The 56,038-nt window shown below is 41.3% G+C and overlaps 1 protein-coding gene and 1 pseudogene across 1 annotated transcript; both read right to left on the reverse strand.

Annotated features, from left to right (window-relative positions):
• Positions 1-22,188: 22,188 nt before the first annotated feature.
• LOC129519072 (transport and Golgi organization protein 1 homolog) lies at positions 22,189-44,109 on the reverse strand. Its single transcript, XM_055339228.1, has 12 exons — positions 43,977-44,109; positions 36,496-36,517; positions 34,876-34,964; positions 34,566-34,643; positions 30,313-30,376; positions 30,009-30,147; positions 26,622-26,723; positions 25,890-25,950; positions 25,746-25,781; positions 25,599-25,666; positions 25,390-25,483; positions 22,189-22,364 (listed from the first exon to the last, which is right to left on the reverse strand). Exons 4-11 carry the CDS (start codon positions 34,596-34,598, stop codon positions 25,429-25,431), a joined length of 558 nt encoding a protein of 185 aa, XP_055195203.1. The 5' UTR covers positions 34,599-34,643; positions 34,876-34,964; positions 36,496-36,517; positions 43,977-44,109; the 3' UTR covers positions 22,189-22,364; positions 25,390-25,428.
• LOC129519071 (glyceraldehyde-3-phosphate dehydrogenase-like) lies at positions 37,713-38,747 on the reverse strand (annotated as a pseudogene).
• Positions 44,110-56,038: the final 11,929 nt, after the last annotated feature.

Genomic DNA, 56,038 nt, shown 5'->3' on the forward strand with positions numbered 1-56,038 from the left:
AGATGGCTTCCCAGGGGAATTCTATCAAACGTTTAAAGAAGAAATCATACCTATTCTACTAAAGCTGTTTGGAAAGATAGAAAGAGATGGAGTACTTCCAAATTCGTTCTATGGGCCAGCATCACCTTAATTCCAAAACCAGACAAAGACCCCACCAAAAAGGAGAATTACAGACCAATATCGCTGATGAACATGGATGCAAAAATGCTCAACAAGATACTAGCCAATAGGATCCAACAACACATTAAGAAAATTATTCACCATGACCAAGTAGGATTTATCCCCGGGACACAAGGCTGGTTCAACACTCGTAAAACAATCAATGTGATTCATCCTATCAGCAAGAGAAAAAGCAAGAACCATATGATCCTCTCATTAGATGCAGAGAAAGCATTTGACAAAATATAGCATCCATTCCTGATCAAAACTCTTCAGAGTGTAGGGATAGAGGGAACTTTCCTCGACATTTTAAAAGCCATCTACGAAAAGCCCACAGCAAATATCATTCTCAATGGGGAAGCACTGGGAGCCTTTCCCCTAAGATCAGGAACAAGACAGGGATGTCCACTCTCATCACTGCTATTCAACATAGTATTGGAAGTCCTAGCCTCAGCAATCAGACAACAAAAAGACATTAAAGGCATTCAAATTAGCAAAGAAGAAGTCAAACCCTCCCTCTTCGCCGATGACATGATACTCTACATAGAAAACCCAAAAGCCTCCACCCCAAGATTGCTAGAACTCATACAGCAATTTGGTAGTGTGGCAGGATACAAAATCAATGCCCAGAAATCAATGGCATTTCTATACACTAACAATGAGACTGAAGAAAGAGAAATAAAGGAATCAATCCCATTTACAATTGCACCCAAAAGCATAAGATACCTAGGAATAAACCTAACCAAAGAGGTAAAGGATCTATACCCTAAAAACTATAGAACACTTCTGAAAGAAATTGAGGAAGACACAAAGAGATGGAAAAATACTCCATGCTCATGGATTGGCAGAATTAATATTGTGAAAATGTCAATGTTACCCAGGGCAATTTACACGTTTAATGCAATCCCTATCCAAACACCATGGACTTTCTTCAGAGAGTTGGAACAATTATTTTAAGATTTGTGTGGAATCAGAAAAGACCCTGAATAGCCAGGGGAATTTTAAAAAAGAAAACCATAGCTGGGGGCATCACAATGCCAGATTTCAGGTTGTACTACAAAGCTGTGGTCATCAAGACAGTGTGGCCCTGGCACAAAAACAGACACATAGATCAATGGAACACAACAGACAACCCAGAAGTGGACCCTGAACTTTATGGTCAACTAATATTCGATAAAGGAGGAAAGACTATGCATTGGAAGAAAGACAGTCTCTTCAATAAATGGTGCTGGGAAAATTGGACATCCACATGCAGAAGAATGAAACTAGACCACTCTCTTGCACCATACACAAAGATAAACTCAAAATGGATGAAAGATCTAAATGTGAGACAAGAGTCCATCAAAATCCTAGAGGAGAACACAGGCAACACCCTTTTTGAACTTGGCCACAGTAACTTCTTGCCAGATACACCCATGAAGGCAAAAGAAACAAAAGCAAAAATGAACTATTAGGACTTCATCAAGATAAGAAGCTTTTGCACACCAAAGGATACAGTCAACAAAACTAAAAGACAACCTACAGAATGGGAGAAGATATTTGCAAATGACATATCAGGTAAAGGGCTAGTTTCCAAGATCTATAAAGAACTTATTAAACTCAACACCAAAGAAACAAACAATCCAATCATGAAAAGGGCAAAAGACATGAAGAGAAATCTCACAGAGGAAGACATAGACATGGCCAATATGCACATGAGAAAATGCTCTGCATCACTTGCCATCAGGGAAATACAAATCAAAACCATAATGAGATACCACCTCACACCAGTGAGAATGGGGAAAATTAACAAGGCAGGACACCACAAATGTTGAAGAGGATGTGGAGAAAAGGGAAGCCTCTTACACTGTTGGTGGGAATGTGAACTGGTGCAGCCACTCTGGAAAACTGTGGAGGTTCCTCAAAGAGTTAAAAATAGACCTGCCCTACGACCCAGCAATTGCACTGTTAGGGATTTACCCCAAAGATTCAGATGCAATGAAACGCCGGGGCACCTGCACCCCGATGTTTCTAGCAGCCATGTCCACAATAGCCAAACTGTGGAAGGAGCCTCGGTGCCCATCGAAAGATGAATGGATAAAGAAGATGTGGTTTATGTATACAATGGAATATTACTCAGCCATTAGAAACAACAAATACCCACCATTTGCTTCAACGTGGATGGAACTGGAGGGTATTATGCTGAGTGAAGTAAGTCAATCGGAGAAGGACAAACAGTGTATGTTCTCACTCATTTGGGAAATATGAATAATAGTGAAGGGGAATATAAGGGAAGGGAGAAGAAATGTGTGGGAGATATCAGAAAGGGACACAGAACATAAAGACTTCTAACTCTGGGAAATGAACTAGGGGTGGTGGAAGGGGAGGAGGGCGGGGGGTGGGGGTGAATGGGTGACGGGCACGGAGGGGGACACTTGACGGGATGAGCACTGGGTATTATTCTGTATGTTGGTAAATTGAACACCAATATAAATTAATTTATTAAAAAAAAAATAGACCTGAGAGGATGTGGAGAAAGGGGAACCCTCTTGCACACTGTTGGTGGGAATGTGAACTGGTGCAGCCACTCTGGAAAACTGTGTGGAGGTTCCTCAAAGAGTTAAAAATAGAAATGCCCTATGACCCAGCAAATTGCACTGCTGGGGATTTACCCCAAAGATACAGATGCAATGAAACGCCGGGACACACCTGCACCCCAATGTTTCTAGCAGCAATGTCCACAATAGCCAAACTGTGGAAGGAGCCTCAGTGTCCATCGAAAGATGAATGGATAAAAAGAAGATGTGGTTTATGTATACAATGGAATATTACTCAGCCATTAGAAATGACAAATACCCACCATTTGCTTCTTGTGGATGGAACTGGAGGGTATTATGCTGAGTGAAATAAGTGCAATCAGAGAAGGACAAATCATTAAAATATGTCCAATTCATTTGGGGAATTGTTATTAATATTGAAAGGGAATGTGTAATATAAGGGAGAAAAGGGTTAGAGAAATTCAGAAAAATAAAAATCTTTATATGAAATTGAACTTTCTCTAAAGGTCTAACTCTTAGAAGGAAAAAATAAAAAGTGATGGAGAACCTGTCTGTAAAATGAATGAAGATGCTGTTGCTAGGTGCATGAGAATTTATGTAAGTATAGAAGGATGTGAACTTAAAGGAAGAATGTGAGGCTGATTTAAATTCTTTGTGTATGAAAACTAATATATTTTTTTATTACCAGTTTTTTTTTTTAGAATAAAACCATTTGCTTCGATGTGGATGGAACTGGAGGGTCTTATGCTGAGTGAAGAAAGTCAATCAGAGAAGGCAAATCACGTACTTTAATTAAGCTAAGCCTTTACTAGATTAGTGGGCTTCCATCACAGGAAATTTTAGTTAACAGCTAAATACTCTAATCAACTGGCTTCAATCTACTTCTCCCACCACATAGGAAAAAAAGGCAGGAGAAACCCTGGCAGAATTGAAGCTGCTGCCTTGAATTTGCAATTCAATGTGATACTACACCACAGAACTTGGCAGGAAGAGGGCTAAACCCCTCTTCTTAGATTTACAGTGTAATGCATTTCTCAGCCATGTTTTTTTTCAGTCATATTACCTATGTTCATAATTCAGTTATTTCCCACAAATCACAAAGACATTGGCATTATTTACCCTTATTTGGTGCATGGGCTGGCCAGGTAGGCACCGCTCTTAGTCTTCTGGTCCGTGCTGAATTATGCCTGCCTGGTGCTCTACTAGGAGATGACCAAAATTATAATGTAATCATAACTGCCTATGAAGCGAAACAATTTTTAGGTATACCAGTTATAATTGGAGGTTTTGGAAATTGACTAGGCCCTCTAATAGTTGGCACTCCAGACATAGTATTCCCCAGAATAAGTAATATAAGCTTCTGATTACTCTCGCCATCCTTTCTGCTATCACCTGTATCTTCTATGGTGGAAGCAGGTGCGGGAACCGGAATAACCATCTATCCTCCTCTGGCTGGCAGTCTAGCTCTCACAGGAGCATCTGTGGATCTAATATTCTTCTCTCTACATCTGGCAGGTGTGTCCTCAGTTCTAGACACTGTTAACTTCATTACTACCATTATTAATGTAAACCCCCCCTGAAATATCCTAGTATCAAATGCCCTTATTCATATGATCTGTCCTAATTATAGCAGTCTTACTAATCCTATCACTACCAGTATTGGCAGATGGAATTACTATTCTATGAACAAATTGAAAGCTTAATACCACATTCTTTGACCCAGCCAGAGGAGGGGACCTCAGTTTATATCAGCATCTATCCTGATTCTTCAGACACCCCAAAGTACGTATGCTAATTTTATCAGGTTTCAGGATAATCTCACATTTTGTTACATACTATTCAGGCAAGAAAGCCTTTCAGGTATATGGGAATAGTCTGAGCAATAATATCTATTGGTTTCTTAGGCTTTATCATATGGACCCACCATGTTTAGGGATAGGCAGTGACACATGAGCATACTTTACATCAGCGACTATATTTACTGCTCTTCCAACAGGAGTCAAAGTATTCATCTGACTTGCCACCGTTCATGGAGGAAATATCAAGTGATAACCTGCTATACTATGAGCCCTAGGCTTTATTGTCCTATTTACTGTAGGAGGCCTAACAGGCATTGTACTAATTAACTCATCCCTAGACATTTTCCTCCATATCACTTACTGTGTAGCAGCACATTTTCACTACATTCTTTCGATAGTAGTGGTATTTGCTATCATGGGCGGGTTTGTTCACGATGCACTTTATGCTCAGGCTATACTCTTAATAGCACCTGAGCAAAAATTCACTCCCCACTTATGTTTGTTGGCATCAACAGAACATTCTTTTCTCAGCATTTTCTTCAACTATCCAGAATGCCTCAACACAATTCTGATTACCCAGATGCATATACAACATGAAATGCAGTCTCCTCTATGGGCACATTTATTTTATTAACAGTGGTAATACTAATGATATTTATAATTTGAGAAGTCTTTGCATCGAAATGAAAAGTAGCAATAGAACTTACTACAACAAATAGCGAATGACCACATGGGTGTCCTCCTCCATATCACACAAAGAGCCCACTTATGTAACCCCAAGAAAAGAATGGAAGGAATCTAACCCTCTTAGACTGGTTTCAAGCTAATGCCATAACCACTATATCTTTCTCAATAAAGACACTTCAGTAAAAATTACATAACTTTGTCAAAGTTAAATTATAGGTTGAAGTCCTTTATATCTCTGTGGCGTACCCTTTCCAATTAGGTTTCCAAGACACAAACTCCCCTATAATAGAATAACTTTTACATTTCCAAGCTAGTACACTGATAATTATATTTCTAGTTAGCTCCTTAGTCCTTTACATCATTTCATTGATATTAGCAATTACATTACCTCAAACAAGCACAATAGATGTACAAGTAGTAGAGACTGTATGAGCTATTCTACCAGATATTTTCATTTCAATTGCCCTGTCTTCATTACAAATCCCTTATATAATGAATGAAATCAATGACCCATTCTTAACCATAAAAACCATAGGGTGCCAATGATACTGAAGTTATAAATATACAGATTATGAAGACTTAAACTTCGACTCTTATGTGATCCCAACACAAGAACTAGAACCCAGACAACTGCAATTACTAGAGATTTGATAATTGGGCTGTACTACCAATAGAAATAACAATCCATATATTAATTTCATTAGATGTTTTACATTCATGAGCTATACTGTCTCTAGGTTTAAAAACTGACGCTCTCCCAGGATGAGTAAACCAAACTGCTCTAACGGTTGTACAACCAGAAATATACTATGGCCAATGCTCAGAAATCTGTGGTTCCAAACATAGCTTGATACCAATCGTTCTTGAGTTGGTGCCACCATCATACTTTGAAAAATGATCTGCATCCATACTGTAAAACCATTGAGAAGCTACAAAGCATTATCCTTGTAGGTTAAAGATTCAGAGTTGGGCAGCCTGGTGGCTCCGCGGTTTGGCGCCGCCTTCAGCCCAGGGCGTGATCCTGGAGACCCGGAATCGAGTCCCACATCCGGCTCCCTGCACGGAGCCTGCTTCTCCCTCTGCCTGTATCTCTGCCTCTCTCTGTGTGTCTCTCATGAATAAATAATAAAATAAAAACTTTAAAGAAAAGATTCAGAGTTTTAACCTTTCCTTAATGAAATGCCACAAATACATCAACCTGATTTATTATTATTTTATCAATGATTATAGCCCTGTTCATCGTGTTTCTACTGAAACTCTCAAGATATTATCCAGAAAATCTAGGACTGAAGCTAGTAGCGACATTAAAATATCCTGCACCTTGAGGAAAAAAAATGAACAAAAATCGTATTCACCTGTTTCATTACCCTAAAATAATAGGTCAGCCCATTGAAATCCTAATCATTATATCCCAAGCATCTTATTCCCTTCACCCTCCTAGCTAGTCAGTAATTGTCCTGTCTCTATCCAACAATTACTAATTCAATTAACAATAAAACAAATGCTAGGGCAGACCCGATGGCGCAACTTGCAGCCCAGGGTGTGTTTCTGAAAACCCGGAATCAAGTCCCACATCAGGCTACCTGCGTGGAGCCTGCTTCTCCCTCTGCCTGTGTCTCTGCTTGTGTGTGTGTGTGTGTGTGTGTGTGATGAATAAATAAATAAAATCTTTTATAAATAAATAAATAATAAATAAATAAATAATAACAAATGCTAGCTACTCATAACCATAAAGGACAAACTTGAGCCTTAATGTTAATATCATTAAGTCTATTTTTTGGTTCAACCTATTTCTAGGTACTCTACCACATTCATTTACCCCTACTACACAATTACCAATAAACTTAGGAATAGCCATCCCCCTATGAGCAGGAACAGTCACTACCAGATTTCAGCATAAAACAAAAGAATCCCTAGCTCCTTTCCTACCCTGAGGAACACCTATTCCCCTTATTCCCATGCTCTTAATTATTAAGACTTTCAGCCTTTTGATTCAACCAGTAGCCCTAACTATACAATAGTTAATATCGCAGGTGGCCACTTATTCATTCACCTAATTGGAGGGGCCACGTTGCCCTAATAAGCATTAGGACTACTACAGGACTGGCTGAGTCTGGTGACTGAATTGTTACAATGATTGATTTTGGTGTTTTTTTTTTTTTTTGCCAACCTGTGGAAGGAGCCTCAGTGTCCATCAAAAGATGAATGGATAAAGAATATGTGGTCTATATATACAATGGACTATTACTCAGCCATTAGAAAAGACGAATATTCACCATTTGCTTCAACATGGATGGACCTGGGGGGTATTAGGCTGAGTGAAGGAAGTCAATTGGAGAAAGACAAACATTATATGGTCTCATTCATTTGGGGAATATAAAAAATAGTGAAAGAGAATAAAGGGGAAAGGAGAGATAATGAGTGGGAAACATCAGTGAGGGTGAGAGAACATGAGAGACACCTAATTCTGGGAAATGAACAAGGGGTAGTGGAAAGGGAGGTAGACAGGGGGTTGGGGTGCCTGGGTAATGGGCACTGAGGGGGGCACTTGATGAGATGAGCACTGTGTGTTATATGTTGGCAAATTGAACTCCAATAAAAAATATACAAAAAAAGATGATTTCTTATTTCCATTTTCTATATTTCTGAGCAATATTTTGTAAAGATCTTTCCCTTCTTTCCCATCCTGATATTTAGAGGTTTTCTTAAGTAGCACTCTAGACTCATGGATTATTATTCAATGTTGGGAAACTATTCCTGCCATGATTCATTTGGATATGCAGATTGTCTTGATTTGGTCAATGGTGATCCTTCCAAGATGGTTCCTGTGTCCTTTTCACATGTCCCATTTGCTGTTGAAGATGTTCTCATTCTTAGCCACAGTCAGAAGTTCAGACAAGGAAACCCAGAGCCTGAGGAAGGATTCACATCTGCTTGATACAAACACCTGTCAGTCTACACAGAGTCCAAGAAGTTTGGGGAACACAGTTCAGGGTCTGATAACACTTCTGGTTGACATGTAAGCCCATCAGAGCTGGAGTAAGAGGCCACTGGCCTGAGGTTAATCCTGAGTCTTCCCCTGAGATGGGTACTCTGAATCTACCCTTCCTGGACAGGCCTCCTTTTGTTATGTTTTCTACATACAGAAAATTCTGATTTCTATTAGTATTTAAATATCCCTTTGCTCCCTTAACCAGAAAGGACCAAGAGGCATGCAGCTCTATAGAAACTTACAGAGTCTTGGGTAGAAGGGAAGGCTCTGCCTTGGCTGGAATATCAGCTCCCTTACTAGCTGTGTGCCTGTCTCTGAGCCTCAACATATTGATGCCCAAAATGGGGATGGTGAGGAGATTTTGTATTGTGGGGCACTATTGCTTGAGGACAGAATGATTGATAAAGAAGTTTGAAGCACACCTGACATAAAACACTCATTGAACATGACATCTTATTACTTTTCCTACTCTGACATTTTTTAGGTAACAGGCTTAACATCTGGAACATCTTTCAGGGCAAGACCTAACCATCGGCTGTGTCTCTTGACTTCTACCCTCCCCAAAGTATGCTGGTGTTCTTTCCAATGCCTGCAAAAGCCTAGAGTTCAATGTGTTTGTGTTGTATTCAATTACATCTTTGCTATAGATCAATACCCAGGAAACCCAGGACTCCAGGGTGGGGCCCATTCCCTCTTGCAGACTCAGGACTTAGGTCAAGGCACAGCAGGACCTTCATTCATCCTCACATCCCCTCCTACTAATTAGAGGGGATCAGGAGAGGTGGAGGACCCAAGGAACCCCTGACAGCAAAAGGGTGAGAGTCTGGAGTCAAGGCAGATCGTGGGGAATCCTGGGGAGCAGAAAAGGAGGAAGAGACACAGAAAGTGGGAACAGGGGAATGGGGGTTGGATGAGGGTGAGACTAGGACTGGAGATGAAGGACTAGGTGGCCATATAGCCAAGAAGTACCCTTATGGATAAAACAGGAGTCAAAGAAAAATTTTCAAAGGATAGGACATGATACTTGAACTCAATAATAGTGCTACTGATAATGATCCGACAGCAAACATCTCCTTCCAGCCTGAGCATCCCATTTTGTGGGACAAGCTTGTATAATCTCACTATTATCTATGTCACTCTACTACTCTGTATGCGTAGTTTTTAAATTTTACACACAAATGGGGGGGGGAGTAACTTGATGCTCATGACTAATCTTGGGATCTCCCAAGAATATGTGTATTTTATTTTTTTTTATAAATTAATTTTTATTGGTGTTCAATTTACCAACATACAGAATAACACCCAGTGCTCATCCCGTCAAGTGTCCCCCTCCGTGCCCGTCACCCATTCACCCCCACCCCCCGCCCTCCTCCCCTTCCACCACCCCTAGTTCATTTCCCAGAGTTAGAAGTCTTTATGTTCTGTGTCCCTTTCTGATATCTCCCACACATTTCTTCTCCCTTCCCTTATATTCCCCTTCACTATTATTCATATTCCCCAAATGAGTGAGAACATACACTGTTTGTCCTTCTCCGATTGACTTACTTCACTCAGCATAATACCCTCCAGTTCCATCCACGTTGAAGCAAATGGTGGGTATTTGTTGTTTCTAATGGCTGAGTAATATTCCATTGTATACATAAACCACATCTTCTTTATCCATTCATCTTTCGATGGGCACCGAGGCTCCTTCCACAGTTTGGCTATTGTGGACATGGCTGCTAGAAACATCGGGGTGCAGGTGCCCCGGCGTTTGTGTATTTTAAAATGTAGATTCTCTCCTGGGGCACAGAGTGACAACACCCACAACTCTTAGGAGTGGTGGGAGTTATGAGCGGTTGGATCCCTCAGAAAGTGACTCTGGACAAGGATGTGAGTATAAGTAGTGTCTCTGAAAGGGTCTTCAGAAAGCAATGATAGGAGCTAAGGATGTGAAGAATGAAGGAGCCAACAAACAATACAGGATGTTAGTGAAGAGGTCACTGCTGTGGGCAATTCTGTCTCCATCCACTGGGAACATCCAGAAGACTGTGCAGAACAGCCTTGCATCATCGTACTCAAGTGTGCAAAGACCTGCATGGGGATGAGTGCTTCCTTCATGGACATTAGTTACCTGGCAGAAGTGCTCACTCGCATGGCCAAAGAAGCCAAGGAAGCCAATCAACCCTCAGGCAAAGAGCAGCAGGCAATTGCAGGAGGCAGCCACTGTGTGTACAAGATGGGGAGTGCCAGGGAAGACAGCAGGGCACTAACCCTTTCATCACATGTCTGTATTCAATATTATGACCCATGAGATCTGAAACACTAAGAAATTAGTGTAGGACCCCACATCGTAAGTAAAATGATTATCATGGTTCCTTAAATTTATTATCATTTATACTTTCAACACTGACACCTCTTTAACAAATAACTTCTGTCCCATGAATAACCCCAACCCCACCATTTCAGTCTTAGAAGTCTCAAGTCAAGCACACTTTCTTATAAGCACTCTTCAAAACTTGCCAAAGACAAAAACATAATTCAAGGGATAGAGTGCTACCTAGGGTGTATACTTTGCACGTAGAACAGTGAACACTATTCTTCCATGAAAAATTTTCCCATTCCTTGGCATTTCAGAAGGCATGGGATCTGAAGTTTAGAGTGCTCCCTATCCTTGAAATCAGTGTTACAGAGTATAGTTTTCCAAGCTTAACAGCAACTGATAATATGCTGCACTAGTGACAAAATAAACATCTAATCACATTCTCTTCCTATAAATATTAACAATTAACTGTGTGTCTTTAAATCAAATATATATATTATATAAGTATATATGTATTTATATATGTGTGTGTATGTGTATATCATATACACATAAAAACATATATATATTGAGAGCAAGAGACAGGAGGGTGTCAGTTGTGAAGAGGGCCAGATAGAGAGGGAGACTCTTAAGCAGGCTCCATGCTAAGTGTGGAGCCCGATTTGGGGCTCAATCTCATGACCCTGAAATCATGACCTGAGTCAAAATGAAGAGTCAGATACTTAGTTGATCAATCCACCCAGGCACCCTCAAATCAAGTATCTTTTATTTCCTCTAATAATCTCTGTATAGCATTTGCTGGTATATTCTAGTATGATAATCATGATTTTTCTCTCCATGAATATTAATTAGCCACTAGAATGGTAGGCAACAACTTTATAAAGCACCAAATGATTACACATCCATCGTAGTTCAGAAAACTGCATTATCATATAATACATAATGTTATATATATGTGTGTGTGTTATCTTAATGTAAACTATGTAAAACAGATCTTTCTGTGATTTCTATATAATTGTGTATTATTCAATTACTGTAACATAAATGCTACTATTTAAATAAAACAACAGAACAGAGTATGTGTCAATGACTACTAGGACTAATTATGCAGCATTATGTGTTCACAAATAAAACAATCGCTACTGATAAACTTTCCATTTTTAATAGGTTTAGTTACCAATAGATCAAATAGGAAAAACAATACAGAGCATTTCCATATACCTAATGCTCAGTTTGCCAACTGTTTTTCTCTCTTAATTCCTGTATAGTTATTAATATACTGTGCAAAGACCTGCATGGGATGAACGCTTCCCTCATGGACATTAATTACCTGGCAGAAGCACTCACTGTCATGGCCAGAGAAGCCAAGGAAGCCAATCAACCCTCAGGCAAAGAACTGCAGGCAATTGCAGGAGGCAGCCACTGTGTGTACAAGACGGGGAGTGCCAGGGAAGACAGCAGGGCACTAACCCTTTCGTCATATGTCTGTATTCAATATCATGTTCCATGTGATCTGAAACACTGAGAAATTGGTGTAGTACCCTACATCGTAAGTAAAATGGCTAGCAAGGTTCCTTAGTTTTATTATCACTTACAGTCCCATCACTGATGCTTCTTAAATAACAAATGACCTTGTCCTGAGAAAACTCCAACCCCACTATTTCAGTCTACAGGTCTCAATTCAAGCAGCCTCTCTTATAAGCTCTCTTCAAAATTTGCCACAAAGACATAAACCATTAACAAGGGATGGAATGCTACATAGGGTACACACCTTGTGCATAAAACAGTGAACACTTTATTCCTCCAGGGAAAAAAATTCCGATTCCTTTGAGTCTCAGAAGGCATGGGATCTGAAGCTTAAGAGTGCTCCTTATCCTTGAAATTATTGTTACCAAATGCAGCTTTCCAAGCTTAACAGCAACTGATAATATGCTGCATTAGGGACATAATAAACATCTAATCATGTTCTCTTCCAATAAACATTAACATTTAACTGTATGTCTTTAATAATATAAATGCTATCGTTTAAATAAAACAGACTTTGAATATGTGCAATTACTAGTAAGTAGGACTAATTTTGCAGTATTATGTGTTTAAAATTAAACAATGATTACTAAAAACTTTTCATTTTATAATAGGTCTAGATTTATCCAAAAACTGGAAAGACAGTACTCAGAGATTCCATATACCTAAGACTGTTACCAACTATTTTTGTTTCATTTCCAGTAGAGTTAACAACAGTGTACAGTAATTCTGGGTGTACGATACAGTGATTCAGCACTTACATATGTCAGCCAGTGCTCATTACGACAAGTGTACTCCTTAATACCCATCACCTATTTCCCCCATCCGCCCAACCACCTCCCTTCTGGTAACTATCACTTTGTTCTCTGTAGTTAAGAATCTGTTTCTTTGTCTGTCTGTCTCTTTCTCTCTCTCTCTCTCTGTGAGTGTGTGTGTGTGTGTTTTTTCCCTTTAAAATAGACAAATTAGGAAAGCAGGCCAACTGCTTTTCCGTAGATGAATGGATAAAGAAGATGTGGTATACATATATAATGGAATATAATTCAGCCACCAAAAAGAATGAAAACTTGCCATTTGCAATAATATGGATAGTGCCAGAGAATAGAATGTTAAAGTGAAATAATTCAGAGAAAGACAAACACCAGATGATTTCACTTGTGGAATTTAAGAAACAAAACAAATGAGCAGTCTGTCAAATATTCATTGTATCAATTAGTACATCTTCACAACTAACATGCAAAATTGATATACTATTATTAAATAAGTCTATAGTTTTACTCAGATTTGGTTAGGTTTTAACTTTTTCTGTTTGAGACTCATCCCAGCTCAATGGAGGCACATTACCTCCAGTCATGCTATCTCCCCTTAGGCTCCCCTTAGCCATGACAATTCACAGACTTTCCATATTTTTCATCATCAAGAAAGTCTTGAGGAGTACAGCTCCTGTACTTTGTAGAATGACCCTCGGTATATGTCTAATGTTTTTCTCATATGGCTACATTGCAGTTCTGTATTTGGGAGCAGAAGGGAGACCACAGTGACAAAATGTCTTTGTCACTTCACATTAAGTATGTATACTCTCAAGATGGCTTGTCACTGTTGATATTTATCTTTGATCACCTGGCTGAGGTTGTGTTGGCCAGGTTTTTTCTTTGTCCATAAGGTATGTTTCCTCTGGTGAAATCACTATATGCACATATCAAAGTGTGAGATCACTCTTTAAGGCCTAGGTATCTACATAATGCAAATACTTTTTGCAAAGTAATTTTGCTAGATTTGCAGACTCATTTTTTAAAGTCTAAACCTGTTTGGAATAAAAGCTAGTTAATGATAACTTCATTTTTTCTGACACATGTGGTTGCATAATTAGTTTTACTAGGATTATTAATAATTGACAGTGATTCTTACTGTTCTTACTATGGTTTTATCTAAATAATAGCATACATGCCACAGAACACTCAATATACCATAAAATATATTTCACAGAAATCTGTAACACATATTTTATGTTAGGATAAAAACATATATAGAAAACATGGTATGTAGTATGTAAATATATGGTTTTCTGATCTTGAAGGAGTGTCATCAATTAGCTCTGTTTAAAGTAGGTCATCCTACAGAACATAAAGAGTTCTAACTCTGGGAAATAAACTAGGGGTGGTGGAGGGGGAGGAGGGCGGGGGGTGGGGGTGAATGGGTGACGGGCACTGAGGGGGACACTTGTCGGGATGAGCACTGGGTGTTATTCTGTATGTTGGTAAATTGAACACCAATAAAAATTAATTTATTAAAAAAAATAAAGTAGGTCATCCTAGATCATCGGAAATATTCAGATTTTAGAGGATGTGATATTTCACACTGGCTGAATGTGTTGAAATACTGTACAAATGGCCAGATGATTCCTTGTGGCTTGTTCACTTGTTCTAAGGAAGCCTTGTTTTTATCTTTTTCCCATTTATCCTTTTTAGCTAATTGAACAATCAAATATTTTAAATTTAAAAAGACAAAGACTAAAAGCATGTATAGTGAGTTCAATGAACTTTAGGCCAAAGGAGAAAGATGGGACCATGAGATAGCAGTAACCTTTCTTTGGCTACTGAGATGTTTGCAACAGGGGAGGTCCATCACAGTATCAACCTTTCCAATATCTACTACCCAGAAGTACAAGAGGGCAAGACAGTGTCCTAGGAAAAGGGAAATTGAAGTGGGTGCTTATGTACCTAAGTGATGTCTTTTCCACAGCCTGGCTGTGGGTCTCTGGGTCAGAGACTTAGAAGACCATCAGCAGTTTAGGGTCTTTCAGTTTGAAGAGTTGATCTTACTTGATTAATGGATGGATGGATAGATGGATGGATGGATGGATTTTATTTATGATTATGAAATATTGGCCTCAGGTACATGGGATATGGAAATCAGACAGCCAATCATGGCCTTAAAATCTAGGATTTAGGGTTCTGTTTTTTAAAAACTAGATGTGTAAAAACAATTTTGAGTTTGACACCAGCAGCAGGCTTTGAACTAGTGGGTACCAGCCTGCCAATATACAGGGGCCATCTTTGGCTCATTGATATTACAGAACAGAAACAAAATCAGTTATGATGAAGATACAGTGTTTCATCATGATGTTTTTTTAAAACAAAAGGGTTCCGAAATTATTCAAACTTATAATTTATTACATTGTGCTTTGCAGCAAGTGAAAAACTATTTAAATACGGAAGAATATTTTGGGAGCTATTTAGGTGTTAACTTTTGTGCACTAATTAATTTACATTCTAGAGGATCACAAGAAAATATTCAAAGCTCAAACTATAGAAAGATTCTGAATTTAGAGTATTATAGACTATTATAATGTCTATGTATCTAATCATATAGGTACTGATGAATGAAATCTAGTCTTCATTGTATAATAAAATTCAAAAAGAATTTGTCATACTACTACAAAATTATGTTAGACTTGAAATGCTGTTGATAATATTTGAAGAAAGATGCTTCTCCTTGGTTATTGATGGTAAAACAGATGTAGCCCATCAATGAGGAAAAGCTTTAATTTTAAGAGATGTCATATTAAGAATAATGTCATAAAGGGGTGCCTGGGTGGCTCAGTTGGTTAAGTGGCTGCCTTTGGCTTGGGACATGATCTCAGAGTCATGGGATGGAGCCCCTGCTCAATGGGGACTCTGCTTCTCCCTCTCCCTTCCGCACCAACCCCTGCTCATGTTCACTCTCTCTCTCTCAAATTGATAAATAAAATCTTTAAGAAGAAAGAATTGTGTCATAAGAATAAATGATACACTTGTTGGTTTTCTTATCATGGAGAAGAAAAAGAAGTTTATTTTATGAAATTAATAAATTGGAAGAAAAGGATACTGTCATAAAGCTGTTCATATCCATGTACTGTTAACTAACTAGAATTTAAATAAAAATCTGAAAAGAAAATTAATTGCTCATACCCAGATATATGACAATGGCATAACTATGGCATATTTGTGGAAGAGAAGACATAATTCCTTCCCCCAAAATGATCATGACCACTTGAATCTTTCCCAGCAAATATCCCTAGTTTAAGAGACAATCAATTCAAAATTAATTCAAAAATGCACACCTTAAATATTCATACTTAGAATATATACTTTTATCAAATCCAATGAACTTGTGAGGTAGTCTCATTATTCAGACATAAATATAAAATACTAAATGAAGAAATACACTGAAAAGAAATCATAGATTTTTTTAAGATTTTATTTATTTATTTATTTATTTATTTATTTATTTATTTATTTATTCATGAGACAGAGAGAGAGAGAGAGAGAGGCAGAGATACAGGCAAAGGGAGAAGCAGGCTCCACGCGGGAAGACTGATGTGGGACTCCATGCCGATTCTCCAGGATCACACCCCAGGCTGAAGGAGGCACTAAACCACTGGGCCACCGGGCCTGCCCGAAATCATAGATTTCAATACACACAGGTTACATTTTTTTGTAACTCACCATGGTGGGATGATATTTTTCAACTGGATGGGAAAAGTTAATAAAGTGCTACAACAACAAATCCTCAAGTTATACAAAGCTGCATGCTCATCATAAGGTCTCTCTTCTATCTTACAAGTGACAGAAAGGAACCTTGAAAGTATGTATGATGAGTGTAAAACTCGGGAAGATATATGCATATAATATCTAATTAGAAAATACACCACAATAGAAAATAAAAGAAAAAAGTTGGAAAAGCAAAATCAGTAGATGGAAGCATCAAGTCTAGTATATTTAAAAATACCATCATGATTCTTCTTCAGCGATTCACAAATTTTGCTTCAGACACTTTTACCCACATTGAGAAGTGGTCTGGATACTGCTTGAACAGGATTAGACACTGAGATTTTGTTAATAAGCTTAGAGTACACTGCAATAATTACAAAGTATTTTAGATTATCATGAGTTCATGAGAAATTATAAAACATGGCAAATATCAGTTGAAAAGGAGATAAGGATGGGATGCTTGGGTAGCTCAGTGGTTAAGCATCTGCCTTCAGCCCAGGGTGTGATCCTGGAGTCCTAGGATCGAGTCCCACACTGGGCTCCCTGCATGGAGCCTGCCTATGTCTCTGCCTCTGTGTGTGTGTGTCTCTTGTGAATAAATATATAAATAAATAAAATCTTTTTTAAAAAAAGAAAAGAAAAGGAGATAAGATAAAATGTTTTTTTTTATTGGTGTTCAATTTGCCAACATACAGAATAACACCCAGTGCTCATCTCGTCCTGTGCCCCCCTCAGTGCCCGTCACCCATTCACCCCCACCCCTCATCCCCCTCCCCTCCCACTACCCCTAGTTCATTTCCCAGAGTTAGGAGTCCCACCCATTTCTTCTCCCTTCCCTTCTATTCCCTTTCACTATTATTTATATTCCCCAAATGAATGAGAACATATAATGTTTGTCCTTCTTCAATTGACTTATTTCACTCAGCATAATACCCTCCAGTTCCATCCACATTGAAGCAAATGGTGGGTATTTGTCATTTCTAATGGCTGAGTAATATTCCATTGTATATAGATAAAATGTTTTGAACATATTGATGACTTTCCTGTCAACAAAGACAAGAAAGGACAGTTATGCAGTCCTGCAGCAGTGTGACGACGGCTGGTTTGTGGGTGTCTCTCGGAGGACCCAGAAGTTTGGGACATTCCCTGGAAATTATGTAGCTCCAGTGTGAGTCGTCTCCGTGGCAACTCAGAGCCCAGCCAGGATGGAGTGCGGAGTAGTAGCACTTACAGGAAGGAAAGAGGATCCCCCTCCATCCTCTCCCCAAGACCCGAGCTGCTGGCATCTGCAGACTACCCCCCCAGCAACCGATCTTTGGAGCCCCCGTCAAAGCCCCCTGGAACGCTTCCCACCTACAACTCACAAACATTCCTCTGGCAGCCTTTTTATTCCCCCCCCACCACACCCCTCAAATATAGAGGTCTGCTTTGAAGTGGAGACTGTTTCCAGGCCTTATTGAGACCAGACCCTGGAGCCCCGCTCCCCCCTGCCCTGCTATGGCGTTTCCTCTAACAGGTACTGGCTCCCAGCTTCACCCCCATGGGGTTCCTCTACCCAGAACCAGCTTTCCTAACCTAACAGAGACCAAAGGCCACCTCTGCCTCGGGCAGGGGGGGGAGGCAGGGAGGAGTCCTCCTCTTTCACTCCAACTTGCCAGCTGCCCCATTTGTCTTCCTGCTTCCAGCTGGGCTTGGGAGTGAAGTGGGAGAGAGACCCAGCACCTCCTTAGTGCCTAAGCCCTGGCAAGAGGCCTTGCCTGAACGCCCCCTCTTCCCAGAGGCTGCCCAGACCTGGGCCTGGGCCGTGCGTGTCATCGTGTTGCTGCAGTGCCCAGGAAGGGCTGAGCCTCAGAAAACTGGCTGCAGCCCCAAGTGTTTTCTGGGGAGACTGAGGTGTGCTGCCCTCCTGTCTCACCCGCTCCTCCAAACCCCCAAATACCCCCTGGAAGAGAATATAAAATAAATCTGGATACCAGGGGGAAAAAATGTCAGGATTCAAAGGAGGATGAAGATATGAGGAATAATGGTGGTGGGGAGAAGTATTTTGATTTGAGGATTCCATTTAAAGCACTGACTGGATTATTTAGTGTCCAAACTGTTCCTTGTTTTCTAAAGACCTGTTCAAAGTCTTGATGTTCCTGTCCTCAAAAGAAAAGACATATTGAACTAAGGAGGCCTCATCGACAGGATCTGTGCGGTCACTGCAAAGACAAGAGATTCTCCTGTGGCAATACTTACAGCTTTAAATACATCATGTGACAGGCAGTATGAATTGTACAGGACATCCAAATTCTCCTTGTAACTTAGCTCTGACTTGGCATTGGAAAATGGATTAGGTTTTTGTAGTTTTTTGTAGGTTGTATAACAATTGTACAATGTGAATAGAATAAAATAAATGCATGTAAAAAAAAAAACCTCCAGAGCTGGCAGGATGGAGAGTGCACACCAAAGGCAGCCTCCTGCATAATTCAGCGGCATTTTGGGGACAGCTTCCACGCTGGGCTGCCCTTCACCCGCTCACTGGCTGTAGGATGGCACTGGGGAGGTCTGGATGGATCTGATTTGTGTAGGAGTTCCCTGTAGATAAATTACTGATCCCCCAACTACTACCCCCAGTATGTAATGGCTGAATTAATATGTAATCAACTGCATTGTATCTAAAGCCTTAGAACTAGTCAGGTGCTCCCCCCACCCAGTACCATTTCTTACACTCTAATCCTACCTGATCTTTAACAAAGCATTAATAATTCTAAGGATAAATTCTATTTTGTTGTGCTTTTTTGTAACTGTTTTGAATAAATCAAATTGTACTGTATGTTTGTACTTTTGTGAGATCTTTTTTGCTGTTTTACCATTTTAAGTCTCTGTACTTGGCTACACACAGATTGTACTTTTATTGTTAATGCTCTTCTTATGGATACCCGCATTTAACTTGTGGACTATGTAAACACAATATATATCAATATCTATATATCTATCCATATAAACTACTAGCTTTTCAAAAAAATTCTGTTTCAGTTGTAAATATTAAGCTGTACAATAATGGAAGGTTTATGACCCCACACCTGTCAGGACTTCAGTCGTTCCAACTACTACAACATTGCAGGAAGAAATGACCAATGACAAAATAATACAAGTATGTTTAAGTGGAGGGCAGTTTGTGTTTTTATCTCAGGTTCTGGTTCCAGCAGAACTGGGAAAGTGGGACCCCAGCTCCTCATTCTAGGAGGTCCTGAGAGTCATCAGTTCCTGTATTCACATCTCAACTGAATGTGGCTCCAGTTCCTCTGAATTTGGATCAGGATTTCTCCCCAGAAACAAGTCTGCATCTGTAACAAACCAACCAAAGCTCTGTCAGGTGGCAGCAATGGACCTCTCAATCCATGGATCCCTGAGTAAAATAGGTCTTGTTTAAATACCCTCTGTGAAAAGGAGGACCAAACCAGGGAAACAGCCCAGAAAACACAAGGGACTGTGCTTCTTACCGACCAGCACATCCCAGGGGGAAGCCACCTAGAGACCTCTCCTCAGCACTCAGCCCAACAAGGTAGCTTCTGCCTCCCACCTAGGGAGACACCAAGTTGCCACAAAGTTCCCAAGGTCTCCCTGGGTGGGCGTCAGAACCTGCTGGAAAACCAGCTCTAGCTCTCTGAGAAGCTGCGTGGTAGTCCTCTGATTCCATTGGAAGCCCTTCCTGCCATGAGACACCCTGGACCAGAAAAGGCCATGGCATGCCCTCTGCCAGCCTTTGTTGACACATATGTGACAGTTAAAATGCAAACCTAAAGGCAGCTACACATCCAATATGAATTTACCGTGTGAATCCTTAGATATTTGCTTTGCAAAATGCTCTAGATGTGGCAGATGGATGAAATCATCTCCATCAATTCTTATAAGGAGCCAATTTTACCTTCAAATACTAATTTCCATCTCTTCACAACCAGAAGGCTCAATGGAGTAAGAAGATTCTGTTTGAATATAGGAGAAGCCTATGGGATTTGAAACTGTGCCCCTCCCAACCTTCAGTGGACATGAGAATAGCAACCCCCTATCCTGCTGCACACTGCTAGCTCCAGAGGAAGAACACAGAACTCATTCGAGAATATTTTTGGTTGAGATCAGCACTGGATCTGTGCCAGTTCCGGGTTGCAGGACCTGGGACAGCACAGTGCCTGGGGCCTGGTTCTAGAACATGAGCAAGGCCTAGATGGGGCAGGAGGAATGCTGCAGCGCATGGAACAGGCAGGGAGATGGCTCAGGGTCACCTCCCCACAGGGCAGGCTCTGGAGATTACCTGCCAAAGAGCAGCATGCTCTCCCTCAAGCCATCTTTCTCCCTGAGAGAGCCTGAGGCTGGGCCCCAAAACCCCAAGCAAAAGGAGGTGTACCCATCTCCTGAACTGAAATGACCTCTGCAAAGCTCAGCCCCAGGAAGGTGGGAGCAGTGGACTCAGGGAATCTGATGCCCAGAATTCCTGCCTCTACTGGTCCCAACACTCAGATGCCCTACATAGGCTCCTCCATCCTCGTCCATGGTTCCCCCTCCACACCCCTGGACGAAGAACCTCCATTCCTCTTTGTAATTCCTCTTTGCTTCGGCTTCTCCTTACCCTGTCTCCCTCTTCCTTCCTCTCACTTTAGGACTTGCCCCATTCCCCCACCACTCACTCAGTGTCTCTCTTCCTGAAAGCCTCTTCCTCTGTCTCTTCCCAGGCCCTCATGCCTTCTGCTCTGTGCAGCCCTGTCTAGGAAAACGGGGAACCACATCTCCTCTCTTTCCTGGTCTCCTGCCATGTTTCAGTCCACACCCTGCTCCCAGGGCATGACCATCCCATTTACAAAGGCTGCTTAGGCTGACCTTGGCTGCAGCAGTGAGGTCACCAGCCACCCGTGGACAGCCCTTGGACAGAGAGACCTTGACATGTTGGTGGCCCAGCCATGATCCTCAAGCTGCTGCAGGATGGCTGCCTCCACAGCCTGGAAAGGAGGGCTCTGCAGGATCATGGAGCTCTGGTGCAGAATGGATTGGCATTGAGGACCTAAAAAGACCCAGAAGCACACACCCAACTCCTCCTGCATGGTGGGGGAGCAGTGGGTCTCCCATCATTGACCTCTTAGGGAAGAGGCCCATTCCTCCATAAGGAAACTGGCAGGATTATGGGACTTCATGGGTATTACCAAGAAAACTGCCACTGATCAACCCCCTCAGAGCTCACCCAGACTGGTGCTGTTGAGGGGTAGCTGGTAGGGGGAAGCCAGTGCACAAAACTTGCCTTAATGCAGGGCCTCCTCACCAGTCTCACCAGGGCCATTCCTAACCCATTGTTCAATCCTCACCATCACAATAGACTACTGCCTGGGGACAGACATCTGTCCTGCTGATCACCACACACCTCCTAAACCAGCAAGAGCCATGTGCTCAGGAACATCCATCAACAGAGTAAATAGAACCACCAACAGATCTATATACAAGATGAGTCTACCTCCCCAGAAGGATTTCCTTCCTAGGCCCCTTGCAGGAAAGATCCCACAAAGAGTAATCTTGTGGCCATCCGCCATCACTACCATTTCTGCCAGTTTGTTTACTGTGTATGCAGGATTCACTTTACGCACTCAAGGGGAGGGATGGTAGGTCCTGGTGAAAGCAGACACTGACATGAAGAAAGAAACATGAAACGTTTATTAGGGGGATACCAGGAGTGACAAAGCACAGGGGACAGGATTGAAAGGGGAAACACTCTGACCATTAGGCAGATCTGACACATGTTCTAAATATACACTCTTCATAGCCTGGTTGTTACTGCTCAGGGAGGTCTTCAAATCTGAAACAGTCCTGTAAGGCAAAAGGATCGTGAGTTATTTCAATGGGATCTTCTGTTTTGCTATATGCATTTTGCCTTCACAGTATATGTGAGGCTTTGGGTCAACACTTGCATGTGTGGCTGTCAGTGGGACCAGTACAGGAGCTGGTCCTCTTGTATTCACAGGGATCTGCAGAACAAAGGTATGTTGCCATGTCAGTTTGAAGGATAATGCTCTCCAGCCTGAAACCCAATAGTAGGTATAATACCATGGTTCTTTGTTCACCCTCAGCTTCCAGGAGAGCAGAGCACCAGGGCCAGGAACCAGAGGCCTCCCATTTGATGCCACTACATAGTTCAGGGGCAAGGGAAGGATGCTAAAGGAAAGAACTTAGTATTCCCACACATCACCAAACATCTCTGAGAAGATGGGACTTCAAAGCATCTTGTCCTCCCAGTTGAATAGAAGCCATGACAATCAACTCAAAAGGAGTATATTCCAGACAGGCAGGAATTTGTGGCCAGGCCCACTCTGTTCCCACGTCCAGCGCAGCCACAGAGGGTTATGTATACTCAATAAGCACAAACACTGTGAAAGGAAATGGGAAGCCCAGTGTCCACACATAGAATCACAGCCTCTCATGGGTCAAACTGCTGCTGCCAGCCCCCTCCTGACCCCACTCTGCTTCGCTCCCTGAGAAGGGGTCTTCTACTGCCCACAGTGCTGTTCATGATGACAGATAACGCTGGAAAGATGTACATTTCTGGAGTCCCACAGGGAACCTGGAAAAGTGCTTTCTAAGAGGACCACAATCCCTACGAGTGAGTGGGAACCACCTCTGTAGATCTGCATCACCATTGATCAAATGATCCTTAGCTTAGGCACAGAGCAAGTGCAGAGTCCTTCAGTGCCAAGGACCACTGAGGAGCTGACTCTACATCACTGGATGCAAACAAATGTGGCTGGAGAGTAGGTGTGAAACTCCCATGGTGGGACAGGGGAGACCCTGTCAGCTGGCACAGGTTCTCAAATGAGAACCCATTCACAGGCACACAACAGAAAACATGGGTGAGGTTTTGGCCCTGCAGGTTGTCACTGGTTTTCCTTCTTCACAGCTGTTGGTCCCATGGACATTTTCTACTACACGTATGTCACCTGGCAGAGTTCACAACTGTCTCACCCAGGACTCACCTGAAGGGATTCTGGGTTGTCCCTACCCCCACGGAAGAAACACAGATGACTTGGGAATCCCACCTTACCTAAGAACACTCAAATCTTCCCAAAGCACCAAAGCACGCAGTACAAAGTGCAGACTGACTCATAGCTTTTCACATTTCCCAGCTGTGAGGAACACCAGAGACATATTCCCAGGTTAGTCTCTGGACCTGAAAAACCACAAGGCTGCCCCTCCCACATAACCAAAAACTAGAGGAGTCAACTAGACTGGCAGACTTTAGTGCAGAGAGAGGAGTCACCATCAAGTTATTTTTAGACACATACACACACACACACACACACACACACACACATACACGGTGTGCATCCTGCAATCGTTCATCTCTAAGCATCTGTGGCTTCAGGAGGCACCACCTACGGTGAGGATCTCTAATGGAGAAGCCTATAGGCCCCTGGGAAAACATCCTGAATTTTGAAATGTGAACATGCCTCAGACAGATCACAGGATACACCTAACAGACACTAGGCCAGGACAGGGTGCTGTCCAAAAAGGAATAATCTTCCAGAAGTGGCTACAACAGAAAAATCACACAGCATTTATCTTAGCCATCTCTAGGTCCTTTTTAGGGATGGTAGTGCTATTCATCTCAAGAACTGGTCTAGATTCTAAATCTGACAAAGAATGAAAGTTTATTGTGGTTTGCGCACCCTCTATGCCTTCCTCCCCCATCTTGCACTCTTTCTCACACTCAGTCCCTTATCAGAATAGATGGCTTCCCACATGACCCAAGTGACTATTTTGCTAAGGGAGATACCATCACGTGATGTTAGGGAGACACTATAGGGCCCAGGTTAAGTGTTTCCATAAGGAATCAACCAACAGAGGACAGCACAGGGTACAACTGGCGGGAAATCAACACTGAAATTCGGTTATCAAGACACATCAAAGAAAATCATGTTTTCTTCATAGATTAATAATTGAACTGAGAATAGCCATGGGTGGGTACCCCCATGGGTGGGATATCAGTGCATCCTCCAAATGAGTGGCATGCATTCTCTTCTCAGGCCACAGGTTGATGGTTCAATATTTCAGTCTACAGATGAGGCCTAGCATATGCGACTGGCCATTACAGAAATATTTAAGGAATGTACTTAGCCAATTGTATAGTCATGAGCAAAGAAAAAATAGGTGGATTTAGCAGTAAAGCTGCGGTGTTCTACTCATAACATTAAAGGAATAAAATTACATGAACTGATGAATGCAGTATTGTAGATTCCAAATAAAAATAAAATATCAGAAAGGAATACAGAACATAAAGACTCCTAACTCTGGGAAACGAACTAGGGGTGGTGGAAGGGGAGGAGAGCAGGGGGTGGGGATGAATGGGTGATGGGCACTGACGGGGGCACTTGATGGGATGAGCACTGGGTGTTATTCTGTATGTTGGTAAATTGAACACCAATAATAAAATTAATTCATTAAAAAAATAAAGGAAACTCCATAAACAATAAATAAAGGTCTTTTTTAAATAGTCTTTTTCCCCCAAAAAAAGTCTTCACCACTAGTTCAAGGTGGGAAGAAGCTCAGGACCATCACCCTTCCAGGTACATTTCTTCAGGATGGAGTGATGGAGGGAGTAGGAGGGTCTGCAGTCAGGGGAGGGGTGGGAGCTCCAGCTGTCATGGGGACAGGTGCCCTGCGGCCTGGGGGCACCTGAGGAATATACCCTCCTGTTACCCCTTCAGACAAGCTGCTGTCCTTAGGTAGTGCTTGTGATTCTCTCCAGGACACACAAAGATCACCCACAGGAACTGGAAGGACGCTGAGTGGTGGTTCATAGCAGCAATTGGGCTGCTGCACTTCACAAAGTGCCCCTTACCTCTCCCTGGAGGGTTCTGCGTCTCAGGTCTTCCCGGAATCAGCTCCTGCCTCCTGTGTCTCTCAGGCAGCATCTTTCTTCCAGTAAGCCCAGTCTTGAACAGATAATGGATATATATAAGAATCACAATACCAGCAACTCTCTTGACAATAAACAGCATAGCCGTCCTCCCACAAATGCCCGTTACAACGTCTGTCAACCTCCCGTACCTGTGTTTCAAGTAGGCTTTCTCCCTGCTTTGCTGCGCTATCTCCCTCTCCCAAAACCGAGCCTTGACCTGGGGGAGAAAAACATCTCCACCTTCAGTTGTGCCAGACTGTGCACCAAACAAAGAGGATGAAAAAGCAACCACTTACCCAGTTGTCTTGAGCATTCTTCTCATGAACTGCGATCTGAAAAAGCCAGCACACCAAAAGCCCATGGTTAAGGACTCAAGGAGCCACTGCTGTCCCCTGCAGGAGGTGCCAAGGGTTCATTACATTGGGCAGAGCTCAGGTTACCTGGTGTCTGAAGGTCAGTTCTGACTCCTGCAGCTGTTCTTGCATTTCTTGGACTTGTTGCCTGTGAGTTACAATAGCTTTCATCAGATAAAGCCCATTATTGGGTAGGATTTTAAATAACTGGCCCATGTGGCCATCCTCCTCTTATCTGTCCCCTCATCCAATTTATCCTGGCACAGGAAAACACTTATCACATGATTACAAATGTACAGTTGGATCAAAGCTATTGTTACATCCTTCCCTTACTCACTTTGTCACACCTGCAGGGTTCAGAGTTGATATAATTTCCTTACCTGTCTTCAATCATTCCCTAATTTATCCTGTGACAAGTGTCTTTTGTCATAAAGCTCTTCTCTCCTTTAAGTTCTATCCTTACCATGTTTCCCAGGGTGGCAAAGACCAGGGCCATCAGATGGCACTGCTGTGTTTTGGGTATGATTCAACCTACAACAAACTGCTTTCCTAAAATGAAGACAATTTACACCACCCTCGGGGACACTGGTGTGGATGAATTTTCCACAGAGTCAGGCTAGCGCTGGAGATCAGGGCATGTTTAGTAATGTAATTGTGTGGTCGTCTCTAAAACTTCTATTTTTGTGTCTGTTCTCATTGGATGTCCTATGAATTTTTCTTTCCATTACTTGTTAATTGAGTCTAAATGTTGTACCAGGGTTAAAAATAAAGAGTTAACAGATATTTCAGATGCTGCTAGTATTTAATAGCTGAACTCACTTGTATTTGTCTATTTCTTCTGTGGCTACTTTCAAATTTTTCTCTGTAGCTGACAGCTGATTCTTCTTTGCCACCAGTTCATAGTGTGTCTTTTTCAGTTTCCTAAAATGGGAAAGGTATTTACATAGTCCAGTAGTCAAGGCCTGCAAGCTCTGTAGTTTTTTCTCCCAGGACTCTTGATGGCCTAGATTTGAATGTCCCTTCTCCCCTCCCCGGCCAGTAAACACACAGACTGACAACATGATCAGAGAAATGAATCGAATCCCCCATTTAGGGTTAAAGAAAACCAAACTCTGGCTGCTGCCAAGTCCCCTGCAATTAGAGATGTCTTTATATTCTCTACTTCAATTCATTCATCATCAAGTCTTCAAATAACATTACACTTTGTGCCCTCTCAGAGCTGGTCTTTGTTTGAGATGGTAAAGGCTCATTTCAGTTCAAAGTGAAAAGCCATGTCTGACCAACTATACCCATTAGGATGAAGCAGGGGATCAACATTAGTCCTATACCTCCTTGGGGAGCCCTAATTCTCAGGCCAAGGATGTGCCTGGACAAACAATCAGCCCAAAGAAAGCCTTCCAGAATATGACTTCATCAGTATTGCAGCTCATTCCCAGTCATCTATAGGGTTTAGAAATACAACACCTGCCGCCCCTTTGAACATCCCAGTGGAAGAAAAAGCCTATCTTACTGCCGGCAAAATGTACTGAAGTATAAAATTATGTGAACTGTCACATAGTCAGGGTGTTAAGTCCAGGAAACAGATTTCAGGTAGAAAACTATCAACCACATGGAGTCAACCTACTTTCAGAAGACTGAGTTCATTGATAGTGAAGGTAGCAAAGGGCAATGCTTAGAAAGGCTGATTGGCTGTGTTGTGCTTATATTCTAACACTTGATTGACTCAAGAATCACATGCAAAAAGTCTCTTAGAAACTAGACAACTCTCTTTCACCATACACAAAGATAAACTCAAAATGGATGAAAGATCTAAATGTGAGACAAGAGTCCATCAAAATCCTAGAGGAGAACACAGGCAACACCCTTTTTGAACTCAGCCCCAGTAACTTCTTGCAAGATTCATCCACGAATGCAAAAGAAACAAAAGCAAAAATGAACTATTGGGACTTCATCAAGATAAGAAGCTTTTGCACACCAAAGGATACAGTCAACAAAACTAAAAGACAACCTACAGAATGGGAGAAGATATTTGCAAATGACGTATCAGATAAAGGGCTAGTTTCCAAGATCTATAAAGAACTTATTAAACTCAACATCAAAGAAACAAACAATCCAATCATGAAATGGGCTAAAGACATGAAGAGAAATCTCACAGAGGAAGACATAGACATGGCCAACATGCACATGAGAAAATGCTCTGCATCACTTGCCATCAGGGAAACACAAATCAAAACCACAATGAGATACCACCTCACACCAGTGAGAATGGGGAAAATTAACAAGGCAGGAAACCACAAATGTTGGAGAGGATGCGTAGAAAAGGGAAGTTCTTACACTGTTGGTGGGAATGTGAACTGGTGCAGCCCCTCTGGAAAACTGTGTGGAAGTTCATCAAAGAGTCAAAAACAGACCTGCCCTACGACCCAGCAATTGCACTGTTGGGGATTTACCCCAAAGATTCAGATGCAATGAAACGCTGGGACACCTGCACCCCGATGTTTATAGCAGCAATGTCCACAATAGCAAAACTGTGGAAGGAGTTCGGTGCCCATCGAAAGATGAATGGATAAAGAAGATGTGGTTTATGTATACAATGGAATATTACTCAGCCATTAGAAACGACAAATACCCACCATTTGCTTCAACGTGGATGGAACTGGAGGGTATTATGCTGAGTGAAGTAAGTCAATCGGAGAAGGACAAACAGTGTATGTTCTCATTCATTTGGGGGAATATAAATAATAGTGAAAGGGAATATAAGGCAAGGGAGAAGAAATGTGTGGTGGGAAATATCAGAAAGGGAGACAGAACATAAAGACTCCTAACTCTGGGAAATGAACCTGGGGTGATGGAAGGGGAGGAGGGCGGGGGTAGGGGTGAATGTGTGACAGGCACTGAGGGGGACACTTGACGGGATGAGCACTGGGTGTTATTCTGTATGTTGGTAAATTGAACCCCAATAAAAAATAAATTTATTATTTTACAAAAATAATAAAAAATAAAGGGTTAAAAAAATGAAATAGGAAAAAAAAAAGTAACCGAGACAAAAGCCCTAGACACAGAAAGACCCTTGAGTTTGTATCTGGTCTCTCAGGCAATCATGCAGCAAATGTTTTCTGGAAGGGCTGTAATGTAACGGCTCAGTTGTAAGGTGTTGAAGAGAGAAAGGTGGTCAAAGCAATGTACTTTCCCCCAGAAAAGAACTTACCAATGAACAAAAACAAGATACCAGTGAGAAAGAGCAGTCTCCACCCCTGCTGTGTTAAGGAATAACACAAAGCTGAGACTCCAGGGAAGAGAAGGAACAGTTTTACTTTTCAACATGAATGAGGGACTCTAAGGTACTCATCTCCTCTTGAGAAAAAAAAAAAGTAAATACTGGACAAAAGAGGAAACTCTGGCTTGAATGCATCAAACTAACTAGCACAAGAAATAGGAGAACAAGATGGAGAAGAGGGTAGCCTAGGAGAAAGCTAGCCTGGCAGTTGGAACCAATCTCCCCAGGACTTATCAGTAAATTCTGGAACAGGCAAGTGAACTGCAAAGAAGCTGAACAACTTTATAGGCACAGGCTTAGGAGGAATCAAGTGAATCTCAGGGTCAGCCAGCAATGGTGAGCCCTGGTGAAACTACAGGCTTTGGTTTGGACCCAAGAGGGTCACACACAAAAAATCAGGTGAATGGGAAATACCCTGGCCTTCTTAAGAATTGAGCCTGCAATGAATGATCTCAACTGCACACTGGATGAAGCAATCCAGTACTGCTGGCGCCCCAACCTACTTTCCAGAAAGAAACTCCCACTGTTTCTGCAGCAAGAGAATTCTACTTTTCTCTACACATTCTTGACCCAAGTCTCATACTAAACAAATGACCTCATTTAGGGCTAATAAGAACTTGTAATGAGACTGAAACCTAAAGGACAATGTAGACAGACCCAAAGGGGATCCAGGTATCAAAGGGATTAATGCTGTTATGTACTCTCTTCTACCCCAAGTAAATCACACAACAACATGTGACAAGCAGTTAGAAGAGAAAGGAAAAGGCAGGTTCCAGAAATCAAGGTAGGCAAGGCAGACACCAATTCTACTGAATACATTTGGCAAAAATACTGTAGATCCTATTCTAAAAGGAAGACAATTTTCCATACTGGCCACCACACAAATTCATACAACATTATTTGTGACAATTAACACAGGAATATCTTACTCTTCTGCAGCCACTTTTGTCTGTTCATAGAATTCAGTCAAGGTATCCACTCTCTTCTTCAGCTGTTTCAATTCTGCTTCCTTCGTTGTTTTCATGGAACTCAATGCATTGCACTTGTCTTCCAGGACCTTTTTACTGTCTGTAAAGGATGGTTTTCTTCTGTGTGTGTGCACATGACCTGAGAACTTGCTTGTGACGGGGGAAGGAGAAGGGTAATGACCTTCAGGACAGGAAGGCATTCTTTCCCTTCTCAGTGCACACTCGTTGCCACCACATGGGGATATATTTCCCCCAAACCACATACCTTCCAGGTCATATTTCTTGGACCTCAAGACTCTCAGCTCTGGATCTTCAAATTCATCTTGCAACTTAAAGACAGATATGAGAAAAGACATTCAAGCAATCATGATCGCAGAACAATGTGAGTGTACCTAATAGGACAGGATCATTCAGTACAAGAAAGAAAGATCTTGAGCCATAAATGGGAGAGGGTGAAAGTAAGGAAGGTGGAAAATAGTTCAAGTCGAAGAACTCATAAATGGCTTTCCCCTATTCACATTGAAAATTTTATGTTAAGCATTAAGAGAAGGAATGGACTGTATAACTTGGCTAGCTATCACCCTTCATCTCTCAAATATCTTATAGGATTTTCTACATTTCTCACAGGGCAGGGCTGAATGATGTGATAATTGCCTAGCTATGAAAATAAACCATACTTCCTAGTCTTTGAAATAGCAAAACTCATCATAGTGGTCCTAAGTGAAATTCAGCTCACTGTTCAGAAGGAGTGTCTGTTCCCAGATTCCCACTCTCAACTGTGGTAAACAGCAAGCAAATAGGTGCACTCATCTCACTCAATGAACAAAAAGCCTCCCAAGCTACATTATGGTAAAACTCAACAGCCAACACTTTAAATTTTTTTATTTTATTTAAATTAAAATTTTAAAAATTAATTAAATTAACATATATTATTAGTTTCAAAGATAGAATTCAGTGACTCATCAGTTACATATCACACCCAGTACTTATTACATCATGTGCCCTCCTTAATGTCTATCACCCAATTACCCCATCCCCTAATCCACCTCCCTTCCAGCAACCTGAATTTTGTTTCCTACAGTTAAAGTCTCTGCTATCCACGTTGAAGCAAATGGTGGGTATTTGTCATTTCTAATGGCTGAGTAATATTCCATTGTATACATAAACCACATCTGGAACTGGAGGGTATTATGCTGAGTGAAGTAAGTCAATCGGAGAAGGAAAAACAGTGTATGTTCTCATTCATTTGGGGAATATAAGTAATAGTAAAAGGGAATATAAGGGAAGGGAGAAGAAATGTGTGGGAAATATCAGAAAGGGAGACAGAACATAAAGACTCCTAACTCTGGGAAATGAACTAGGGGTGGTGGAAGGGGAGGAGGGCGGGGGGTGGGGGTGAATGGGTGACGGGCACTGAGGGGGACACTTGACAGGATGAGCACTGGGTGTTATTCTGTATGTTGGTAAATTGAACACCAATAAAAAATTAATTTATTAAAAAAAAGTCTCTGCTATCTTGTCTCCCTCTCTGATTTTGTCTTATATCTCGCTCCCTCCCACTATGATCCTGTTTTGTTTCTTAAATTCCACATACGAGTGAAATCATATGATAATCATCTCTCTGACTTATTTCACTTAGCATAATATCCTCTAATACCATCAAGCATTGTAAATGGTAACATTTCATTTTTTGATGGCTAAGTAATATTCCATTATATAAATACATATATATTCCATTATATGTGTGTGTGTATATATATATATATATATATATATATATATTCATACACTACATTGTCTTCATCCATTCATCTGTCAATAGACATATAGACATCTGGGCCTTTTCCATAGTTTAGCTATTGTGGACATGCTGCTATAAACATTTGGGTGCAGGTACTCCTTCAGATCACTGAGTTTGTATCCTTTGGGTAAATAGCTAGTAGTCCAATTGCTGGGTCATAGGGTAGCCCTACATTTAACTTTTTGAGGAACCTCAATACTTTTTCCCAGAGTGGCTACAGCAGCTTACATTCCCACCAGCAGTGTAAGAAGATTCCCCTTTCTCAGAATCCTCACCAACATTTCTTGTTTCATGACCTGTTAATTTTAGCCATTCTGACTGGTTCAAGGTGGTATTTCATTGTTATTTTGATCTGTATTTCCCTGATGCCAAGTGATGTTGAACATTTTTTCATGTGCTTGTTGGCTGTGCGTAGGTCTTCTTTGGTGAAACGTCTGTTCGTGTCTTCTGCCCATTTCTTGACTGGATTATTTGCCTTTTTGATGTGGAGTTTGATAAGTCCTTTATAGTTTTTGGATACTTGCCATTTATCTGATGAGAGATTTACAAATATTTTCTCCCATTCATAGGTTGTCTTTTGGGTTTGTCAACTGTTTTCTTTGCTGTGCAAAAAGCTTTTTATCTTGATGAAGTCCAAATGGTTCCTTTATACTTTTGGTTCTCTTGTCTTTGGATACATATCCAGCAAGAAGTTGCTGTGGCCAAGGTCCAAGAGGTTGCTGCCTGTGTCCTCTCTAGGATTTTGATGTTTTCCTGTTTCACATGTAGGTCTTTATCCATTTTGAGGTTATCTCTTTGTATGGTTTAAGAAAGCTGTCCAGTTTCATTCTTCTACATAATGCGGTCCAATTTTCCCAACACTATTTGTGAAGAAACTGTCTTTTCTCCATTGGATATTATCTCCTACTTTGTCGAAGATGAGTTGACCACAGTGTTGAGGGTCCATTTCTGGGTTCTGTATTTGGTTCCATTAATCTATGTGTCTGTTTTTATGCCAGTACCATATGGTCTTGATGATTAAAGCTTTGTAATATAGCTTGGGGTCTGGAATTGTGATGCCACCCACTTTGTTTTTTTTTTTTCAGTGTTTCTCTGGCTATTGTCTTTTCTGGTTCCATATAAATTTTTACTATTGGTTAGTATCTGGATCAGAATTTTGGCATCCATGTTCATCAGGGATACTCATCTGTAATTTTCCTTTTTTGTGGAGTCTTTGTCTGGTTTGGGGATCAGTGTAATGCTGGCATCTTAGAAGGAGTTTGGAAGTGTTCCTTCCATTTTATGAAACAGCTTCAGAAGAATAGGTATTAATTCTTCTTTAAATAGTTTGTAGAATTCACCTGGGAAGCCATCTGGTCCTGAACTCTTGTTTGTTGGGAGACTTTTGATGACTACTTCCATTTTTTTGCTGCTTGTGGATCTGTTAGGTTTTCTATTTCTTCCTGTTTCAGTTTTGATAGTTTAGATGTTTCTAGGAATGCATCCAGTTCTTCCAGATTGCCCAATTTTTTTTGGCATATAGTTAGTTGTCCATAATATGTTCTCATAATGTTTGTATTTCTTCCATGCTGGTTGTGATTGCCTCTCTTTCAATCATGATTTCATTCATTTGGATCCTTTCTCTTTGTTGATAAGTCTGGCTATGGGCTTATTGATCTTATTAATTATTTCATAGAACCAACTCCTAGTTTCACTGATCTGTTCTACTCTTTTTTTGGTTTCCATTTCATTGATTCCTGCTCTAATCTTTATTATATCTCTTTTCCTGCTCGATTTAGGTTTTATTTGCTATTTTCTTCAGCACCTTTAGATGTAAGGTTAGGTTGTGAATTTCAGACTTTTCATGTTTCTTGAGAAAGGTTTATATTGCTATATATTACTCTCCTAGGACTGCCTTTGCTGCATCCTAAAGGTTCTGAATCTTTTTTTTTCATTTTCATTTGCTTCCATGAATTTTTAAAATTCTTCTTTAATTTCATGGTTGACCCATTCATTCTTTAGTAGGATGTTCTTTAATCTCCATGTATTTTTCTTCCTTCCAAATCTTCTCCTGTGATGAAGTTCAAGTTTTAAAGAATTGTGGTCTGAGAATATACAGGGAATGATTCCAATCTTTTGGTACCAACTGAGACTTGATTTATGACCTAGTAAGTGATCTATTCTGGACAATGTTCCATGTTCACTGTAGAAGAATGTGCATTCCGTTGCTTTAGGGTGAAATGCTCTAAATATATCTGGGAAGTCCATCTTGTCTAGAGTGTCAAAATACTTGTTTCCTTTCAATAATCAACTTGTACCACGTCTGTCTGATTCTTGACTTTCCTCTCTCAGACTGCATGTTAGCAGGTGTACATTGAAGGGTGTAATTTAAGTTTTCATTAACCAGTTCAAATGTTTTGATGTTCTCCTTCAACAAAACATATATTAAATGAGTCATAATTATTCATTACTTACTTGGGGCACCTGGGTGGTATGGTTGGTTGATGTCTGACTCTTGGTTTTAGTTCAAGTCCTGATATCAGAGTCAATGAATTGAGCCCTGCATCAGGCTACACACTCAGCATGGAGACTGCTTGGGATTCTCTCTCTCTCTCTCTCTCTCTCTCTGACCACCTCTCTCTCAAATAAATAAATAAATATATAAATAATAATAATAATAATTCACTACTTTTACTTATGTCATTAGAACACAATTCAAGCAAAGAAGGGTTTATTACCTTCAATTTAGGAGTTTCATCAGAGAGAAACATATTTTCTGTCTCAGTTTCTGATAGATGTTTCTTTGCTTCCCTGATCTATAAAACATATTAAAAAGGAATCAGAATTTAAAAATAGCATAGAGCTAGACAACCTATCTTCTAATGTGTGACTCCTTTCACAAAAAAAGAGGCAGTGCTCTACATCTGTGATGATTATCTTGAATTGATACTGTTTCTGGATCACATGAAATAGGTCAGTAGAATGAACTACCAGATGTGGAAGTAACTGAAATGAAATCACAAAAAATATTTGAAAGAGTATCTATACCTTCTGCTCCCAAATGGATATTTCTTCAGCAAGTTCTCTGCTTTCTTTCTCAAACCAATTTATCTTCTCAGTTATTTGCTGTAAATTAACTAAAAGGAGAGGAAACAATGTCTAAGATTATTAGCAAAACCAGTGACATCGAATAATTCCAGTGTATTAGCAGCTGAGACCCAGTATCTGACACTTCAGTGTAACTAACTTTTTAGCATTCCCATTGTGACTGAAGAAAGCAAGTTTTCGCAGCATTTGAAACCTAGATGACCTTATTTCAGTGAGATCCCTACTTAAAATATTTTCAAAAATAAAGAAGTGCAATAAAACATCTTCTAATTTTTCTCCCATCTGTAGACACCATTCTTGGAAAATTTAATCACTTTATTTATTTTTTTTTAATTTTTTTTTAATTTTTTTTAATTTAATCACTTTAAATGCTTATGTCATCACCAGAGATGTAAGAGAAAAATCAAGCATCCTATCAACTTACATTTCTCTCCTCCAATGATTAAGGTACATAAATAATTCCTTGCAAACAACCTAAAAGGAACAAAACCATCCTTGACTCCTGGTTTGTGTCACATCCACTTCCAGGTGCTACTTGGAATTCCACACAAGGAAAGCTCAAAATGTCAATTGACTGACTACTCAAAGGCCTTCAGTGACTTCCTGCTGTTCACAGACTTTTATGAACCCTAGGCTGGGGGCTCTGGAGGACAAGGTCTTTGGAATCAAACATGCTTGGGGACAGTCACCACATTACACACAATCCCTGGAGGGCATGGATAACTCACAGTCCCTAGAAGCCAAGCTTTTTTCATCCCAACATGAGAATTTTACCCTCCACCCTTACAGGAAAACAACACTCATGAAGTATCCTATCACAGGTGGATAACACATGTAAGCTCTAGAACTACACAGACTCCTGTAACAGGCATTTAATTCTCTTAGCCAACCACAAAGTACAAACTTCTCTTCTACTGCCTCAGTGTGAGAGCTCTCATGCCCTGAGATCTCTCTTCTCACCACCAGTACTGCGGTACTCAAAGTGAGAAACACCAGCACTCAAGGCTTTGCTAAGTGCCAGGCAGCACCATGGCTCTCAACAGACAGCATCATGGAATCACTACAATCCATGAGGCCCTGAAATAATACGTTACCCCCATTTGCGCATGCTCATTTCCACTCATTTGTTCCCCTGGAAGGAAAGGCTCCCTCCACTGCAGACTCAAACCATGGTTTAAACCTCTCTTGTGACATACACTGCCTGGCAATATCTGGCTTCTTGTCGAAGTTTAGCCTTTTTGATAGAATCAAAGGAGTGTTTTCTAACCTTCACATTTCACCAAGAGCCAAGTCAGGATTCTATTATCACTTGCCTCCTAAACATCTCTATGAAAGATTACAGTCTTTCTCTTCTCCCTACTCCCATAAAATGTTCCTCCTCCTCACCTCTTAAGAGATGGCAACTCCCTCCACATTGTCACTTAGATTCCAAATGGGGAACAGGAAGATTTTCAAGAGTTAGCAAGTCAATTACACATCAGAAGGCACCATATTTAACCCTAGTTAAAACAAGCTGTACTGAGAAAATATTACAAAGAAAACTAAAGCCTAAAATCTTACCTTGATATTCTTGAGGCTCTACCTAAGAGAGGAAGAAACAAAATTAAGTTTGATGTCAAAACATATTATTAGGAGGAAAGCCCAGTCCTGGAGAAGTGAGAACTTTAAAAATCCCTGCTGGAGTTTTCCCTGACAGAAAAGGGCTTAGCAGGGAAATCAGGCAGAACCGCTGGAGGGGCAGTGAAGCCCCCTCCAGCAAGAGCCCCAGAGTCACTATAAGAGGAGGGGCGCCCGGGGAGGGGGCGGGCAAAGCTCACTGCAAACCACAGTCCAATCTCGGTAAAGGGCTGGAGCACCACAGCCCTCCAGGGCATTTGGGAGAAGCCAGTCGGTTAGGCAAGCCAGCTCTGTACAGAGGTGGCTGTCCACTGTCTCCTTCGGGAGAGTCGGTCCCCAGGAGTGTGGGTCCAGCGGCCCAGGGCCCCAGATCCCTGGGCGCCCAAGTGAACAAAGCCGCCAATCCTGCATTTCCCCTGGGACAGGCAGAAGCAGGGAGGGCACAGGAAAGCGAGGACTCTATGGCCACCAGGCCCACCCCCAAGCTGTGCAGATCAGTGCACCTGCACCTGCCCCCGGGAGCATCTAGCCCCGGGCGGACTGGGAGACTGCAGTTAGTTACTTGCAGGGAGCTCCACTCCAGAGCTGGAAATCTGGCTACTGCCATTCTTATTCCTCTTTGTTTCACCGTGTGCCCAGGAGAGGCGGGGCCTCTAAGGAACAAAGGCCTTACAGGACAAACAGCTCATACTGAGCCCAGCACCTGGCAAGGGGGGGGCATCTTCGCCCAGGCACAGACACCTGAGAATCAGCACAGTAGACCCTTCCCCCAGAGGAACTGCTGGAAGAACAAAGAAAGAGCAAGTTTACTGACCAAGTGGCACTGGAAAGCTACAGGACTGAGAGAAAATAGTATATAGAGCTAGAGGGTCCTTTTTTTTTTTCTTTTTCTTGTTTCTGTTTTTCCATTATGACTCCATTTTATATCAGACTAAAAATTTCCAATATTTTTTCTCCTTTCCCACGTTAACTACAGTTTTTTACCAGCTCTTCATTTCTCGGCTGGGTACAGTATACTTTATCGATGGTACATGACAAGGTAGGGTTCCACAAGCCTCTCCCCTTCCTCAGGGTCTGGGATGTAAATTGGAGGTCAGGAGATTCTCAGTGTGTTGGGGGATTAATTTGGGGCAGGGACCCCCCAGCAGCTGAGGGCCACTCTCTTCCTCTTGTTCTTGCTGGGGCTGGTGGTTCAGGAGGCTCTTACTCCTTGGAGGCCATGTGGACCATGAGGTCCACCACCCAGTTGCTGTAGCCAAATTCATTGTCATACAAGGAAATGAGCTTGACAAAGTGGTCATTGAGGGCAATGCCAACCCGGCATCGAAGGTGGAAGAGTAGGTGTCACTGTTGAAGTCGCAAGAGACAACCTGGTCCTCAGTGTAGCCCAGGATGCCCTTGAGGGGGCCCTCCAATGCCCCCTTCTTGATATCATCATATTTGGCAGCTTTCTCCAGGTGGCATGTCAGATCCACAACTGGCATGTTGGGGATGGGGACATGGAAGGCCATGCCAGTGAGCTTTCCATTCAGCTCAGGGATGACCTTGCCCACAGCCCTGGTGGCACCAGTGGAAGCAGGGATGATGTTCTGGGTATCCCCTCGGCTGTCATACCACAGCTTCCCAGAGGGGCTGTCCATGGTCTTCTGGGTGGCAATGATGGCATGGACAGTGGTCAAGAGGCCCTCCACGATGCCGAAGTGGTCCTGAATGACTTTGGCCAGAGGAGCCAAGCAGTTGGTGGTGCAGGAGGGATTGCTGACAATCTTGAGGGAGTTGTCATACTTCTCGTGGTTCACACCCATCACAAACATGGGGGCATCAGCAGAAGGAGCAGAGATGATGACTCTCTTGGCCTCACCTCTCAAGTGAGTCCCAGCCTTCTCCATGGTGGTGAAGACCCCAGTGGACTCCACAACATACTCAGCACCAGCATCACCCTATTTGATGTTGGCAGGATCTCACTCCTGGAAGAAGGAAATGGACTTCCCATTGGTAACAAGTTTCCCGTTTTCGGCCTTGACCATGCCATGGAATTTGCCGTGGGTAGAACCATACTGGAACATGTACACCATGTAGTTGAAGTCAATGAAGGGGTCATTGACGGCGACAATATCCACTTTGCCAGAGTTAAAAGCAGCCCTGGTGACCAGGTGCCCAATACGACCAAATCCGTTCACTCTAACCTTCACCATCGTGTCTCAGGGATGTGGCTGGCACTGTACCAGAAGATGCGGTTGTCTGTCGAATGGGGAGGAGCATATAGCCCAGCTCTTCATTTTTAAGTTTTTTCCTTTTTGACTTTCATATTTCTACAATTAAATGTCTTAGATATATTTTTCATTTCTGGATTCCCTTCAATGTATTCAATTTAATTTTGGTAGATATACGAGATACAGATTTTTGTTTTTTGCTTTTTCTGCCTTGCTTTGTTTTACAAGAGTGGAAGTTAGTATCTTCTAAAACAGGATGAACATACACCCAGAACCAAGCGGAATACTGTGTTAGTTCATTCTGTGAGATTATATTCTCTCTTTCCCTTCCCATTCTGCCCCCCTATTTATCTTGTTTATATTTTGGTGGTCAATGTTGGGGCTGTCTAGAAGTATTGCTGGTTTATATAAATTTGGGATTGAGCATCTTCTAACATACAGAACAAAATACCCTTGGAACCAAGAGAATCACCTAAAAGGACCCCTCAGGTAGACTACATTCTCTCTCCACTACCACTTCCTCACGACTACCATCTCCCCACCACACCTTTTTTCCTTTTTCCTCTTTTTTTCTTCTTTCTTCATCATGTGTTTTTAATTTTTGGCTTTTTCTACTTTGTATTAAAATTTGTTTTTCACTTCAGTGGTCCTTTTGATTTATTTTGTTCTGTACTTCTTTTTCTTTTATTTTCTGGTCTCTGTCCTCTTCAGAATCATCTAGGGTGTATTTTATTTATGTTGTGGGTGATATTTTTGACTCATCCCACTCATACAGCCACAATGCACTGGACAAAATGACTAGAAGGAAGAATTCACCACAAAAGAAAGAACCAGAAACAGTACTCTCAGCAACAGAGTTACAGAATTTGGATTTGAATACGATGTCAGGAATTCAATTCAGAAGTACAATTATAAAGCTACCAGTTGCTCTGTCAACAAAGCATAGAGGACTCTAGAGATTTCATTACTGCAGAATTGGGATCTAATCAGGCCAAAATTAGAAATAGATTAAATGAAATGCAATCAAAACTGGAAGTTCTAACTGCTAGGTTTAATGAGGTGGAAGAGAGCATGAGTGACATAGAAGACAAGTTGATGGTAAGGAAGGAAGTTGAGGTAAAAAGGAAAACAATTAAGAGCCCATGAAGAAAGGCTTAGGGAAATAAATGATAGCTTCAGAAGGAAGAATATATTTCTGATTGGGATCCCAGAAGAGGCTGAGAGAGAGAGAGAGGACCACAAAGTGTATCTGAACAAATCATAGCCGAGAACTTCCCAAATCTGGAGAAAGGAAACAGGCATTCAGATACAAGAGAGAGGACCCACCCACAAAAAATAAATAAAAACAATTCAACACCTCAACACTTAATAGTGAAACTTGCAAATTTCAAAGATAAAGAGAAAATTCTTGCAGTGCAAAACAGATTCTTAACTTATATGGTGAGAAATATCAGATTAACAACAGACCTCCCCACAGAGACCTGGCAGGCCAGAAAGGGCTGGCATGATATATATAGGGTACTAAATGAGAACAATGTGCAGCCAAGACTACTTCATCCAGCAAAACTGTCATTCAGAATAGAAGAAAAGATAAAGAGCTTCCAGGATAGGCAGAAACTGAAAGAATATGTGACCACCAAACCGGCTCTGCAAGGAATATGAAGGGGGATGCTGTAAAAGAGGAAGCCCAAAGAAATAATCCACAAAAACAGGGACTGAATAGGTAATATGATGACGCTAAATTCATATCTTTCCGTAGTTACTCTGAATATTAATGGGCTAAATTATCCTATCAAAAGATGCAGGGTATTGTACTGGATAAAAAAAAAAAGCAACATCCATCTATTTGCTGTCTACAAGAGACTCATTTTAGACCTAAGGACATCTCCAACCTGAAAATTAAGGGGTGGAGAACCATCTACCATTCAAATGGTCCTCAAAAGAAAGCAGGGGTAGCAATCCTCATATCAGATAAATTAAAGTTTATCCCAAAGACTGTAGTAAGAGATGAAGAGGGACACTATAACATACTTAAAGGGTCTATCCAACAAGAGGACTTAACAATCATGAATACTTATGCCCTAACGTGGGAGCTGCCAAGTGTAACAATCAATTAATAACCAAGGTAAAGACGTACTTAGATAATAATACACTAATAGGAGGAGACCTCAACATGGCACTTTCATCAAATGACATACCTTCTAAGCACAACATCATCATAGAAACAAGGTCTTAAATCATACACTGGGCCAAATAGATTTCACAGATATATACAGAACTTTCCATCTGATTGCATATTCTTCTCAAATGCACATGGAATTTTCTCCAGAATAAACCACATATTGGGTCACAAATCAGGTCTCAATCAATACCAAAAGACTGGGATTTCCCCCTGCATATTTCAAGACCATAATTCTTTGAAACTACAACTCAATCACAAGAAGAAATTTGGAAGAAACTCAAACACATGGAGGTTAAACAGCATCCTACTAGGATGAATGGGTCAACCAGAAAATTGGAGAATAATTAAAAAGATTCATGGAAACTAATGAAAATGAAAATACAACTGTTCAAAATCTTTGGAATACAGCAAAAGCGGTCCTAAGAGGGAAACACATCGCAATACAAGCCTCCCGCAAAAATTGGAAAAAACTTAAATACACAAGCTAACCTCACACATAAAGGAACTGGAGAAAGAACAGCAAATAAAACCTACACCAAACAGAAGAACCTTATTAAAAAGAAACCTTATTAAAAAGAAAAAAGATTCAAATTAATAAAATCATGAATGAAAGAGGAGAGATCACAACCAATACCAAGGAAATACCAACTATTTTAAAATCATATTATGAGCAGCCATATGCCAAGAAATTAGGCAATCTAGAAGTGGATGTATTTCTGGAAAACCACAAATTACCAAAACTGGGATAGGAAGGAAGAGAAAACCAGACAGGCCAATAACAAGGGAGGAAATTGAAGCAGTCATAAAAAATCTCCCAAGACACAAATGTCCAGGGCCAGATGGCTTCCCAGGGGAATTCTATGAAATGTTTACAGAAGAAATAATACCTATTCTACTAAAGATGCTTCGAAGGATAGAAAGAGATGGAATACCCCAAACTCATTCTATGAGGACAGCATGACCTTGATTCCAAAACCAAAGACCGCACCAAGAAGGACCAATATCTCTGATGAACATGGATGCAAAAATTCTCAACAAGATCCTAGCCAGTAGGATCCAACAGTACATTAAGATTATTTACCATGACAAAGTGGGATTTATCCTAATAATGTTGTTAGGGGGAAGTGCATCTGTAGAGGGCAAACAGAAAACCGTGGTTATTCTTTTAACTTCACATGTTGCTAGGAACCTCTGAGCTTCCCTGGCCCTTGTCACCTAGTCCCACAGGCGGGGGAAGTGAAAAGGTGGAAGGGCACACCAAATACGATCATCTTGTTTTTGAAGGGAAGATTTCTACATTGGGAGGGAAAGGAAGAAATACTCACTTAGAAATAAACTCAAAAGTTTTATGTTCTTAGAGAGCTCTACCCTCAAGTGAAACTGTCATCAGAGCCTAATGGGAAGTTTCCCAAAGACTAGTGAGGATAAATACTCAACTCCAGTGCTCTCTCCTTCCTGTCTCACCTGGGAGTAAACTCAGCCTAGCCCCAGATAAGTAGAAAACTTCACACTAATGTCCTAAGTGGGTAACATACACATAAAGGAATACCAGTAGAATGGAAAAGAGAAATATTTGAAGCAATAATGGCTGAGGATTTTACAAAATTAATATAGTCACCAAATCACAGATCCAAGAAGTGCCAAAAATCAAAAGCACAATAAATAGCAAAACAAACACACAAACAACTAACAAAAAAAAAAAACCCAGATATGCCTAATATATAACATTCAGCTACAGATCATTAAAGACAAGAAAACAATTTTGGAAATCTAGAGCAGGGGTTGGGGTAGGTGGATGAAGAGAGAGAGGGGAGAAGTCACACCTTACCCAAGGGGAACAAGTGTAAGAACTATATCACACTTCTTTTCATAAACCATCCATCAAGAAGGATAAAATGTATAAAGTGTTAAAGAAACATCAAACTAGAAACATCAAACTGGCCAGTGAAATGATCCCTCAAAACACACTACAAAGTAAGGAAAACTGTCAAGGATAATGATGGGCATCACTTCAATGGTAAAAGAGTCAATTCTCCAAAAAGGCATAATAATTTCTAATGTGCATGCATTAATAACAGTGTCAAAATACATGAAGCAGAAACTGAAAGAATTGCTGATGGAAATAGATGAACCTATTATTACAGCTGGAGAATTCAAAATCCTCCATCAGTCACTGACAGATCAACGGATACAGAAATTCCATAAGGACACAGGTGAACTGAACAGCATCATCAATCAACTGGATCCGTTAATATCAGTAGAATACTTCATCCAACAACAGAAGAATATACATTCTTTTCAAGCTCACATGGAACATTCACTGAGACAGGCCATATTTGGGGCCCTAAGATACATCTGAACAACCAAAGAAATAGAAATCACAGGAAGTATGTTCTCAGATCACAAATGACTCCAACAGGACATTAAGAACAGAAGGACAGGTGCAAAATGACACAAAAATGAAGATTAAGTAGTATACTTTTAAAGAATTCATGGGTTAGAGGGGAGGTGGGTAAAGGATGGGTGAAAGAAATGAAGGGGATTTAGAGTACACCTAATGTGATGAGCACAGAGTAATGTACAGAACTGCTGAATCACCATTCCATGTCCACCTGAAACTAACAGTTCAGTTATACTTGAACTTTACTTTGATTAAGATTTTATTTATTTATTTGAGTGGGGGGAGTGCACGTACAAGCAGGGGGAGTGGCAGGGAGAGGGAGATGGAGAAGCCCAATTCAGAGCTCCATCCTAGGACCTTAGGAATATGACTTGAGCCAAAGGCTGATGCTTAACTGACTGAGCCACCCAGGCATCCCTATACTTAAACTTTAAAAAAAAAAAAGAACATATGGATCACAGAAGGCACTTCAATAGAACTTTATAAATATTTCAATCTAAATAATAATGAAAAATGAGCACATTAGAAGGAAATTTGTAGTAATGAATGCATATAAAAGGTTCAGTGACTATAACATTTTTCTGGTTACTTATGAATAAATGTATAGAAAGCACTTTAGTATACTTACAGCAAGGATGGTTCTCCAGAGGTAAATTAGAAATGCACAAATTCCCAAGGATGCAGTTATAACGGTAAGGGTCCACAGAATCTCAACACCATCAGAGCCAGGAGGGAAATGGCCAGGCAAAATACAGACAAACTGAAATAACATTTGAGATAATGAGGAATCTCAAAGACATTTACAACTTATCTGTCAGGAAGAATAAGCTTTATAAACCCTCAGCCAGCCTATAGGAGGTAAGCATACCTCTCAAATGCCTCCTCATACAGGAGAAGGAGCACAAATTGATTACAAAGGAGCAGGGGAAAATTGTTCGGAGTGATGAGTGTGTTTGCTTTCTTACTGTGGTGATGGGTTTCATTGCTGCTTACCTATGTCAAATATCATCTAACTATAGTCTTTAAAAAGATTCTGTTATCATAAATAAATTATATCACAATGAAGCTGTGGGAAACATCTAATAGGCAAATCTTAAGAGATTGTGTTTTGCCTACAAACGCATTGCAAATTTTTTTCTATAGTGAACAGAACTTAAGAATTTATAAGCTAATTTCAAATAGACAAAATAAGTAAATGCAAACTTAAAGTAGATAAGAAGTCAGTGACTTCTACTGTACCTTCTTGAAGTGCATAGGTAAACTTCTTTGGAACATTTCCAAAACTATACCCAAAATTTATGGAAGAATGAAAGCAAGAAGAAATGTACTAGAGATACAAATAACAATGTTATATAGACAGATGTTGATAGATAAGGACATAAGTGAGAGAGACAGAAGGCTATTGTAATAATTTGGGATTACTATTACAACAAAAATTATAATTATTGTGTAGTTTCTGAAAACATTGATATTTCCTTTCAATGCTCACTTTGCTTCTGAACCACAACCCAAAAGGTCAGATTTCTGAAGTACATGGTAATTTGCATCATCAGGTGATCTCCTATATTTTGATGATACCTGTGAGATTTTACATTACTTGAACATCTACCTCCAAATAGCCAATGAAGGTATTCATGTTCCTATTTCTTGGTATGGTACTTAAATCAATCAATAGCAACTATGAAATGTAATTTCTAAAAGAATACAAACTTCCTGGATATGGTCACCAAAGAAAGAACACATCTCATTTGACAAAAACTAGAGTTAGAAGTATTTGAGGAGAAAAGACACTCACAATGCAATTCATCCTAATTCACACCAAGCTTGAATTTTGTGCAAACACACCTCTCTAGAAAGGAGCCTCTGAAATCTATAACATTTTCATTTTAGTCCTCAAAACTGAGGTCATGAGAACATATGCTGGTGGAAAACACACTGTATCAGAATAGCCATGGTCTGAAAGACAGAAGGAGCTGTCAGCACAATGGTTGATCATGGGGTCTAATACACAAAACAGAGGGCACTGGTAATGAATAGAAAACACCCCCAGTCATAGGCACTCTTGTACATCTGGCAGCTCTCTGGATGCTGATATCAGTAACTGATTCTTAATTAGATTACCTCCAATGGGACCAATAACACTAGGCTCTCAGAGACCATGGCCATGAACAAGTGGAGGTGGGAAACACAAGATGAGTTAGTTTATGCAAGAGCTCAGAGATGAGGGGGAAGGGAGAACTGAACTGATCTATGAGATGCATCCCAGGGTGACGGGAATAATTGCAATAATGCCTACCAAGGAATTTCCTCCTTTAAAGACTCAAAAGAAACAGAATAGAGTCTGTTTTGACTGGATGTATTCATGTGGGATGATTCTGCCTCAATACAAGGGTTGTTCCTGACTACTGGGTCTTTCCAGATCCCTCTCTAAGAATCTGGTGGATGCCAATCTAAATAAGTCTACTTATTACTATAGATGTTCCCTATCTGGCTCTTTCTCTCTCCCCTGGGGATACAAGTTTTGCTTTTTAATGCTTTGCTTTTTAATGATAGAGTGATATATTCACACTGGGAACCAGGTATTTCTTCATATTTGGACACTCCTAAGGACATTCGGGCCCTTTTTACTCGGGTAAGTCAACACTCTGCACTTACTTGGCCAAAGAAAGGACAATAACTTATTCACTTCCTGATCATGTCACTCCTAGTGATTTTCCTATGGCAAATGTCCCAGCAGAATGTGGCCAATTAGTGTCTGCTGGGCTTCTCAGGGCTCTCATTGACTTGACAGGATACAGACTCCCTGGGGTCAGCTTCCAAGAACAGAAGGAAAGGGTTGAATGCAGAGTTATGGGAAGTCAACCACCCAGGAAGCACAGAGCACAAAGGACATTTCACTTTTTAACTCTAGTACCTACACCGATGATTAAGATACCATGGTTCCCCAGGCTGCCAAAGTTCACAAATGTGAACAATATGCTGATAGGAACACAAACTACATATAAGATGGACCCAAAACTTACAAGGCTTGAAGGAGGATCTTGACCAGGCTTCCAGGAGCAAGTCTAATACCCATAGCTCCTATAATTAGTTCCTGACTTATTTGTGTATTTTTTTATTTAATTCATTTACTTGAGAGAAAGTGAGTGACAGAGAAGGCATGAGTGTGGAGGAGGGACAGAAGGAGAGGCTAAAGCAGACTCCCCTCCCCCATAGTAGGGAGCCTAATGTGGGGCTAGATCCCAGGACGCCCAGATCATGACCTGAGCAGAAGGCAGCTGCTTAACCAACTGAGCCCCCCAGGTGCCCTGAGTTCCTGACATTTTTAAAGTCAATTTTAATGAGATATAATCTACATATCATACAAGCCCCCTATATAAGACATAATGGTCAATGGCTTCTATATCTTCACAAATCCTTCCTTCTTGATACAATGAACCTAGTATTTACAGGTTTCCATCCAGCCAACACTGCTCTTTTTGGACCAAGCGGCACAGACAGGACCCAGAACTTGATGTGGACGGCTGTGGCCACAACCCCTTCAGGCTTACCAAGAAACCTGCCCTGTGGTTCATGATCTTCAGAAAGAACTGAAGTTTTTCTGAAGTTCCCATCAAGGAGACTGAAAAAGATATTTAACCACAATGCAAAAGAACCCAATAGGATGGAAGACACCACCAGCAGCTTCTGGGCACCTGGGCAGCTCAGGCAGCTAAGTCTTGGTTTGGATCAAGTCGTGATCCCATGGTTCTGAGACTGAGGCCTTCTTTGTGTTCCCTGCACATTGTGTTTGGGATTCTCTATCTCCTTCCCCCTCTGCCCTTCCACCAGCACCTGTGCCCTTTCTCTCTCTCTCTCTCTCTCTCTCTCTCTCTCTCTCTCTCTCTCTCATAAAAAAAAATCTTAAAAAAAAAGGAAGACACCACTGATGTGCCATGTTTACTCACATTTGTGTTTGGGCAACCAGGACACAGGAATAAGGAGAACCAGAAAAGCAGACTCTGCACCTCCATGTCCTAGTGCTTTCAGGGGGCACTGGGACACCAGGAAGGAGGTGGAGATAGGCAGGAGCAGGTTGGGGTGGGATGAGTGTGGAGGAGTGGGAAAGGGGACAAGGTGGTTATTAGGGGATGGGGGAGGATGCGAACAAAGGGTAAGACTGGGGAAGCTGTTTGTCAGGAGAAGAAGGTAGCAGGGACAGTGCCAAGGTTAGATTAAGTCCTGGAAGGGAGGAAGGAGGGTTCAGAAAAGATAGTAGTTCAGCAGGTCAGTAATTCACTAGGTCAGCAGGACACAAGGAGCAGCTTAAATGGACTCTCAGGAGCAGTTGAATTGGAGGAGGATCCCTCTTCCTCCAAGCCTTCTCCTGAGTGAACGTTGCCATAGCAACCCAGAACTTTATAATCTCTCCACCAATCAGCTGCCGTTGCCCCCAGTAGATCAACATGGATACCACAGGTGAACCAATTTTTAAAAAGCCCCTTCCTACCTGGTGCTCCACAACAAAGTACAGTTACCTCCCTAGTTTCTCTAATGGAACACAGACTTGAATGGTGAAGTAAGTTGTCCAATGTCACAAACTACCCTTGGTTTCAACCTCACCATTGAACCTGTTTCATTCTAACAGGTTGTTTTCTGGCACATGGAAAGTCAATGAGATGTTCATAGGATTCTTTTCTGATCGAAGTTGAAGACCACCTCCTCCATGTCCTATTGTATGAGTGCCTTACCTTATAAGTTTTTTCGTTAATTACTACAACTCACTCTTATGTGTTATAGGTTTAAACAAGATCACATTTCTAATATTTTGAAATATTTTTTAAAATGTCAAATTGGAGATACTCTGAACTAGAAATTGCAATATCTAGTTTCCAAGTGTGCTAAGAACAGCTGAAAGAATGTGAAAAATGGCTGCTGCTTCCCTATATCCAGATTTCTGAATCACTCACTCACTCCATAAATACCGACGGAAAGCCCAGACTCTTCTAAGCAAAGTACATCATAGTTAGTGATCCAAAACACACAGCCCAGCGTCATGGGGGTTAGAAATAACGGAGCAAAAATATTTAGTCTAATAACAATACAGCAAAAATGTAGCCACAAACTGAAATAAGTGCTATGAAGGGAGGGACCTGGCTAAGATTGTGAAGATATATTGTAGAAGGAAATTGCCTATTTGAGGGGATTAAGGATATCTTCCCTAAAAAACCCCTACTTGCCCTGATGTCTGAAGGATGAATGGGACATCACCAGGTGAGGGGGGCATCGATGTCACTCAAAAGGAACACTCAGAAGTTCATGCATACACTGCAGAAGCTCCAGGGCTAGGATGCCAGGAGTCATTAGACAGGTGGGTTTGGTCCATACCTTCCAGGTTATTTAGAGCCAATATGATAATTGTCACCCAACATCCATTCTCCCTTCTCTGTCACAGATAAAAATCTGACTCTAGGAGAAGCTGCACAACTTGCCATGATCACAGATTCATTCTGAGTTGGATATTTTTTTATTTATGATAGTCACACACACAGAGAGAGAGAGGCAGAGACATAGGCAGAGGGAGAAGCAGGCTCCATGCATGGGAAGCCTGACGTGGGATTCGATCCCGGGTCTCCAGGATCGCGCCCTGGGCCAAAGGCAGGTGCCAAACTGCTGCGCCACCCAGGGATCCCCAGAGTTGGATTTTTTAACTGAGATATTTGCACACCCTGGGATAATTCATTTAGCACTTTTATGTAGATATGTTATACTTCAATTAAAAATTTCTTAGAAAAGAAAAAAAGAGACATGTCCCCACAGTGAAATATACTGTTTTAGGTGTATAATAGGAGGATTATATTCATAAGGGTGCACAACCATCATTGCTGGAAACATTTACTTTTAGCACCATGTTGGCCTATCCTCATTTTTAGAGAAATTATGTAAAAAATATATTTTTAATTGAGTTTATAAAATACACAATTTAAATGCATACATATTTTAAAACAGCTCAATGAGATTTTAACATGGGCATTTGTCTGTGGGAATGACTTACCACCTCAAGATGCTAAGGACATCTCCAGGTGCCTAGCTGGCTTCCCTCTGCTATTTGGTATGCCCCCCAGAATATCCATTAACCATTCTTAAAGCTCCTTAGTAGGAAACAGAAAGGCAGTAACTTAGAATGTCCAGATGCTGATCCCACATGTTATACAGCAAAGAGGGCTGACCAGAACCTCCCTTGTTCCCTAGAACAGGTTTTCTCCTCAAAGGTGAGCAGAAAAGTCCTAAGAGGCCTCATCCATCTTGGAAGTGATGGCAGCAGCACGTGTCATGGCCCCAGTGGTGTGGGGGCTAGAAGACTTCATCATGGCCCTAAAGAACTCAGCTGGTTCAGACTGAACTGTGGGGAAGGGATCTTCGGGATCCTCATTACCCCTGGCCTCCATGGGTAGGATGACACTGAGGGTACTCCCACCAGACAACAGCACAATGATGTTTCTAATGAACCTGCCACTTGTATCACTGATCACTGTGATGGCTTTGTCATGTGTCAGCACAGCATCAGACACATTTCCTAATCTACATGTAACCTCCACATAAAGGCAATGACCAAGTCTTGCTTCCCCGGGATCCAACTATCTCTTGTACAGCTGAAAACATACTAGAAAGGTTTGTCCTTGGGTGATGTTTTAAGTATCCTCCCTGCTTCACTCAGGTGGCTATTCCTCATGCTCTTTGCAACAGTCTTGGTGCTGGCCTCTGCTGTCGATGCTCTATGAGACACATGATTTAAAGATGTTAAAAAAGCTGATGCTGGGAAGCATTGCAATCACTCATAAAATGACAAAGGAGGATATCAGATAGTTAGACGAGGAACATTTGAGGAAGGGAAAATGAACAGGAGGCGTGAAGTGACAGACCCTTCAAGAAAGAAGGATAATGACAAGAATTAGCATCTTGGGAACATTGTTGAAGCCCTCAAATATTTTTCTTTAAAAGAGAACCATTTTTATGACGGTGCTGTGCACTTAGGAATGGATTTTAAAACATGACCATATTTGACATATAATTTTCTCAGGGAGTTTACATCAAAACTCCCCTCCACCAACTCTTGACTCAGTATGTGTTTCTGCCAGGAATAAGCACAGAGTTGCAACTACAGCCTCAATGTTATTAAACACAAGGTCAGCGTAAGTACATCAGATGATTGCAAGGAAAATTCTCAAAGGAGTTTTGCTTTCCTCTTTCAAATCACAGTATTAAGTTTTGGACTCCAATGTTTCAAATCAAACATTAAAAGCAAAAACAAACAAGAAACCATCTTCATCCCAAGAATGAAAAGAGAAGCCACAGACTTGGAGAAAATCTTTGTAAAGGACACACCTGTAAAGGTCTGCATGAAGGAACCTGGAAGGATGACAGAGTAGCAGGGTCCTAAGCTCACCTCCTCTCATGGATGCACATAGAAAACAGTCACTTCAGTGCAACCCCAGACTGGTAGGGCAGACTTTCCACACTTAATCCTTCAGAGGAGGCTACAGTGAAAAGGGTCAAGGGGAGAGATGCTGTCTGGTACCAAACTCCCAGGGAGACCAAACACAAACAAGAAGGACACCACAAACACAGAGAAGAGAAAGAAACAGATCCCACTCCAGGCACTCCAGACGCTGGGAACCTGCACCAGGAAGATAACTCCCTGTAATACTGGGTGTTGAGACCATGGGGCTAGGGCCTAAATTCATGAGTTGAGGGCAGCCCAGGTGGCTCGGTGGTTTGGCACCACCTTCGGCCCGGGGAGTGGTCCTGGAGACCTGGGATCGAGTCCCTCTTCGGGCTCCCTGCATGGAGCCTGCTTCTCCCTCTGCCTCTCTCTCTCTCTCTCTCTTTCTCTCTCTCTCATGAATAAATAAATAAAATATTTTTTAAAAAAAATGTTTATTTATTTATGATAGTCACAGAGAGAGAGAGAGGCAGAGACACAGGCAGAGGGAGAAGCAGGCTCCTTGCACCGGAAGCCCGATGTGGGATTCGATCCCGGGCCTCCAGGATCGCGCCCTGGGCCAAAGGCAGGCGCCAAACCGCTGCGCCACCCAGGGATCCCTAAAATATTTTTTAAATTCCATGAGTTGATACAATCAGCAGGCCTTAACTCCAAGTACTTTAAAAATCAGAGGGCTTAGCTCTTGGAGAGCTAGAGAGCCACAGGAAACTAGGTCTCCTCCCTTAAGGAGCCAGCATAACAAACATACAGGCCTCGATACAGCATAGAGGTAGCACTTTGGAAAGCACCTGGGGGATACTGGAAGAAGATTTACTTATTAATCTCAGAACATGCCCAGCAGGAGCAAGACACTTTTGCAGACTTCTCCAAGAATAGAAGAACTGGTGGGTGCTGTTTCTCTACCCTCCCAAGCCCAGATATCCAGGCACTTGCTGGAACCACCATGAACACTCTTCACCTACTTTCCTACCACCCCAAGCTCTGCCCTACATTCTCCTGGGGACTGCAGCTTCCAATCTCACCCCACTCAGCAAAAGTCCCTTCAAAACTGCTCCCATCATGTCTCTTTCTGCAAGTAGTTCTGATAGCCTGTCCTACCATGGGGAGAGGGAGGGATAACCACATATGCCAGCAGTGGGATAGGGGCAGACATCTAATCTGAATGCCAGGCTTGTCCACTAACAAAAATCTCACAGGATCTACACAAGGAGAAAGCCCCGTATTTGGGCTGCAACCACAGCACCAGACTAGTGGCAGACATCTGGTCTGATTTCAGGCCCTGCTGACTAATGAAAGCCTCTCAGGGTGGTGAGGGGTACTCTGCAGTTAGAGGTGGCCATAGTCCCAGAAATGGCCTCAGAGCAAGCATCTGGTCAACCCAACTACAAGCACAAGGCAGTGCCAGAACGGCCCTTTCACAGCACAGGGACCAAACCCTGTAGCTGGCTTGCCAGGAAAGCCAATGACGCTCAGTCACAACCACACGTTGCATGCACGACATACAGGAAACACCTTGGAAGTGCATAGTTTAGGTGAAAAAGGGACATTACAGTATAGTGCACTATAGGACCTCTTCTTCATAAACCCACTGCTTTCAAGGTCAAGAGATATCACTGACTGTCATAATACACAGAAAGAAACACAAAGAATTAGGCAAAATGAGGAGACAGGATCATAGGTCCCAAATGAAAGAACAGGACACAATCAAAGCAACAGAGCTAAATGTAACAGAGATAAGCATTATGCCTTGCAGAGAACTCAAACTCATGGTCATAAAGATACTCACCAGATTTGAGAAGAGAGTGGAGGATCTCAACAAAACCTTCAACAATGAGACAGTCAACAAAACTAAAAGACAACCTACAGAATGGGAGAAGATATTTGCAAATGATATATCAGATAAAGGGCTAGTTTCCAAGATCTATAAAGAACTTAATAAACACAACAGCAAAGAAACAAACAATCCAATCATGAAATGCGCAAAAGACATGAAGAGAAATCTCACAGAGGAAGACATAGACATGGCCAGCATGCACATGAGAAAATGCTCTGCATCACTTGCCATCAGGGAAATACAAATCAAAACCACAATGAGATACCACCTCACACCAGTGAGAAAGGGGAAAATTTACAAGGCAGGAAACCACAAGTGTTGGAGAGGATGCGGAGAAAAGGGAACCCTCTTGCACTGTTGGTGGGAATGTGAACTGGTGCAGCCACTCTGGAAAACTGTGTGGAGGTTTCTCAAAGAGTTAAAAATAGACCTGCCCTACCATGCAGCAATTGCCTTGCTGGGGATTTACCCCAAAGATACAGATGCAATGAAACGCCGGGACACCTGCATCCCGATGTTTCTAGCAGCCATGTCCACAATAGCCAAACTGTGGAACGAGCCTCAGTGTCCATCGAAAGATGAATGGATAAGGAAGATGTGGTTTATGTATACAATGGAATATTACTCAGCCATCAGAAAGGACAAATACCCAACATTTGCTTCGACGTGGATGGAACCGGAGGGTATTATGCTGAGTGAAATAAGTCAATCAGAGAAGGACAAACATTATATGGTCTCATTCATTTGGGGAATATAAAAAATAGTGAAAGGGAATAGAGGGGAAGGGAGAAGAAATGGGTAGGAAATATCAGAAAGGGAGACAGAACATGGAAGACTCCTAACTCTGGGAAATGAACTAGGGGTGGTGGATGGGGAGGAGGGCGGGGGGTGGGGAGGACTGGGTGGCAGGCACTGAGGGGGGCACTTGACGGGATGAGCACTGGGTGTTACTCTGTATGTTGGCAAATTGAACACCAATAAAAAATAAATTTATTATTACAAAAAAATAAAATAAAAAATAAAAATATACATATAAAAAATAATGTGTTTATCAGTTTATCTCTCTCCCACCCCTCTCTTTTTTCCTTTACTTCTTTGGCTTGTTTCTTAAAGTCCACATCTAAGTGAAATCATGTGGTATTGGTCTTTCTCTGATTGACTTATTTCACTTACCATTTCATCTGGCTCTATCTATGTCATTGCAAATGGCAAAATTCATCCTTTTTATATGTATGTATATATAAAAGAGTAATACACACACACACACCCCACATCCTCTTTATCCATTCATCTAGCTGTGGACACTTGGGCTGCTTCCACATCTTGGCTATTGTAAATAATGAAGCTATAAACATAGGGGTGCATGTATCCTTTTGAATTAGTGTTGTTTTATTCTTTAGGTAATACCCAGTAGTGCAATTTTTGGTTCCTAAGGCAGTCCTATTTTTTTTATTTCTTTTATTTTTTTAATAACTTAATTTTTTATTGGTGTTCAATTTACCAACGTACAGAATAACACCCAGTGCTCATCCCGTCAAGTGTCCCCCTCAGTGCCGGTCACCCATTCACCCCCACCCCCCGCCCTCCTCCCCTTCCACCACCCCTAGTTCATTTCCCAGAGTTAGGAGTCTTTATGTTCTGCCTCCCTTTCTGATATTTCCCACACATTTCTTCTCCCTTCCCTTATATTCCCTTTCACTATTATTTATATTCCCCAAATGAATGAGAACATACACTGTTTGTCCTTCTCCAATTGACTTACTTCACTCAGCATAATACCCTCCACTTCCATCCACATTGAAGCAAATGGTGGGTATTTGTCGTTTCTAATGGCTGAGTAATATTCCATTGTATACATAAACCACATCTTCTTTATCAATTTTATTTCTTTTAAAAGATTTTATTTATTTATTCAGAGACTGAGAGTCAGAGACACAGGCAGAGGGAGAAGGAGGCTCTATGCAGGGAGCCCGACGTGGGACTGGATCCCGGGTCTCCAGGATCACATCCCCGGCTGCAGGTGGCACTAAACCACTGCACCACTGGAGCTGCCCCCTATTTTTAATTTTTTGAGGAAACTTCATACTTGTTTCCATAGTGGCTGCACCAATTTGCTTTCCCACCAACAGTGCAGGAGGGTTCCGCTTCCTTTTTCTCCACATCCTTGCCAACACCTGCTGTTTCTTGTGTTGTTGATTTTAGCCATTCTGACAGGTGTGAGGGATATCTCATTGTAGTTTTGATTTGTATTTCCCTGATGGTAAGTGATGATGAGCATCTTTTCATGTGTCTGTTGGCCACTAGGTGTCTTCTTTGGAGAAACATCTGCTCATGTCTTCTGCCTATTTTCAATTGGATTATTTGATTTTAGGTATTGATTTTTAAAAGTCCTTTATGTGTTTTTGATAATAACCCTTTTTTGGACATGTCATTCACAAATATCTTCTCCCATTCAGTAGGTTCTTTTTTAGTTTCATTGATTTTTTCCTTTGCTGTCCAGAAGCTTTTTATTTTGATGTAATCCCAATAGGTTACTTTTGATTTTGTTTCCCTTGCCTTGAGTGACATATGTAGAAAAAAGTTGCAACAGCTGATATCAAAGAGGTTACTACCTGTTTTCTCTTCTAGGATTTTTATGGCTTCAGGTTTCAGGCTTTAGGTCTTTAATTTATTTTAATTTATTTTTGTGTGTAGGGTAAGGAAGTGTTCCCTTTGTTCACCCACTTTGCCTTGTGGGCCTGAGGTCTCAATGGTACTAAGGCTCAGCTTTTAAGTCACTTGCAAATCTTTCCCTGCCATCCATTTTAGGGATCTTTTTGGGGATCCCAGTTTACCATACTTAACCATTTGGTGGCAGAAATAATGGAGATACTGAGTAGGCTGGGATTGATGGCCTATAGTCGACAATACCTTTGTGTTTTTTTCCTGCAAGCCACTGATATTCAGACCCGCTATGTCCACTCTCTCTCTTCTTCACCTAAAGGACTGTATACCCTTGGACAGATCCCTTATCTTTTTATTCCTTCTCATGCCTCGTTTTCAGGCATTAAAATGTTTAGTCCAAACTTAAATCCAGCTTAGACATGGCTCTTCTTCTGCAGCCCAGACTCACTCAGGGTGTGGGTTTTTTTTTTCATACACCTGCAGTCTGTGTTTTTCTTTGTAGCCATTACTCATTCACTGTAATACTTCCTGAGTACCTACTGTATGCTAGATACAGTTCTAAATTCTCGAGCTAAATCACTTCCAAAACAGGCAAAGATCTCCTTCCTCGAGCATTTTATATTCTAATGGGAGGAGACAGAGGCAATAAATAATGAATAAGTAAATTTTATAATATGTTAAAAAGTGATGAGTATTCCAGAAAAAGTAA

This window comes from Nyctereutes procyonoides, unplaced genomic scaffold, assembly GCF_905146905.1.
Source record: "Nyctereutes procyonoides isolate TBG_1078 unplaced genomic scaffold, NYPRO_anot_genome, whole genome shotgun sequence".
NCBI classification, from domain to species: domain Eukaryota; kingdom Metazoa; phylum Chordata; class Mammalia; order Carnivora; family Canidae; genus Nyctereutes; species Nyctereutes procyonoides.

Excerpts from the sequence above, each read along its gene's own strand:
- LOC129519072 (XM_055339228.1), bottom strand. The coding sequence starts at position 34,598 with ATGTTTCTCTCTGATGAAACTCCTAAATTGAAG. Across the intron at positions 25,951-26,621 it reads GAAGAAATAGACAAATACAA|GCAACAAGTCCAAGAAATGC; the intron begins GTGAGTTCAGCT and ends TGTAACTCACAG. Across the intron at positions 25,484-25,598 it reads AAAGCCTACTTGAAACACAG|ACTGGGCTTACTGGAAGAAA; the intron begins GTACGGGAGGTT and ends TATCTGTTCAAG.